Source organism: Monodon monoceros, unplaced genomic scaffold (genome assembly GCF_005190385.1).
Source record: "Monodon monoceros isolate NGI ecotype Baffin Bay Population unplaced genomic scaffold, NGI_Narwhal_1 Super_Scaffold_20, whole genome shotgun sequence".
NCBI classification, from domain to species: domain Eukaryota; kingdom Metazoa; phylum Chordata; class Mammalia; order Artiodactyla; family Monodontidae; genus Monodon; species Monodon monoceros.
The window spans coordinates 83,517,415-83,589,503 of NW_021703777.1; positions in this window are offsets into that span (position 1 = coordinate 83,517,415).

The following is a 72,089-nucleotide window of genomic DNA, read 5'->3' on the forward strand; positions in this document are numbered from 1 at the left end:
AACAGAGCTTAAAATATGTGGTTATAAATATGAAAAAAATTAAAAATATATATACTATTTCTTACCAAACACAAAAATCAATATAAAAATATCTCCAACCAGAAACACATTGGCAGGATATACTGCTGAAACAGCTCAGCTGCAAATTTCATGCAGCAGAAAGTACAGGACATAACAGGAGAACAGACAAAAAGACACACACCAATATTAGTTACCAGTCTTAGGGACTTCCTTGGTGGCACAATGGTTAGGAATCCGCTTGCCAATGCAGGGGACATGGGTTCGATTCCTGGTCCGGGAAGATCCCACATGCCGCGGAGCAGCTAAGCCCATGCACCATACCTACTGAGCCTGCGCTCTAGAGCCCGTGAGCCACAACTACTGAAGCCTGCGTGCCCTAGAGCCCATGCGCCACAACTACTGAAGCCTGCATGCTCTGGGGCCCACGTGCTACAACTACTGAAGCCTGTGCACCTAAACCCGTGCTCTGCAACAAGAGAAGCTACTGCAATGAGAAGCCCGCACACCGCAACAAAGAGTAGCCCCAGCTTGCCACAACCAGAGAATAAAGTTACCACTATGGTCATTTAAAAAAATAAAAAAAAGCTACCAGTCTTATATAATTCAGGTAGACTTAAAAAGCATGAACATATAAAGAACCTAAATAACATAATCAATAAGGTAAATGTAATAAATATATACATATACCCATACATTCTCGAACTCATATATCTATCGTATACTATACACTGATATAACAAAGAAAGCACCTTCCTTTCAAGGGTATGAGGAATATTTACCAAACTTATCTAAGCAGATATATTGGGCCAGAAAGGCAAAGGCAATTATATTTTGAAAATAGAAATAATAACATTCAGTATTTTCTGAACACAACGCAATAAGCTGTTAAACAATTAAGAACTTTCTATTTGGAAGATGATAGATAGATGATAGACAGATAGATAGATAGATAGAGTTCTTATTTAATAACGTTTGGGTCTAAGATAAAATATAAAAGGAAATTGTGAAGTCCTAGATATATGGATAAGGGAATTCTAACCCAAGATAATTTTTAGGCAAGAGCTGTGGAAATGCTCAGAAGAAAATTGATGGCACTAAATACTTACATCAGTAAAAGAAAAAAATAAACATAAAGTTCAAAGAAAAAGCTTAAGGAACAATATAAGAAAAAGGGGTGAAAAATTGAATGAAGTAATAAAAATAAAAGAATTAGGAAATAAGGTAGAAAAAAATTTTTATTGAAAAGATGACTCTTGGAAAAACATTAGTATAAATCATTAAACTAATATGCACTTCAATGTACAGAACTTTTTAAAACTTGGTGTACGAAAACATTTATTTAACCAGACACAAAACTATAAACCATAAAGAGAAAAACAGATCAATTCAAATACATTGAAATTAAGTACCATCAAAAGGTTCTTGGATTGGAAGAATCAACACTGTGAAAATGACTATACTACCCAAAGCAATCTACAAATTCAATGCAATCCCTATCAAACTACCAATGGCATTTTTCACAGAACTAGAACAAAAAATTGCACAATTTGTATGGAAACACAAAAGACCCCGAATAGCCAAAGCAATCTTGAAAAGAAAAACGGAGCTGGGGGAATCAGGCTCCTGGACTTCAGACTACACTACAAAGCTACAGTAATGAAGACAGTATGGTACTGGCACAAAAACAGAAATATAGATCAATGGAACAGGAAAGAAAGCCCAGAGATAAACCCACACACATATGGTCACCTTATCTTTGATAAAGGAGGCAAGAATATACAATGGAGAAAAGACAGCCTCTTCAATAAGTGGTGCTGGGAAAATTGGACAGCTACATGTAAAAGAATGAAATTAGAACACTCCCTAACATCATACACAAAAATAAACTCAAAATGGATTAAAGACCTAATGTAAGGCCAGACACTATAAAACTCTTAGAGGAAAACATAGGCAGAACACTCTTTGACATAAATCACAGCAAGATCCTTTTTGACCCACCTCCCAGAGAAATGGAAATAAAAACAAAAATAAACAAATGGGACCTAATGAAACTTAAAAGCTTTTGCACAGCAAAGGAAACCATAAACAAGATGAAAAGACAACCCTCAGAATGGGAGAAAATACCTGCAAATGAAGCAACTGACAAAGGATTAATCTCCATATTATACAGGCAGCTCATGCAGCTCAATATCAAAAATACAAACAACTCAATCCAAAAATGGGCAGAAGATCTAAGTAGACATTTCACCAAAGAAGATATACAGATTGCCAACAAACACATGAAAGGATGCTCAACATCACTGATCATTAGAGAAATGCAAATCAAAACTTCAATGAGGTATCACCTCACACCAGTCAGAATGGCCATCATCAAAAAATCTACAAACAATAAATGCTGGAGAGGGTGTGGAGAAAAGGGAACCCTCTTACACTGTTGGTGGGAATGTAAACTGATACAGCCACTATGGAGAACAGTATGGAGGTTCCTTAAAAAACTAAAAATAGAACTACCATATGACCCAGCAATCCCACTACTGGGCATATACCCTGAGAAAACCATAATTCAAAAAAGAGTCATGCACCACAATGTTCATTGCAGCTCTATTTACAATAGCCAGGACATGGAAGCAACCTAAATGTCCACTGACAGATGAATGGATAAAGAAGATGTGGCACGTATATACATATATACAATGGAATAGTACTCAGCCATAAAAAGAAATGAAATTGAGTTATCTGTAGTGAGGTGGATGGACCTAGAATCTGTCATACAGATTGAAGTAAGTCAGAAAGAGAAAAACAAATACCGTATGCTAACACATATATATGGAATCAAAAAAAAAATGGTTCTGACGAACCTAGGGGCAGGACAGGAATAAAGATGCACACAAAGAGAATGGACTTGAGGACACGGGGAAGGGGAAGCTGGGATGAGGTGACAGAGTGGCATGGACACATATACACTACCAAATGTAAAACAGATAGCTAGTTGGAAGCAGCCACATAGTACAGGGAGATCAGCTCTGTGCTTTGTGATCACCTAGAGGGGTGAGATAGGGAGGGTGGGAGGAAGACGCAAGAGGGAGGAGATATGGGGATATATGTTTATGTACAACTGATTCACTTTGTTACACAGCAGAAACTAACACCCCATTGTAAAGCAATTATACTCCAATAAAGATGTTAAAAAAAAAAAAAGGTTAGCAAAAGGCATATAAACAAAAGCACAAAGACAAGTTCCAATGGAATTATATGTGACACATAAACAATAAGGAATAAACTGTCAAAATATATAAAGAATTTCCACAAATCAATAAGAAAGATTTTTTAAAGGACAAAGGAAATGAATAGTGATTTCAAACAAATGGAAACAACAATGAATCACAAATATACAAAACAATGTGCAACCTCGCTAATGGCCACGGAAATCCAAAGTGAAAACATCTTATACAAGATTATAATTTATGTATACATAAAAAATTGTGTTATATAAATATAACAGATTTATAATAAGAATGGTTGAATATATAGATATAAGTGATGATATGGAGCATCGCTAACAGTGATAGTTGTTAAAACTACTTTCTAAAACATTCATTACCTAATGAAGCATCAAATGGAAGTTATAAATTAGCAATTTCTACCTTTGCTAACATTGCTAACTAAAGAGTACTGCCTTTTTCTGTGTTGCTTCAGTGACATTCTGAAGTCATAAGGTCCAGGCAATGGTCTCACCTTCTAATTCAATGAAACCACTGTTTGTACTCTGATAAGAAACATAAACCCTATGGGAACTAAGAACTCTAAAATATCAGAATTCAAACGTATTTAGATAGGAAACAAACATTTTCAAGGGTGGTACTCTCCAAGCTGGAATAACAGATGCTGATTACATAGGGGTTGATGGTTTGCTGCTGTATAATGAGAGCAGGGCACACTACATCTGGAACTCAGATGTTTTTCTGGAGCATTCCTTCTTACTTCCATATTCAATATAAAGGTTAATGGAAAATGACAGCAACCAAAAAAAAAAGCCAGGAAGACAGGTCTATTAAGACCTCAGACTTTCAAGAAAAAATTGTGGGTTACCCCACCTAGAAAAGAACACCAACAACCTGAGATTCTGACTGATGGCAAAGTAAATATGAAAGCGGGTGGTGGAAAAAGCAAGTCATAAACATCACAATAACACTGTAATAAATTACAAAAAGTGACAGTGGTAGGTTTGCGTGTTTTCATTTTGCTCTCTAGTGTATATATTCATTTTTATGTATTAACTAGGTTTTTCCTTTTTTCCTTCTTTCTCTTGTTATATAAGTAGTTTAATATTAATTTTATAATTTAATCGTTAGGTAATGGGATATCCAGTGAAAATGTGAATGAATTTGAATAGACACAAATGTAACTAACAACCGGTACAATGACATTGGGGCATGTGTATCTTTACTTGAGGGAGAGAGTGAGTACTTCACAGATATGAAGAACAGTTCCTCTTAGGTGGCCACATACAGTTGTTTGACAGTTGTTTGATGGTACAAATGTGCTCATATGGGTACGAATGTGTGTAGAGGGGCACCCAGGCCAGAACAGAGGGAAGGACTTCCCGTCCTTCCTCCAGTGTGTGTTTGTTTGGCACAGCATCCAGAGTATCCCTGTGTGTGTGTGGCCAGTCCCCTTTGTCCCTTTTGCAAGTTTCCCAAGACCACAGTGGCAACCCTCAGACTTCAGCTCCAGCCCTTTCATTCCACCACTAAGCATTTAGCTGCTCTTGTATTCCAGCTGCAGCTCATGCCCTCTGACATCTAATCCAAGTCTGAGCCCTCTACTGAGTTTCTTTTCCCCCAGAAGGTTACATGCTTCTACAGTAGCCATTCACCTTCCCAGACGTCTGATTATCAGTTGGGGAGCTTGGCTCTCTTTCAATTTCCTAAATTCCTTCCCTGTTTACTCTCCCTCAGTGTAGGAATAATAGCTCCTTTGTCAGTTCCTACTTTGCACCCCACAGAATCCTCCTGTTTAACATTATTCATCTTTCACTAAGTCTTCCAGTTCAAATTACTGGTGTGATTTCTATAGCCTGATTATTGCTACCTGAGGTCCCTAATAAAATTTTGAACCATTTAAATGAAATGACATGTTACATACAGGACATTTCCTCCTCATGGGCTAATTATAGGCCATGGTTAAGGGCAGATTTTCCTTGGGTTTTAATGAACTGGGAAGACTTGAATTTACACTAGAAGCTAACGAACAAACAGGCCCCAAATGTACTGCCCTTAGTACATAGATTTTGGTGCAGGTGGTCATATGAGGGTAGAAATCTGGAAGCTGTAACTGGTAAATATAAGTTATTTTGCTTTGTCAATTTTTATGTCACATTGTTCCATCAATCATGATAATATTTTGAAAGCTTTTATTTTCCTAAAAGAAGATTTTATCTTAATATATCAATAAAAACCTGAGTAGAAACTATTGAAAAAGAGAGAAAGAACTTAAAGAAGGAAGAAAACAGAGAAAAAGAGAAAAGAAATTCACAAGTGTGTGGATGTGAGTGTGTGGCAGAGAGAGAGAATGAGAAAGACCCTACAATGATGAAGATGGGGTGGCAGGTGCTGGAGAACAGAGTCTACACATTCCTATAAAGCTTCAAGTTGCTCAGTGTGCAAAACGCTTATAACTTGTCTAGTTGTACAGGATTTACAAAGATGCTTGATAAAAAAATATCCTTAAGTTCTCAGTTTCAATTTACAAATGGGTATTAAATTTCAAGCCCTCAGTTGCGTGTTACAACAAAACTGCCTTCTCTTGAATTACCCCTGTTCCTAAATAGAAGAAAGGAAGTTGATGTTATAGGTACTTCAATTCTGCTTGAAAGATTTTATAAACATCTACATTAAAGGGTAAATGGGCTAAGGTTTTACAACATATATAGAAATACCAAAAAAATGTTCTAACCTCTGCTGAACTATAAGCAGGTAAACTCTCAAAAATCATAAAAATGAAAAGAAACCAGATTAAGCACTGTCTATTGTGACTAAGGTCCTCAAAACTATATAATGCTGCCTCTCAAGGTTTTATTGTGTGTTGAAGATGTTCTCTGTGCCATATTTATAAACATAAATTTAATATACACTTGTCATACAAAACAGAAATAAAGAAATAATTCTATTTTTTATCAAGCAAATGTTTGCTTAATAAAATTCAAGAAATGTTGTCATGACTAGTTTTCACCTTGGGCCAGCAAGCCCGATTTCACTTCTGAAAAAGCAGTATCCAATTACAATAATGAAATTTTAGAGATAAGCTTTACATTCAACCTGCTGTAATTTAGGACAACTGAATATTAATAATAAAATGAATCCTAAACGGTATGAAAACTACCCTCAGAAGGTCATACTCTTGTGAGATACTCTTACTTGTCCAAAAAACCTTGGATTTGGACATCCAGAAAGTGGATCCTGTTTCTTCTGTCAGAAATATTGCCCCAGAGTACTATTCTAACAGAGTAATTTGATTTGATCTGAGTAAAGTATTTGTTTTTATTCATTTATTAATAAAGTATGATAAAAGCTGCATTCCTGAGTCAGGTTCAATTCATTAATGTGAAGACAAGTATCACCATCCTTTGGCAGAGTCAAAGGCTCAACCAAACAGGTAAGGAGGTTTTAAACCACATTTTCTAATCATCTAATTGTAACTGGGCAGGACCCTATGGGGCCTTCCCAGAACAGGACTCCCTGCCCCATGTCCTCTGCCTTGCCTTTCATCTGTAGAAAAACTTTAGTCAAACAATAAATTTAATCAGAAAAGTGAGAAAATGCAGAAGAAAGGAAAACAGTCAAGCAAGACAAAATAATAATCGTTTAGCCATTAAACACAGTCAAGAACCTTTAGTTCCTCCTCAAGGACTATAGATAATATTCTGAGCCATGTTCTTTGAGCTGTTTTGCAGATACTGAAATCCCCACCAGGTAGAAGTTAATTGTATGCTTCCCATAAGCACCTAGACCCCAGATCTGTTGGAACCAGAAGGTTGATGTTGTTGACTCCCAACTGCCTCACGACCAACCAATCAGGAGAATATCCATGAGCGGACCACATACTCCACAACCCACCTCCTTCACCCTGTCTTTAAAAACCTTTCTCTGAAAACCTTCGAGGAGTTTGGTTCTTTTAAACACTAGCTGCCCTGGACTCCTTGCTTGGTGCTCTGCAATAAACACTGAACTTTCCTTCACCACAACCTGATGTCAGTAGATTGGCTTTACTGAGTGTGGGCAAACAGACCCAACTTTAGTTCGGTAACGTAATTTTCATAATGGTATAATGGCTCTTAAAGGGCACATAAAAAGAGAGTCAGTGATTCCCTCCAGGGATTTCTCCCAATTACCCTATTGTTGTTTCCTTTTGAAGTGATCAGTTAAGTCTCCAGAGGGACACGTTTATTAATAGGTCAATAGGTATGGTGGTTGAATATTTGGCAATACTGAACAAGGATTCCAAAGACACAGGAAAGAATGGTGTAGGAAAAGGCAGATATATGTTTGTTGACCCCAATAAAAGAAGTATCCTAGGGGGCCACAGGCAATGATTGGTGTATAGGTATCATTTATAATGTTTGAGATTAACCTCAGGAGGCCAGAGTCTTTGCACAGAACTGAACAAAGGCTGTAAGTCTGATTGAAAAGTGGTGAAGAAAAAAATTTCATTCAAAAATGAAAGTACCTCTACGGTTTTTTTTTCAGTACCTGATCCTGGGGAAGAAGAGATGTGGAGTTTGGAGATTTTAAGAGAAGCATCCTTTATGTGAAGAGTTAAGTTCTAGCTATTACCTGGCAAGAAGTTAAGGTTGAAGATATGGGGGTAGTTTATATACTGATATGGACCATCAAAAGGAAAATCTCTCTGGCATGTGCTGAGAGGAAGGCCATTAAATGTTGTTCCTGGGGGTCATGCTGGGGTGACATATCAGTGAGATTCAGAGTAGGAGCAATGGTTTGAGAAAGTTCAATGAGGGAGTTTTGTTTCCTGTTTGGTGGGGAGGTAAAGAGAGAGTGAGGGAAAAAGTCATCTTGGGATACTGTATAATAAGGAGTGGTCTGGGTTAGAGGTTGATGAAAAAGAAGAAATATGACAAAGAGTAGACAAAGAGGGAAGATGGCAGTAAAGGAGTAGGGGAGCCTGGGGGAATCTTGTTCCAGCTTCTGGGGTGCAAGCTGATAACTCCATGGTACCATCTGCTTGTTTTATGGGTCTTAGAAAAACAGTCTATTTCACATTGTTTTCTGGTTCCAGGGAATCTCAAAAGGACCTTTGTTTAAAGTTTCCGGTTATGGTGGACTTCCTTCCATTCAGAGTTAGACTCATATGTTTTTGAATGTGAAACATGAACCCAAAGTTGCAACCCTTGTAGTTTTGCAGAATTACTGAAGGTTAGGAAACAGCATTAGGTCCCTTCCACTTGGACTCAAGATTGGTCTTTCTGTGGTGTCAGAAAACTAGGTCTCCAAACTGAAGATCATGTAAGGGTTATGTGGGATGTATGGAGAAAAGGCATAATTGGCATATTAAGAGTGAGGGTATTTAATAAAACCTTGGCATTATTCAAGGATATCCAATTGGATAAGATTAGATCTCTGAAGGTCCAAGAGGGCCTTTTTGTAATATTTTATAAGGGATTATCTGCATAGTCTGGAGTGGAGGGGATCAGGGAATCAAAGGGTAATCAGAGCTAAAGGCAAGACTTTGGGCCAACAAAGGTTAAATGCCTCAGACATTTTGGGTAGTTTTGACTTTAAGAGTGCTATTGGCCCATTCTATATTTCAAAAAAAAAAAAATGATTGTGGTAACGACACTAGTTTTTGTGAAAATGGAAATACTTGTTGAATATCCTGAATAACCTCACCAGTGAAGTGAATGCCTGTATTGTAAGAGAAGAAAAAAAAAAAGGAATGCCCTAAGTAGTGAATCTTAGTTATAGTGGTGGCAATAGCCTGTTTTCAAGGAAAAGCTTCTAGCCACCCTGAAAACATGTGGACTATGGTTACAATATATTTGAACCCATGAGATCTGGGGAGCTGAATGAAACTCATTTGATATTGGAGAAAGAGATATGGCTTTGGTGCTTGTCTGACTTGAGGCATTATATACTATGAATATACCCGGCACATAGTTAGAATGTACCAAGAGTATATCAAAAGTATCAGTTAAAAAATATTCAGTAAGGATAGAATAGGTCCTAAACATATGTATATTAATAAAACTCTATAGGCAAACGATATGAATCCACAATCAAAAATCACTGGCCTAGAATATACTAGATTCAAATTAAAGAAACAAAGTTGCAATCCAGTTAACATTAAAAAAAAACTGAAATTAGGATAACATTATACTGTTGTCTAATTTCTCACAAAGCATCATCAGGACTCATAAACAGAAAGATGTCACTGGCAGCAAGAGCAATGACAGTTCACTAAAAACTTCAAACCATTTCTGAGATATATATATAAAAATAGCATTTACTCACACAACTTTAATCTAGGGAAGGCTATTTTTTTTCTGATTTGATAGTTCTTCCAATTCAAATCATTAACAGTAATATATCAAAGAAATTTGATTATTTTACCATGTCTCTTCATACAATGAAAACAAATCATTTGTGATTTTCCAGAAGCCCTCTCCTCATTTATGATTTGATTTGGGGATGGCAAAATAACAAAAGTTTTCAGGCAGCTTGAACATTTAATTTAATAGAATCACGGGTTACTGAGAAAAAACATACTTGACTACCTATTTAATTAAAGTGGAAGTAAAATATTTTAAAAGCAAACTTATAGGAGGTACCATGTTTGTAAATAATTTTAACTCTTTCAATCCTCTCATCTCTAGCAGATGAGAGAACAGAGGGCCCTGTTCTCTCATCTGATATTCTTCTGATAAGATATAGAATCTTTGCCTATAGGCAGATTACTCAGAAGATAAAGAAAAATATTTTGCTATCTTTCATTAAGAGCAGGCCAAAAATATCCAAGAAATTTTTGTTATTTTAACAGAGAAAACACTAAATTCAGTTTTACATCAGTATAATGTTTGGTACTAAAGCTAAAGCCATCAAAGCATGGTCAGTATTGGCAAAGACAAATAAAATCCCTTTTCCTCAAACTTTCTACAACTTTCTATAGGCATTCAGGTTTTATCTTACACTTTCTTCTTTGTCATTCTAGAACAACAGGTTATTTTATTTTAGGACAATAGTACTTTCTTTTTCCTTAATGCACCCTTCATACTTTGCACACTAAGTTGTTCCACTCTGTATTATTGTTCCTACGACACTCTTACTCACATGTATTGATTATAAATTTTAACCACAGTAACTTTTACTTCATAGAGAAAACTAAAAGTTGCATGACTGTGAACTGTTTGTCATACACCAGCATTTTGTAGCAGACCAGCATAGCTTATAGATATGCATCTCAGAACTTTTTACAGCCATATACATCTTTTATAGTGAAACTTCTCAAGGTGGCAAAAATGAGCACATTCATTAATAGACCCAGATGTATATGAAGTCTCTCTCTGTAAGATTTAAAAATAAGAGGCAAAAGTATACAAATTTAAAATTATGCTTGGTATTTAATATTTCAGTATTTTCTCTTACTTACAAATCATCTAGATAGCTAATGAATACTCATTAATTTACTTAAATTAGCTTAAGTTTGAGATTCTAAATTACCCAAAGATCTTGGAAACTATCTTCAAGCTGACATACTAAAAAATACGATGGTTGAAAGAAATTTGCAGAATGCTTTAATTTGGTTAAGCATAAATTTACATTTTTCAAATCTAGCTTATTCAAGAAGTAAAGCTACATAAGTTTAGAAATAACATATCTAAGTGGAATAAAATGTATGTTTATTTTTTATGGACGGTGATAAGTCAGAAGACAACTGTTTATATTATACCAACAATATTTAAAAAGTCTTGTTTGCCAAAGAGTTCCCCAAATTATATGAAGCTGAATTCTTAAAACACTGGAGTTAAGTTTCTAAAGGAATACATTTTTCACACTGAAAGTATTAGAAATTTAATTCTCTGAATTCGGGGGAATTTTAGTAATATTCAATTAGTATAAACATTTATTTATCTCTAAGCCAGTCAGAATAGAGCTCCCTTAAGAGATTGTATAATCTAATTTGGTAACACCATACGGAGGTATGAAAATACTACACAACTCATAGATACATAAATATGCATGCAGACACAGAGAAGTGTAGCTCAAAGAGGGCCAAGAGGTCCATCAACTTACAGTGTTTGCAATTTTTATCATGTAAATACTCCCACCATGGCCAGTTTCAAGCTACCAACACAATGTTACTAGGTATAGTGTTAGGAACTGATGTATGAAGAGTCTCTCAAGAGTTGGTATAACCCAGCTCCAGCACACCAATTCTGCCTTTTTTAAAAAAGTGAAAATATTGGGTGAATTTGATAATTTTTTCCTTAATGGCTTTTTCCAAGACTCTTGAGGAAAACATTCTTATTATGGCTAACTGTAGTTTATGTATTAATATTTGAGAAGACTGGTCATCATACAAAACTGATGAAGTTGAAAGCAAGTATGTATGTTGGCTATGACGATGCTCAATTTTTAATCATTCAACTGTTGAATTTTATAGACAGAAAAGGAAAACAAGCAAAATATAATTACAGACACCTTAAGAGAACTTATCAGGAATTAGAATATAAAAGGTAATTTATAAGAATAAAGTTATAAATTAATTGAAGGAAGATAACTAAAAGAGAAGAATTATTTAAGTTAGAAAGGAGGAAACGATGAGAGTGTATTCCATATCTAACATAATCTTAAACTGCTTACACATTAAATGTTATTTTAATGATTATTGCCATGTACAATTTACATAACATTTTCACATACATTTTCTCTCTCATGCAATCGTATAATTTTTGTTTTTTCTAGAATAGTATAAAAAGATGTGGAGCCATCTAATTTATTCTACACAGCAAACATGACTCTCACGATACTAAAATCTAATTAAAAAAAACAGAGAAACCAGAACCATAGGCCAATCTCTCTTATGAATATAAATATAGAAGTATGAAAGTATTAGCATAGAATTCAGCAATATATTAAAAGTAAAAGACAAAATATTACTTATTGTTTAATTTGTAAATTTAGGGATAGTTAAAAATAAATGAATCTATTAACATTAGTAGAATATAACAGAAAAACAACAGAATGCAGTGGAAAGTGTATTGGCTCTGAAACCAGGTTAACTGGATTTGTATCCTTGCTTTGCCATATTGTTCAAAATTCACTTTTTCCTCACCAAGTGTTTCATAGCCTTACCTTAGGAGCACATACTCACTTGCTCCTCTGACACTGAGCTTGGACAGGTGGCTTAGTTTGCCCATGGAATGCAGATGCCAGTTATAAGCTGAGGCTTTTAGAGGTATGGCAGGTTGGTACCATCAATCTAAGGGGACCAGCCCTCCATCAAGAGAACAGCATGCTTGCTCGAGCCAGTGCCCCTTTTGACTGGGTCCCCAAGTGAGAAACACGTGGAGCAGATCTGAACCACATCCAAAGCTTGGAGTAGAGCTGGCTAAGTTTAGTGTAGCAAAACTCACATGAACTGCAACCAACCTACACAGTCCTGAGCACGAAGTCATTGTGAATGTAAACCACTCATACATCTGAGTTGTTTGTTATACTGCATTATATACAACTAATACACTACTTCTGTGACCTTGGGAAAGTTATTTAACATTTGCACTTTAGTTTCTCCTTCTGTAAAACATAAAATATAGTACCTATATCACAGATTGTAATGAAGAGCAAGTGATTTAGTTCATGTAAAGTACTCTGAACAAAACTAGATAGCAAACATTCAATAAATGCTAACATTGCTATTAGAAACTGCCATACAATTTCATTTGATGCTAAAAAAAAGCATAACATTTTAATAGCATTTTAAACACGTTGAAATGCTTATATTTTGTATAAACAAAAGTATATTTTGTTTATACGAGTTATATTTTGTATGAAATTATACATTACACAGATAGATTACAAAGTATACAGACTATTCATACATTAACTCCATTTAGTGTTCAATTTCCAGCAAAAATTAGTCTCTCTGGGTGATATTATATTCTTCCTTTTAAATGAAAGTAAGAATTACATAACCTATATTTTTCTTCTTTTTATCTTGGTTGTTATGAATATCAAAACCAAATATATTATTCACTTATGATAATCAAAACAGTCTGATACATCTGTTTTTCTCCTACTAGTGTTTTCTTAATTTTCAAGTACCCTGTTTTATTAAATTTATAACGTTTTGAGATGTGGCTTATATGTAATTCTTACTGGACATTTTCAAGCTTGACTCCATATAAATGGCAAAGACGATCCATTTTGGTTGAAAAGGGTATTAGACATAACTGGATTCTATTCTTGGCTCCACAAATATATTATCTTGCGTCCTGAGACATACTGTTTAACTTTGCTGGGCTTCTTTCTCTGCCTGGGAATTGATAACAACAATAAGTTTTTCATAACACACCCAAGGTGTTGAAAGGATCAAATGTTATCATAAACCTGAAAACACTCTGAAAGATATGAATGTCAATTAAAATATAAGGAATTATTAATTAACTTAAATTAAGACCAAAGATTATTAAAATGTTCAAATTTCTATTTCCCTATAGATATCTGTTTCTGATATAGTTCCAGAACTGTGCTTCCCAAAGAGACAATAATTTATTTAATAATGCAGTCAGCAACCAAATTTTAATTCCATCTTTTCTCAAGGTGATATAAAATTTCCCTGAGTCCCCAATCAAAACAAAATGAACTGCAGTAATATTCTATAATCAATAGTTCATTTTTAGCAAGGTGAATAAATGTGAACATTCTAAATCCCAGAATACTTTATCAGGATTAAATGTATATATTTATATAGGTTTCAACTGAAGACAGATGTAAAGCCTGCAGGAAGGAAGGAAGAAAGGGAAAAGAAAAGAAAGAAAGAAGGAAAGGAGGAAGGAAGGAAGGAAGGAAGGAAGGAAGGAAGGAAAGAAAGAAAGAAAGAAAGAAAGAAAGAAAGAAAGAAAAGAAAAAAAGAAAGAAAGAAAGAGAAAGAGAGCGGGAGGAAGGAAGGAAGAGAGAGGAAGGAAGGAAAGAAGGAAGGGAGGGAGGGAGGGAAAAGAGGAAGAAGGAGAGAAATAAAGGAGCTGTTTTTAATTACAAGTATCACTGATCAGTAAACACAGATGATTACTTTAAAATGTAATTATATGTAAAATCGGGCTTCCCTGGTGGCACAGTGGTTGGGAGTCCACCTGCCAGTGTGGGGAACATGGGGCGGGCCCTGGTCCGGGAGGATCCACATGCCTCGGAGCGGCTAAGCCCATGTGCCATGATTGCTGAGCCTGCATGCCACAAATACTGAGCCTGTGCATCACAACTACTGAGGCTGTGCATCACAACTACTGAAGCCTGCACACCTAGAACCTGTGCGCCGCAGTGGAAGAGGCCACCGCAGCAAGAGGCCCGAGTGCCACGGCGAGGAGTGGCCCCCCTGCTTGCTGCAGCTGCAGTGGGCCCGCACGCAGCAACTAGGACCCAGCGCAGCCAAAAATAAATAAATACATTTTTTAAAAATGTAATTATATATAAAACGAAAAAATGTAGACTATTTCCAAAATCTATAACAGTGAAATATTAAGTTGATCAACCTAAATTTAACTTCAAAAAATATTCCTATTTTCATGGCTCTTTAAAATTCCTTTATAGTGGGATTTACAGACTCAAATGTCAACAGGGGCCAGGCAGGTAAAATGAGTAAAAGCAGTAGCGCTGGGAACCTGGCAAACTGGAGAGTAGATTCTTTTAAAAAATGAGAGGCAGCTCCTTAGCTTTACTAATTGTTACTGAGCACAAACATAAATCCAATATTTTAGATTAGCTTTTTTAAGAAAAGACAAAGTATGTGATTTTTAAGTTAACCTTCTTTACTATAAAATGTTGACAACAAATCTAATTATTTTTAAATCACTAAGCAGCCCAAACTAATCAGTTATACGGTCAAACAATTTTCAACTTCTGTCTTGTACCACAGCAGGAAAATATGTCTTGCCTTCTGTCTTTCCTTCTTCTCAATCATCTCCATTCCTTCATCAGTAAGACCTGGCTCCACTATATTCATTCTCTGTGAACAAAACACTCAAACCCAGCTGTGTCATCCAACAATCTAGCCCCGCATAGAAGGTATGCTCATCTCGACCATGTACCTTTGCTCATAGGGTAACCCAAAAAAATGGGTCAGCCATCAGTTTCACCTTTTGTTAATAACAGTTTTTGAATATTTAATGGAGAGACACAGGTTTATATATGTTAAGATGGAGGAATACAGAAGGGTGAGGAAGGCATTTTATCCTTTGATAGGATAGCCTATCAAATTCCTGAGCCTGAGATGTTACAAAGAATGAGAAACAGCTATTGACCATCTTCATTAACTTATATAATCCAATTTGTTAAGGACTCATCATGCACTGACAATGCATTAGGTTTTATGGATAGAGAAATAATTAAAAGCCATGAACTCTCTTTTCATAGAGCTTACTATCTATCTAGCAAAGAGAAAGATAACAGACCAGTAATTTTAAAAATTATCAATTCACAGATCTTCCTCAAACCATGGGGTTAGTCCCAATAATGGAAGCTAACTTTTAATCTTGGTTCTGCAGAATGCATAGGAGTTAGCAAGACAAAGAGAATAAGATGTCTAGGCAGAGCACATGGCATGAAGACATTGTTTTCCATTTTGCTCCAGTTACTCCAACATTTTCTCTCTCTCTCTCTCCCTCCCTCTCTCTCATTCACACATAAATTTTTGAAACTTCTGAGAGTCACTTGGAGAAATAACGCCCCTTTAAATCTAAAATAATTCCATTTCCATCTGTTCTTGAAGAAATAGTAAAACTACATGTATCACATTACCAGTTTGGAGTTAATTCTATTAGAAAACTTGCATTCATAATGGACTAGAACTTTCATTTCAGTTTCTTTCAGGTGGAAAGATAATACTACCTTCTAAATAGTTTCTGAACTTTTATAATTTTTTCACCTAACCTTAATCTGGCAAAATTTCTTAAGCTACCTGACTTTATCAGGTATTTTCAAAGTATATTATCTCTGCTTTTCTCATATTTTACCAGTATTCAGAACTTCAACACAATGTGATTATCTCTCTGGAGTCTTACTACATGGCAGCCCTGAATTAGTCTTATTACCTAATTACAATATAAAAGTCAAGTGCTCAAAAACAGATATGAAAATAAACACAAATGACTCATTAAATATTTAACTTGTCTGGTGGAAACATGGGCATATTCAACAGTATCTTACTTAGCCATGATGAATGTACTATCATGTTTTAGAAAAAGGACTTAGAACATTGGTGAGTAAATTATGAGATCAGTTAAGAGAGATTCTGTACGTTATGATATGTTTTAAGTTAAAGTGTTTAAGATATTCATGTCTATTTTTTTTCAGTTAAGACTGATTTCATTCCATTTTAATATGTTTCAAGTAAAAATATGTAAGGTATATACGTAATAAATTTTATGATTCTTTTATTTAGTTACTATTTGACTAACTAGTTATTAGTCCAGATAAAGTAGAATGAGAGGTCTTCTACTGTACACCACCTGAAAATATGTTTTGTTTTACTATTTTGATTAAAATGAAGATGGAGGAAATGCTTTTGCATATCAACTAATCTTGGGATCTAATTCACAATGCTATGGTTAATTTAAACTAAGTTGCAACATCTAATGTGACAATCTGGCATTATATTTCAGCCCACAACTACGCTTTTAGCTAAAAATCTTTCTGCTTTGAGTTTTAACTACTTGTAAAACTATCTCAGCATATTTCTCAAATTTATAGGGGAAGTAGGATGAAATACAGGATAAACACCCTCTATGGGAACTGTGCTGATAGAGCCTGAATTCAGGTTGGGCAGGTAGAATTTCTCTGACCTCTTTAAGACAGTGATAACTGAAGTGATACCTGTGTTAAGAACTATGCTCTGGGGTTTCCCTGGTGGTGCAGTGGTTGACAGTCCACCTGCCGATAAAAGAACTATGCTCTGGAAGTGGAGGATGGCTGGAGATAGGGTTGAATGTGTGCCCCGTGATTGAATTAGAAGACCAATAGTCTTAGTTTATTCAAAATTAAATTTACTCAGAATTAGAGTATTCATTATGATAAAAAGTTATGGATTTGAGTCACTCTAAAATGTGAAAGAAAAATCTTTTAATGTATTGGATTTGGGGAAGAAAAATGAAAAGCTTGGTGAAAAGGCGATATTAGCACAGGTGTATTTAAAAGCAGAAGTAATGAGTTTCTGTTATATAGTTGTAATGATATTTGTATTACCCAATAATGGATTTGGCCTTTATAATTAATAATAAAGTTCAGTGGAATTTAGCTCTACCTTGGAACTAATATAGCTTAATTTCTTCCAATGATATTATTTTTTTCATAAAGCTAATATTTGATGTTCCCTAGGATTGATTCTATTTTCTAATGCATTGGCCTCTTTCTAATGCGAAGGAACTTTCAGGTTTATGACACCTGCTGTAGATAAAAAGTCTGTTCACCAAAGAAAGTATTATTAGGCTTCATAAAAATGCTCTTCTGGCCGAGAAGATTTGACTCACATTAAATATGCATTGAAAATGATCTTTCCTGTCAGGCTTAGACCTGATAGAATATGTCATAAATGCCTAGAACAGAATTCTGTCCCTAAGCACTGTCCAGTTAGAGCTAATATAGCTAATTTTTTAAACTGTTATAAAATATGTTTGATACCAATCTGCATATTAGCTCCCTGCTCTGCATGATCAAAATGCTCTATTATGTTAGCATTATCCTTACCTTTGATGTGATTATGTATTTATTTTCTCATGTTATTCTACCATTGGTGCCATGATGCAGAAAGAGTACATATCATTTCCCAAATGTACAGATGCAAATTCTATCCTTTGAACAATAATACTGTGAGCAATGAATAGGAGCAGTTCAACCCTTTTACTATCATTCAACTACACCTACCCACATACCCACATCCAGGTTCAAAAATTCAAATAACAATACACTGAAATAAGTTCTGAAAGATTCATACAACCAAAGTCTGTTATAATATATGGGTGTAATTTCCTCCCCAGGGAGTTTCATTTCGACAAGTTAGAGAAAAGACATTTCAGAAGAAAGAACAAAAGGTGCAAAGACTAAGAGATAATTACAGTAGCAGACACGTCAAAAGATATTTAACCATGTTTATGTCAAATGGTAAATATTAAGAAAGTTAATCCTATTAACTAAATTTAGGAAAAGAGGACGCAAACTTATTTGTTGTGTTCCTTCCTGCCCATGTCAGAGAGCCATAAGAATTTGTCTAAAAATGAAGATGGAGTATATTACACAGAAGTTTTGGATAAAGGTGTCCACTATAACAAAAAATACAAACATTCTTAAATGTAAGAAGTATAATTATTACAAATAAACAAAACATTTAGTATCATTCATAAGAGGCATACAAATTTAAAGTGCTTTGAGATAACACTTTATAAGCTCAGAGGAGCCAAAATCTAAACTTCACTGCCTGCTTCTGCTACAGAGGCTATCGGAAAATAGGCCCTCTTCTACATTGCTCCTGGGAGTGCAAAAATGTAGTCGCTTCTAGGGAGGGCAATCTAATATCTGTTAAGATTATAAACAAATTTACTTTTGATCCAACAATTTCATTTCTGGGGCTCTATCCTATTGGTCTTCTTGCATACATACAAAATATTGTGTGCATAATGCTGCTCATTGGAGTAGTGGTTAAAATCAGAAAGGCTGAAAACAAACACATGTGCCTAGGTTAAATAAATGGGTATACCCACACAATGGCATACAATGGGATTGGGATGATCCTTCCATGGATATAAAAATATTTCTAGGAGATATTATCAATGTAAAATGGAAGAAAATAAAAAAGAATTACTGGGGATGGATAAAAACAGAGATAGAATAAGACTTTTCTATGTGTTTCTTTGTCTATTGTTTGGATTTTAAACTGGTTGAATGTATTATAAAAATGTCATTAATAATAGATAAGCTATATACCTATATATAGATATCAATATGGATTTAGATATCACCTACAAATGGCTTGTATATGCCATGAAAGTGACAATGAATAAGACAGACAAGGTTCTGGATCTCAGGCTTAAATTCTAGTCAGAAAATGTTGTCTATCATATAAAAATGGTCTTTTGAATCTTGATTTTTTTTTACTGCTAATTAGTATAATTCTAAATTCATGTAATTTCTTTGTCCCATGAGCTATTACTCTAATTTTGAATGAAACCATACAAAAGTGTACACAATATGGTAAGACAATCATATGCAGAGACTGAAGATGTTAAAGCAATATTTGGAGAGATTATTTTTTCCAAAAGAAAGGTTATAAAAGTTTCCAGTGTATGTTCTTATATGAGGTTAAATAAAATTTTGTAGAAATTTGAAAAGGAAATATTAGTTATCAATTAAAAACTTTAAAAAGTATGTAATAAGAAAAACACAGGACACACCTATTGAAGCCTCAAACCCTGGAGACAATTTCCATCCTCAGGTTTGACTTTAATGAAGTCAGAGCTATTGATATAATTTCCCAAGCAGCATTTACTGGACACAATTACTGTACAGGACCCCACTCTCAGCTCCTGTTGAGAAGCAAATGCTATAAGGGGGAATGATCCAAACCAGAAAACACTGTACTGATGCACTCTTCAGAGAAACCTTCAGAGTTATCTACTTAGATGGAAAGATAAGATTCTTACTTGCCCTTTAAGGAAAAGGCAGAAAACATATGAATTGATATATTTGTATATTTTAATCAGGAAATACATCTTAAAATGAATATACTAAAACATCATGTATACAGAAAATCAGATTAGCAATAAAATGGACAACAGAATAGAAATGCCACTCAAATAATAAAATAAGATTTTCCCAGTATTTTGAATAGTTCTTCTAGAACAGCTCACTCTCCTGACCTGATTATATCACCTTCTAATATATATATATTATATCTGCCTGTTATAAAATTTATATAAATTGACTCACACTATGTGTATTCTGCATTTTTCTTTTCTTCATAATTATATTTAAATATGCTTTAATGCATACAACTCGATGTGTTAGCTATAGCTGATCTATTTTCAAAACGGTGAAGTACTTATTCCATTATATAAATAAACCTCAGAGCTTTTACTCCATTATCTAACAGATGAACATTAGTACTTTTTACGTATTTGTACTGCTATGAATGCTTATAAGAAATGTTTTATACACTTAGGAATAGAATAGTAGGTCCTAGGTTATGTATTATCTTCACTAATAATTGCTTTAATCTCTGTTTTTTTTCTTATATTAATGCATTCCTTCCAGCTTTCTTTGTTTAGTGTTTACCTTGTAAAGTTATTTTACATGCCCAGCTAACAGCTATTCAATAATGATGACAAACAGAAACAGATTACTCATCAACATATCCTCAAAGAAAATCAAAGGCAGAAAGAAAATGATCCCAGATATAACCAGAGAAATAGAGGAAGGAAAGAAGAGTTTGAGAAAGAGTAGATATGAATATTCACTATACAAAATAGTATTAGTGTTGACTTATGCACTTAAAGTATATGCAGAATTTTAAAAAGCATGAAAAAAATGATGCAAAATACAGAAAACATATTGGAGTTAAATATATCTAATTCTCTGTCATGACCAGAGGAATGCAAAGAGCAACAATTTGTAATATGACAATGATACATGTCTGAATCTCTAGAGTGGTACTCCACAAAATAATGTTCTGTGATGATGCTGATGGTATATATTTGCACTATTCAATGCTGTGGCTGGCCTCAGTAAGCACTTAAAATGTGGCCTGTGTGCCAATTTTTAATTTTTTTTTAATTTTGACAAATTAAATTTTAATCAGACCGGTGTAGCTAGTGGCTATCATAAGGCATAGCCCTGGGTATTAATTGAAATAATAGAGAAAGTTAACTAACTAGTTGATATAAAAGATACGGTCTAAAACAAATATTTGATTACTCCAAAAATATAATAAAGTAGAGAAACATTATTAAAAATGAATTTTTTCAGAGAAATGTATGTTGGATTCTGCCAGTGGGCTGTACCATCTTGGCATTGCTTTAAATTAAAATATCCTTTTTGGAGTTTCTTGAAAATAGGAGAAGCTTGAATTTTATTGCAAAGGCATGGCGTGCCCATGGTTATGAACTCTCAGTGAAAATACACAACTTCTCCTCCTCCTCTAGTGCCAACTTCGAGATAGGAAAGCCTCTTCCCAGTCGGATTTATTTTATTTATCACCCTTTACATTACAGCTGGAGACTGTGAATTTTCTATGAAATTCTTCACATTGGTTGCATCTAAAGATTTTGTCTCTTATTTATAAATCCTAAATTCAGGGTGTACATTCTTTGACTCAAGATCTGGCAGACACTTTCAGTGGTAAAATCATTTTGGCACTAGCTAACTAATAAAATGTCTAGTTTCACCCTTTCTTTAATTCTGAATTCCATGCCAGTTCAGGGACACATTTTTATTACTTTTTTAATTACTCAGAATATTAGCTTTTTTGATCTGGAGGGACTTCTGGTTTCCTTGCCACACCATGCTATTAAAACATACAGGGCAAGGTAAAATGTCTCTCTGACACTTTAGCCAAGGTAACAACTGTTTATTCTTGTAACACATACATTTTTGATTTTATTACTAAGGTGCCCCAACTAATTGTGCCATCTTAAACTTGTATGATTCTGCATTATTACTACTGGAAGAAAAATACTTATTTTGGAAATAACATAAAATTTAAATCTTACATCTCCCATTTCTAATAAGTATGTTGTTAGAATAAGGAAAATAATCTCAAATGATGTCAAATAATCTATTTCTCAAGACTTCTAAAATGTATAATGATGACAGTGTACGTTTCTCCCCCAAAAGGAAGAGGGAAATAGAAGGTAAAGTAAGAAATACCGCTGTGGTACCAAGGTGTAGCAGAAAAAAAGACCAGTTTACTTAGTAGGAATACTGAGTTTTTTTGATGTTTGGTTTTGTTGGTTTTGGTTGCTTTAGTTTTTCCACAAACCCATGCCATATAATCTAATTCCTCAAGGATTCCATTTTTAGATGAAAGAAATAAAACATGTATACTAAGTTAGCATATCAATCATGATACAAGATCAGAAGCCAAGTCAATCTTTCCGGTGAGGACAGGCTATTTCTCTTTAGTCTTTGCCTATCGCATTGAAATAAATGTACAGGGGCTGTTGAAAAAAAATCCTGTACCTAACACAGGACTGCACACCAGAGAGACATTTTTCAACTATCCAGGTTTGTGGTCATAGAAACATTTAGTTACCCTCCCTAGTCTCAGTTTCCTCACAATGTAAAGATATGGACCTCATGTCTGCTTAATACTTAGCCTGGCAACTTGCATATTAGAAGTATTCTCTATTATGGAAAGAATATAGAATATGCAGTCTAACAGTATTGAATTTATATCCTGGCTACTTGATCTTGCCCAGATGGCTTTGGTTTTCTCAGTGATAAATGGGGAAAGCATAACTCCCTAACGGGTCTGTGGTGAGAGTTACGTGAAATAAAATTTGTAAAGCTTCTAACACTGTTTTTCATATAGATGTTACTCCTTCTCCCTCCCCCACCTATTTTCCTTCCCTAACCCCCAAACTCTGTCTTCAATCACAAGATACCAAGGTCCAGTGAAGGAATCCCTTCAAATCAATCAAATTGTTGATTTACCAACAATTAGGAACTAGTTGCAGTGACTGGCATTTGCATTGTGGACTCCTCACTCTTGCCAAGACAAAAGTTGTCCAACATGATTTGACAGTAATTATGCATCATCCTGAATGTGTTTCTGTTGTTCGCTTATTGCTGCACTTTGAATGGACTCCTTCTGAGTCTCCATTTATTCCAGCTCAACAGACTTTACTAGTTTGTACAGAGTTTTTGGAATCAAATTGGTTGCACTTTCCTTTCTGATTATAGAACAAAGAAGAGGAAAGCTGGCAAAAGATGGAAGGGATATTTTATTTCATATTTTTCCAAGGTAGCTTATCTTATTTTTACCTTCCAACTTTTAAGATATGGAATATCAGAAATTATACAATAAGTAAGATTTCTCTTTGGGCTATTATTTTAAATAGTATTAAAATTAAAAAGTGATATTGTTTCTTTTAAATGTCTGAGTCTTAACATTTTTGCGGCAGTTTTAGATGTCACTCATTTACATTTTAAAGCCAGTTTATTTTTAATTCCTTAGAGGAGTGTCTCTCCAGGCATATCTAAGTTTACTAAAAGCCAATAAGAAAATCAATTTTAATACACAGGAATTTGATTTATAGGCAACTATGCTGAAACATTTCTATTCAGCCAGATGAGATATGCCTCTATGTTTGAATATGTAAAAACTTGTCCAAATTGAAAAAAGAAATACGTATTTTTATATCCTGTCATCTATTTTTAAAATATCCTGAGAGAGAAAGTGAATGAAGTTCTTATTCGAAGTTTAAAGATAAGGCATTGGATAAATGCTTATACACACTAGGCAAAGTGAAGAACCGAGTTAGTTTATTAGATATTCTAAATTGGAAAAGCACTGTTTGGTCTAAGCTGTATGATTAATGAAAATTAGTTTTGGTTTCTATTGTCTGGATATCTAGTACATTCCCCAATCACACTGTGGAGGTATGCAATAATGAAGTATCCCTGAGATATAAAGGGCCTGTTAAATTCACATTTTTTCCTGAAAAGGAGGCCTGAGGCCTCCTCATAAAAGGTTTTGCCTTCTTCAATATGATTTTGACACGCTAACAAAACCTCTTGTCCCAGGGATGGATGCATGAGCCAAAAGCCAAACAGGGACAGGACAGGCATAAGAGAGGTCATCTCTGTGTAACTTGGCTTAAGGTATCACTCAAGAGCTACCCTTTATATTAGAAAGGGTATATAAAATTGATGTGCAAGCACCATCTCACTCTTTGATTCTATAAATTTGACTCAAAGAGTAGAATGGTGGTTGCACCTATAGTCAGTGATAATACATTACACACTTAAAAATTTGTTGAGAGGGCAGATCTCACTAAGTGTTCTTTATACAATAATTTTTTTAAAATCATGTGCAGAAAGAAAACATGGCAAAGATTAGTTGGCAGTAATAGACCCCTAATTCTATGGTACAGAAGGTCTGATCAATATTACCAGAACTATATACATCCATATATGTCTCCTACAGGACATGAGATTTGCTGAAAACCCTATGTTTTATGAAAGCTTGAGACATCTTTTGATGTTGAATTTCTGTTTTTCAGGATTGTTGCAGTTCAATTTCTAGATTTCTGTGAAACTTGTTAGGTGTCTATGTTGAGATCTCTAAAATTAGATCCAACTGTCTATTGCAATTGAAAATTTAAAGATCTTTCACTTAAGAGTTTCAGTGCTTCAGGCCTTAAGTGTTCAGTAATCTTCATAAAGAACTGGAAGAATAGCTGGTTGTCATCTGGAAGACAAATGGTGCCACATGTGCTGTCCATACTTAACCTTTTGGTTCACGGGGCTACTACTATCTACCTAGAGTTCTTGGTCTTCCAATGGAAATAAAATATAAAATCCATACTTGAAAAGTCCATTTTGGCCAGGTGTTTATTATGTGTATAATCAACTGGGACCAAACAGTATAAAAATTGCTCTCAAGGTACATAATTTTATAAGGACCTACCAATGAGGAACAGTTCCAAAGATAAGTGATTTTACTATAAGCTGAGAGTGGCTGTATTGCTAGCAAGAAAAATCCCCATGCTTTCTAGCTATCTTGTATATCCTTATAATAAACTAAAGCATCAAAACCTTTGAATTCATTAAACGTTTCTGCCTAGAATACTTCTCACGTAGATCATAACATGATAGACTTCTCTTCCCCACTGAACCCACTTAGGTTCAGCCTAAAATATTATATTCTTCTCTAATCAATCAATACAAGGCTGCCTGACTCCAGTCACTTCAGATTCCATTTTACCATTACATTTACTTCCCAGAACTCAGCACTATTCTGACTGATTTTGTTCAATTGTTGTAATACAGGTTAATTGCCTTTCTTCCTCACTAGTTTGTAAGGTTTTGTGAGCAGAAATCTTCTCTTTCTTGCTCATCACTGAAATCACAGCACTGAAAACAGCATATTACACACAGAAAGACTTCAATACATATTTTCAATGACTGAATAAACCCAGATATAGCGAAGTGCTTCCGACCAACACTATTCCTGGAAGATATAAAGTAGAAATTTGCAGGTGAATGATAAACCCATAATTCAAGTCACGACTCAATTTAATAAATTAAAGATGTTGAACAGCCCTATGGTTAAAACAAAACTCTAATCAGCTTTTTTTTTTTTTTTTTTAACCAGCAGGTCTCACACTTACTTTTTAACAGTACTCTATTTGGTGAAATACTTATTCCTGCAGAATTAGTATTTCTTTTCCTTTTTTGTTTATTGTTAATGTGAGGAAACCTTGGTATTCCCCTTCCTAGAAGAGATTAATTAATACAGAGGGAAGACAGGTAAGCTGTTTTATTCACCTAAAATGTCATGTGGTAAAGTTTGTAATTGACTATAATCCTCCTCATGCTTTGCCTGAAACAATATATTCTGGGCTGCATACTTGGTCTCAGGAATGGAATTTAGTAGGATTATTAGTGCAGCAAAATCCAGTCAACTTGAAATTCATCAACCTCAAATCTCTATTAATTATCACATTGGCAAATTCACTATGCACAGTCATGATAACTCTACAAGGTATCACTTACGAACTCTCACATTTCTAGCAGTTCTACTGGTATAGTCAAAAGAATGCAGGATTCAGAGGAGGAACTGACAAAGGTGTGTTTGCTATGGTGTATGAGGTGGCATGCTCATGGAAGAACCAAAAGAAAACACTAAAAAATTAATTTGTGTATATTATAGTAGTATAACTGTGGCAAAGAAGCACTTTCTATGCATTACTGTATTTTTTATGTCAGTGATTCATAAGATTTCTAATGTCATAACATGGGCATTTTTATCATCCCCAGTTTATAAATAAAGAAGCTGGTAAGTTAAAAAACCACTAGGTCCCATTTTGTTATAATATGCTATGGGCAAGACATAGCATGGTTTTTCATATTCTAAAGTCTGGATCCCTAGACACTTGTGTTCCATGGCTGGCCATCATTTTATGAGTAGTTTTTCACTAGTCAAAACAAGTCTGGCTTCTAATGAAAGGGACCAAAAACTGTCTCCATACACATGATTTTAACATATGGACAGGAAAGGAATCTGCCTGTAAAAAGTAAAGAAGCAATTAATTCCGAGCACACAAAGATTATGAATAAGGGCAAATCTTGAAAATATATTAAGGGAGAAAAAAAGAGACAAGAAAAGACAACCTCACAGTATCAAAGCATTGGGTTCACTACTGAAGGGTGGCAGAATATGCCACCCCAAAATATCGCACTTTGGCACAGGAGTTATTTTGAGCTAAAGGCACTTTTAAAAAATAGCAGGTGCAAGAAGAACATTTTGACCTCCCCTTTTCTTCCTGAAAGCAGAAGATAAAACTCCCAAGCGTAAGATGTCCTCCACATTCCAGGAGGAAAAAAAACATTCTTAATAGCAGAGATGAAGACTTGAGGCCAAGAAAATCCTGTACAAACAGAGTTAAAATAGCTCTTATCCTTTAGCTTCCTCATATATTTTAGTTACTTTTCCACAACTGTCTCCTTTGTTCTACCTCATATAGAAACATTTAGGTTTTGTTACCCCTTCGGGTATTCATTTCCTTATAAAGGCTCCATATCTTGTAAAACATATATTAAATAAATGTGTGTGTTTTTCTCCTGTTAATGTCTTATGTCAATTTAATTCTCAGACCCATTCAAAGACCCTAAGAGGGTAAAAGAAAATTTTTGTCTCCTCTACACTACCTATTTCTAATTCAATTAATGAAGTCAAAACTTGATACTTTTCCAAAATTCTCATTGAGATGAAAATAACATGTCTGATTAGTAACTTTAAAAAATTATATCAACCTGACCAAAAAAAATCAGTTGAAGAAATAATTTCTGCTTAAAGCCTCAACTGCCAAACATAGAACTAATAAATTAATGGATGTAGAATGCTAATAGAATCAGAATTAAGAAAAGAATGGTGGTTCTATACTTTTAGTTTAGGTCTCCAATTTTTCAGTATGTGCCCAGCATTTCACTCAAAGGATTAACGAATGCTCTCTAAAAGTCCTAAAATTGGTCTCGGTTGACTTTAATTCATAAACACACCCATGCCTCCAGAGAGATCTTTTGGGGATAAAATTTCATTTTTGACATTTACTGCTGCCTCTCTGTTTTCAAAAGCAAAAAGTTCTGAAGACAATAAAATAAAAACAAAGATTAGCTTCGTATGATTAAAAAGAAATTAACTTAGATCAGAATATTAATATGATTAAGAGAAAATAGAATAATCCTTTCTAAATAACATTTTTTTTTGGTTTTGTCCTTTGCCTGCAAACTGATTTGAGAAACACTGTATTCTTCCTTAGTTTCAAGAATCAGGCACTGAGAACGGCAGAACTGTCGTTTTAACTGTCTTCTGTAGAATGCAGTAATGGGAATGCTCGTTCTGCATATTAAGTGATTAATGAACCTTGGATTAGTTTTGACTGATTTGCTGTTGATTTGGGCTGGGATAGTTTGTCAGAGCTAAAGTTGCCCACCATGTTTTATATAGGAATTAAATCACCTCAAGAGTTTGCAGAAGGCTTATATAACATTCCATACAGTATTGAAAATCAAAAATACCCAAATAATTTATATGCTGATAGTCACAATCATTTAGCCAAAAAAAAAAAATTGTACATATTGACTACATTAAACTAATAGCAATCCATTTTGGCTCAGTGAAGACACAGCAATAAAAGATATTCATGACACACATCACGAACCACTTAGAAAGGTGTCTCAGTACAGAAAAAATATTATGAATTCTTTACAGAAGAATATCACCACCTGCAAACACGGCTGCTGGGGACAACAAAAAGGGCTCTCATTCACATGCTCAGGTGTTTCTGAAACACACAGGATTATGAATGGACCTGTGATTAAAGTGCTGCCTCGAGGTCAAAGGGGTATATATTGTCTATGTCTTCCATCTAATACATAATTTTTGGATTAAAAATTAATGCATATTTAGTGTTTGGTAATTGCAATCATTTTTGCTTTTGTTGTGGTCATCCAAAAAAAATTAATGCATAATTACTTCAGGCAAATTGAAGAATACATAATAAAGGAAAAAAGTGAAATTGTTCCATGCTCCTACTTTTTAGAGAAAACCCCTATCAACACATTAATAGATTTGATTTCAAGTCATTTTCTATGTCACATATATTCAAGTTGAACTCAGAACATGCACACGCACACACACACATATATATATACGTAATTGTGTTTTCCTTTTTTCCTATGAACATTATTTTTACAAAATATTCTTTAAAACCTGATTTTCAGTTTCCTGCAATGTTATTTTTTAGTTATAACAATATACATTCCACATTACCCCATTAACTAAGCTTTTAATTTTTACCAAGTCATTATTATAGATAATAATATGTACATTTTTGTAATTAAAGTGACAGTACTGATTTTTATAATGGAAGACACAAGCTTTGATGTCAGACTGATTCTGTACTTATTCTAGCTTTACTGTTGCTACGTGTCCTTGAACAAGTTCTTCACATCTCTACACCTTAGTTTCTTCACATGAAGCATGTAGGCAATGATCATGCATTGGATATGAAAGGCTAGACTATGATATGGCAGAGTAAACTTTGAAATTTTAAAACTTTGAGTGTTCCTTCATTTCACACAAAAGTCGATTCACCTATCTTCATGGAACAGCTCTCTTGCGTGGCTCTCAGAGTGATGCTTCCAGGTATCCACCCTCCTTTCTCTTGTGACTATGCTTTCTTGGAGTCCTTTGATTTCAGTCTCCTTGGCTGGAGGAAAGATAGCATAAAAGACTGCAGACGGTGTTTTATGGCCAAATTAAGAAGTAACATACATCACTCCTCACTACCTTCCATTGGCTAAAACTCAATCACATTGTTCCACCTAATTGCATAGAAGGCTTAGAAATGCATATTTCCTGGATGCCCAGAGGGAAATTGGAAGTTCCTTTTGCATAGACCTTTATAGGGTCATCGGGAGGGATCAATGAGATAATATATGTCATGCTGCCAACTAAATGGCATTACCAAAGTAAGGAGCATAGCTTAGCTTTTAGTGTCTAGAGAAGGAAGTACATTGGTTGTGAATGTGTAGCCTAACGTAGGGAAGCCCAGGAGTCGGGTCCTTGGTAGTTGATGAACCTCAATGTCGATAGATAAACATGAATGGTACTAGGGCTCATGACAAAACATTTGTATTGGAAGTTGGTGACAGACTTGGAAGGCTTTAGTTTTAACTTACTACTGAATCTTTATATTTTCTCAGTGGTGAAGGCACCAGACTATCCTATTTTTCAGGTTGTTTCCTCCACTTTGTAAGTGGAATTTTAATACTTAGAAGCTAATCTATTAAATGGAATATTTTCAGATTTTAAAGTTAAATAGTGCTATGATGAACATATTTTTTTCACTATAATTTTTTTTCTTAATTAGGATTGGTTTCTTGGAATAGATTATGAAATGAGAAATTCCTGAGTACGCTTACACAGCTATTGATTCACTCATTTTTTTCCACCATATTATGTTTCTTTCTTAAATATTCAGGTGTTGAGAAAATGAGATGTTGAACATAGTAAAACTTTCTGTCAGTGGAATAAACAAATACTTATTTAAATATTTTATAATTATTGGGTATTGATTAAGTGTGGATTACTATGCCAGCCAGTGTGTACTCAAAAACTTATAAGGCACCCTCTCTACATTTGAGGAAGTATAATAAGATAGCTAGAAAGATAATTCAAAATTAAATAAATTTGATTTTTAATATTAACTCCTTTAGCCATCAGCTGTGGTATCTTGGGTAAGTCATTTGTCTTTCTGATATTCTGCTTCTCATATTTAAATTGGGAATAATTTAAACCTGGGATTAAATGAAATAATATACATAATATGTTTAGCAATAGTAGTAGTTAAATACTATTTATAGAGTTTTCATTATATGCCAGAGACTCACTGAATGTGAGTTTTATTTTTATATCAAGACACGACATGTCAACACAAATCAGGCACAAAATTTTAAAAATGGCATCAGGTAGCATATGGCTAGGTGCCACAAAAGTATGAGAAAGTACTATCAGAGTGCTGAGAATGGGCTCCTGACAAGAGCTGATGTACTTGAGGGAGGCTGTGCGCTAGCTGTAGGGCTGGAAGAGCATTACAAGAATAAAAAAATAATATAGGCAAAAGTTCAGAGATATGTTGAGACACCAATACATAGAAAACTTAGAATGGGAACAATATAGAGGAATTTAGGTAGGAACAAGGGAGAAGATCTGAATGTTGGATATCACATCAGAGTAAGAGGGGTGGGTATTTAGAAATGTTTGGTGGTGTCCCCTAGTAGATGTCTTTAGTTACAGAGCCATGGTCAGTGTGCTTGCTTCCACCAAGGGAAAAGATTCTGATGTATCAAATACTCAAACAAGTTTTGTTTTGTTTTGTTTTTTTCTGGTCAACTTTAATTGAAAATAGTCATCAAGCAATTATACAGAATGGGGTAAATGACAATATAGCCCACATCTCAGTCACTACATATTAGAGTCCCATTTAGAGTTCATCTAGTTCCAAGGGGAGATAATATGTAACTTAAAGACTTTGGCCAGTCTACATAAAACAAGGGAAAACTAATTTAACACTGGCCAAATTATTTAATATTTTGTACCCTCAATATCTTCATGAGTTTAATAGGAAAAGTAGAGTTACTACACTATTAATCTATTGCTTAGCATTTAATTTGTTTAAAAGTGTTTACTTTCAATTCATTTACTCATATACTGCTAATAATACCAAATTTGCAGAGTCACTATCAAGATGGAATATGAAAGTGTCCAATATGTTATCTGGTGCATACTAGGTTCTTAATAAAACTTAGATGCCTATAAGACAGATTTAGGTCTTGATGGACTAGTTCCATTTTACCTCTGTCTCCAGGTGGGTCAAGCAGCTCACACCGATCAGACTGCAATGCTCAGAAGACAGGGACATGGGAGGGGAGCCATGCAACAAATTTAACCACATCTTATGTCCCTCATCTTATTCCCTGACCTCCTATCTCAGATTTCTCTGTGAACCAAGGAAGATAACAGTGCTGGGGAAAAAAATGACAACTATAAAATGTTAGTCCATGCCAGCACTTCTTAAAATTATAACAATGCCTATGCCTTTGTAACCTCTGATATTCAAGGCTGTTCACATACTTTATACACATAACAGTTCTGTACAGATGGACTAGTGAATAATATTCTCTCCTTGTTCTAGGGCTAGAGTCATTAATGATCTAATCTTACTAAATCATCTGGATACTTGACAAAACAAGGTGAAATAGCACTATCTGAATCTTGACAGCCATACAGGGAAAGGACAGAAGGAAAACTGTCATTTACCTTATTAAATCACTTTCAATATTGTATATCTCTACCTAATAGCTTTGCTCTCCAACCAAACGTAGTTCTTTCTAAGCGGCACAATGAGCAATACTTTCTGAATGTTCCTTCCGAGCAATTTCCCTGTGTCCTCATCTTTGTCAGATTTTTTATTCTTCTTTAAAACTAGGCTAGGGTTATCTGACTCCATTTGACAGGCTGTAGTCAGGTGAAGAATTTCAAATGAATTTTCAGTGAAGTGCCTTGCTGGGAAAGCTGGTGACATAAACCTGCAGGGTATGGATGAAAGCAGTCTTGTACCACTGAGCCAGCAGATGCCACCTAATCATTTACCATGACTTTTGGTATGACCTTTGTGTAAAGAAGTTTACATTTGTGTCATCATCATCTTTTAGTCCATGGTGTGCTAAAAACACATGGGATTGACAATTTAGCTAAGGACCCTGGAGAAAACAGAGTAAAAAAGGGGGGATTCTGAGAATTGAATGTATTACATGCAAACTTTGGTGCCAAAACAAACCTTGAAGTAGGAACTTTTAAAAATATTTGTTTTCCATTTTGAGTAAGGCATGATGATAGTTCTAGTATATGGTAGTGACTCACTGACTGGGGAATTATAACAAGAAGAGTGTTTAAGAGGGAAGGCAGCTATTAAATTAAAGCCACTAATTAGTAGGTATAATATGAAATACAGTATTTAACCTAAAATCAGTGACAGCTTCTATATCTGTATTTATTACCTATTACCATAATAATGCTATATAACAAACAACCACCAAACCTCAGTGGTACACAACAGTATTTGTGTTTGCTCCATATCAGTTAGCCAACTGGGAAAATCCAGTTATCTCGGCTGGGCTTGGCGGATCTAGGCTGGCTGACTTCATGCATCTACAGACAGCCAGGGAGTTGGTAGGTGCTAACTAGTTTAGGATTGCCTCAGCTGGCTTGGCGTTTCTTGATGCACATGGTCTCTTCTCCTCTAGCAGGCTAGCTAGGGTTTGTTCACAAGGCAGCAGAAGGGTTCCAAGAGAGAGAAAGTGGAGGAGCACAAGTCCTCTTATGGTCTAGGAACTGGAACACTATCACCTCCACTGAATTTTATATTTTAAAGGATATCACAAGATCAGTTCAGATTCCAGGGGTGGAAAAATATAGGCTACCTCTTGCTGAGAGAAGTGTTAAGTCCACATTTGCAAAAGGTATGAACATAGAGGAAGGGGTGGGAGATTGTAGCAACTATTGCCAAAAGAAAAAGGAAAAAAGGTATACCCTTTTTTTTTTTCCTTTTACTTTTTTAAAACAGTTGCTTTATTGAAATACACTTCATTTACAATGTTGTGTTAATTTGTACAACAAAGTGATTCGGTTTTATATATATATATATATATATATATATATATACACATTCTTTTTTGTATTCTTTTCCATTATGGTTTATCACAGCATACTGAATATAGTTCCCTGTGCTATACAGTAGGACTTCCTTGTTTACCCATTCTACACACGATAGTTTTGTGGGGTTTTTTTAAATTTTTTAATTTCATTTTATTTTTTTTATACAGCAGGTTCTTATTAGTCATCAATTTTATACACAGCAGTGTATACATGTCAATCCCAATCACCAAATTCATCACACCACCATCACCACCGCCCCCGTGGCTTTCCCCCCTTGCTGTCCATACATTTGTTCTCTACATCTGTGTCTCAACTTCTGCCCTGCAAACCGGTTCATCAGTACCATTTTTCTAGGTGCCACATATATGCGTTAATATACGATTTTTGTTTTTCTCTTTCTGACTTACTTCACTCTGTATGACAGTCTCTAGATCCATCCACGTCTCAACAAATGACCCAATTTCACTCCTTTTTATGGCTAAGTAATACTCCATTGTATATATGTACCACATCTTCTTTATCCATTTGTCTGTCGATGGGCATTTAGATTGATTCCATGACCTGGCTATTGTAAATAGTGCTGAAATGAACATTGGGGTGCATGTGTCTTTTTGAATTATGGTTTTCTCTGGGTATAAGCCCAGTAAAGGGATTGCTGGATCATATGGTAATTCTATTTTTAGTTTTTTAAGGAACCTCCATACTGTTCTCCATAGTGGCTGTATCAAATTACATTCCCACCAACAGTACAAGAGGGTTCCCTTTTCTCCACACCCTCTCCAGAATTTGTTTGTAGATTTTCTGATGATGCCCATTCTAACAGGTGTGAGGTGATACCTCATTGTAGTTTTGATTTTTCATTTCTCTAATAATTAATGATGTTGAGCAGCTTTTCATGTGCTTCTTGGCCATCTGTATGTCTTCTATGGAGAAATGTCTATTTCGGTCTTCTGCCCATTTTTGGATTGGGTTGTTTGTTTATTTAATATTGAGATGCATGAGCTGTTTCTATATTTTGGAGATTAATCCTTTGTCCATTGATTCGTTTGCAAATATTTTCTCCCATTCTGAGGGTTGTCTTTTCGTCTTGATTATGGTTTCCTTTGCTGTGCAAAAGCTTTGAAGTTTCATTAGGTCCCATTTGTTTATTTTTGTTTTTATTTCCATTACTCTAGAAGGTGGATCAAAAAATATCTTGCTGTGATTTATGTCAAAGAGTGTTCTTCCTATGTTTTTCTCTAAGCATTTTATAGTGTCCGGTCTTAAATTTAGGTCTCGAATCCATTTTGAGTTTATTTTTGTGTATGGTGTTAGGGAGTGTTCTAATTTCATTCTTTTACATGTAGCTGTCCAGTTTTCCCAGCACCACTTACCGAAGAGACTGTCTTTTCTCCATTGTATATCCTTGCCTCCTTTGTCATAGATTAGTTTACCAAAGTATGTGGGTTTATCTCTGGGCTTTCTATCTTGTTCCATTGATCTATGTTTTTGTTTTTGTACCAGTACCATATTGTCTTGGTTACTGCAGCTTTGTAGTATACTCGGAAGTCAGGGAGCCTGATTCCTCCAGCTCCGATTTTTTTCCCTCAAGACAGTTTTGGCTATTCGGGGTCCTTTGTGTCTCCATACAAATTTTAAGATTTTTGTTCTAGTTCCGTAAAAAATGCCATTGGTAATTTGATAGGGATTGCATTGAATCTGTAGATTGCTTTGGGTAGTATAGTAATTTTCACAATATTGATTCCTCCAATCCAAGAACATGGTATATCTCTCCATCTCTTGGTATCATCATTAATTTCTTTCATCCATGTCTTTTAGTTTTCTGCATACAGGTCTTTTGTCTCCTTGCGTAGGTTTATTCCTAGGTAGTTTATTCTTTTTGTTGCAATGGTAAATGGGAGTGTTTCTTTAATTTCTCTTTCAGATTTTTCATCATTAGTGTATAGGAATGCAAGAGATTCTGTGCATTGATTTTGTATCCTGCAACTTTACCAAATTCATTGATTAGCTCTAGTAATTTTCTGGTGGCAAATTTAGTATTCTGTATGTATACTATCATGTCATCTGCAAATAGTGACAGTTTTACTTTTTCTTTTTCAATTTGTATTCCTTTTATTTCTTTTTCTTCTCTGATTGCCATGGCTAGGACTTCCAAAACTATGTTGAATAACAGTGGTGAGAGTGGACATCCTTGCCTTTTTCCTGGTCTTAGAGGAAATGCTTTCAGTTTTTCACCATTGAGAATGATGTTTGCTGTGGGTTTGTCATATATGGCCTTTATTATGTTAAGGTAGGTTCCCTCTATGCCCACTTTCTGGAGAGTTTTTATCACAAATGGGTGTTGAATTTTGTCAAAAGCTTTTTCTGCATCTATTGAGATGATCATATGGTTTTTATTCTTCAATTTGTTAATATGGTGTACCACACTGATTGATTTGCATATAATGAAGAATCCTTGCATCCCTGGGATAAACTGCACTTGATCATGGTGTATGATCCTTTTAATGTGTTGTTGGATTCTGTTTGATAGTATTTTGTTGAGGATTTTTCCATCTATATTCATCAGTGATATTGGTCTGTAATTTTCTTTTTTTTTGTCGTATCTTTGTCTGGTTTTGGTATCAGGGTGATGGTGGCCTCATAGAATGAGTTTGGGAGTGTTCCTTCCTCTGCAAATTTTTGGAAGAATATGAGAAGTATGGGTGTTAGCTCTTCTCTACATGTTTGATAGAATTCACCTGTGAAGCCATCTGGTCCTGGACTTTTGTTTGTTGGAAGATTTGTTGTTGTTGTTGTTGTTGGAAGATTTTTAATGACAGTTTCAATTTCATTACTTGTGATTGGTATGTTCATATTTTCTATTTCTTCCTGGTTCAGTCTTGGAAGGTTACACCTTTCTAAGAATTTGTCCATTTCTTCCAGGTTGTCCATTTTATTGGCACACAGTCACTTGTAGTAGTCTCTTAGGATGCTTTGTATTTCTGCGGTATCTGTTGTAACTTCTCCTTTTTCATTTCTAATTGTATTGATTTCAGTTTTCTCCCTCTTTTTCTTGATGAGTCTGGCTAATGGTTTAGCAATTTTGTTTATCTTCTCAAAGAAGCAGCTTTTACTTTTATTGATCTTTGCTATTGTTTTGTTTCTATTTATTTCTGCTCTGATCTTTATGATTTCTTTCCTTCTGCTAACATTGGGTTTTGCTTGTTCTTCTTTCTCTAGTTCCTTTAGGTGGAAGGTTAGATTATTTGAGATTTTTCTTGTTTCTTGAGATAGGCCTGTATACCTATAAACTTCCCTCTGAGAACTGCTTTTGCTGCATCTCATAGGCTTTGGATCATCGTGTTTTCATTGTCATTTGTCTCTAGGTATTTTTTGATTTCCTCTTTGATTTCTTCAGTGATCTCTTGGTTATTTAGTAACGTATTGTTTAGCCCCCATGTGTTTGTGTTTTTTCCCCTGTAATTCATTTCTAATCTCATAGTGTTGTGGTCAGAAAAGATGCTTGATATGATTTCAGTTTTCTTAAATTTACTGAGGCTTGATTTGTGACCCAAGATGTGATCTATCCTGGAGAAGGTTCCGTGGGCACTTGAGAAGAAAGTGTAATCTGCTGTTTTGGGATGGAATGTCCTATAAATATCAATTAAATCTATCTGGTCTATTGTGTCATTTAAAGCTTCTGTTTCCTTATTTATTTTCATTTTGGATGATCTGTCCATTGGTGTAAGTGAGGTGTTAAAGTCCCCCACTATTATTGTGTGACTGTCGAGTTCCTCTTTTATAGCTGTTAGCAGTTGCCTTTTGTATTGAGGTGCTCCTGTGTTGGGTGCATAAATATTTACAGTTGTTATATCTTCTTCTTGGATTGATCCTCTGATCATTATGTAGTGTCCTTCCTTGTCTCTTGTAACCTTCTTTATTTTAAAGTTTATTTTATCTGATATGAGTATTGCCACTCCAGCTTTCTTTTCATTTCCCTTTGCATGGAATATCTTTTACCATCCCCTCACTTTCAGTCTGTATGTGTCCCTAGGTCTGAAGTGGGTCTCTTGTAGACAGCATATATATGTATCTTGTTTTTGTATCCATTCAGCAAGCCTGTGTCTTTTAGCTGGAGCATTTAATCCATTCACGTTTAGGGTAATTATCAATATGTATGTTCTTATGACCATTTTCTTAATTGTTTTGGCTTTGTTTTTGTAGGTCCTTTTCTTCTCTTGTGTTTCCCACTTAGAGAAGTTCCTTTAGCATTTGTTGTAGAGCTGGTTTGGTGGTGCTGAATTCTCTTAGCTTTTGCTTGTCTGTAAAGCTTTTGATTTCCCCATCAAATCTGAATGAGATCCTTGCTGGGTAGAGTAATCTTGGTTGTAGATTCTTCCCTTTCATCACTTTCAGTATATCATGCCACTCCCTCTGGCTTATAGAGCTTCTGCTGAGAAATCAGCTGTTAACCTTATGGGAGTTCGCTTGTATGTTATTTTTTTTTTCCCTTGCTGCTTTCAATAATTTTTCTTTGTCTTTAATTTTTGCCAATTTGATTACTATGTGTCTTGGCGTGTTTCTCCTTGGGCTTATCCTGTATGGGATTCACTGTGCTTCCCAGACTTGGGTGGCTATTTCCCTTCCCGTGTTAAGGAAGTTTTCGACTCTAATCTCTCAAATATTTTCTCGGATCCTTTCTCTTTCTCTTCTCCTTCTGGGACCCCTATAATGCGAATGTTGTTGCATTTAATGTTGTCCCAGAGGTCTCTTACGCTGTCTTCATTTCTTTTCATTCTTTTTTCTTTATTCTGTTCCACAGCAGTGAATTCCACCATTCTATCTTCCAGGTCACTTATCCGTTCTTCTGCCTCAGTTATTCTGCTACTGATTCCTTCTAGTGTAGTTTTCATTTCAGTTATTGTAATGTTCATCTCTGTTTGTTTGTTCTTTCATTCTTCTAGGTCTTTGTTAAACATTTCTTGCATCTTCTCAATCTTTGCCTCCATTCTTTTTCTGAGGTCCTGGATCATCTTCACTATAATTATTCTGAATTCTTTTTCTGGAAGGTGGCTTATCTCCACTTTAGTTGTTTTTCTGAGGTTTTCTCTTATTCCTTCATCTGGTACATAGCCCTCTGCCTTTTCATCTTGTCTATCTTTCTGTGAATGTGGTTTTTGTTCCACAGGCTGCAGGATTGTAGTTCTTCTTGCTTCTGCTGTCTGCCCTCTGGTGGATGAGGCTATATAAGAGGATTGTGTAAGTTTCCTGATGGGAGGGACTGGTGGTGGGTAGAGCTGACTGTTGCTCTGGTGGGCAGAGCTCAGTAAAACTTTAATCTGATTGACTGCTGATGGGTGGGACTGGGTTCCCTCCTTGTTGGTTTTTTGGCCTGAGGCAACCTAACACTGGAGCCTACCTGGGCTCTTTGGTGGGGTTAATGACAGACTCTGGGAGGGCTCAAGCCAAGGAGTACTTCCCAGAACTTCTGCTGCCAGTGTCTTTGTCCCCACGGTGAGCCACTGCCACCCCCTACCTCTGCAGGAGACCCTCCAGCACTAGCAGGTAGGTCTGGTTCAGTCTCCCCTAGGGTCATTGCTCCTTCCCCTGAGTCCTGATGTGCACACTACTTTGTGTGTGCCCTCCAAGAGTGGAGTCTCTGTTTCCCCCAGTCCTGTCAAAGTCCTGCAAACAAATCCCACTAGGCTTCAAAGTCTGATTCTCTAGGAATTCCTCCTCCCGTTGCCGGACCCCCAGGTTGGGAAGCCTGAGTGGGGCTCAGAACCTTCACTCCAGTGGGTGGACTTCTGTGGTATAAGTGTTCTCCAGTCTGTGAGTCACCCACCCAGCAGTTATGGGATTTGATTTTACTGTGATTGCGCCCCTCCTACTGTCTCATTGTGGCTTCTCCTTTGCCTTGGATGCGGGGTACCTTTTTAGGTGAGTTCCAGTGTCTTCCTGCCGATGATTGTCCAGCAGCTAGTTGTGATTCTGGTGTCCTCACAAGAGGGAGTGAGAGCACGTCCTTCTACTCCGCCATCTTGGTTTCTCCAAAATATACCCTCTTTATTGAAGGATTTTTATTAAGAAGAGACCTATATCTGGTATATTTCTTTCATTATTCTCAATAAAAAATCTTCTGACCTATAACAATACTCAAGGCATCATATACGGTGCTGTGTTTTATATACTATGGACAGTTACAACTAAGGAATTTAAAATCTAATATGGAATCATGATTTGTGTATATAAATACCTATAACACAAAGAAGAGAATAATCACCAGTTGAAAGACAAAACTGCCCATTGAGGCAAACAGTTTTAGTGGAGGAAGTTACATTTACGTGGAGTGTTGGATATGTTGAAAATGAAGTCAAAAGATTCCAGATACATGCAAAGTAAAATATGTTTTAGTGTAAGGAGATAAAAAATGGAAAATGGAACTATTAAGCCTCTTCATAGAAAAAGGAACTAAAATATGCCCTATCTTTCACCTCCCACGTTCAGAAAACAACTCTGGATAAGTAACACTTGTAAAGAAAAAAATGTAGCTGTAGTTGTAAATATTGCTAAGGATATCAGTTGCAAGCCCAAGGTAGCTTTTTTTCTTTCTTTTCTATTAAATATGGGTCTTAGAAAGCTAGGCAGAAGCCTAGCGCAGAAAAAGAATTAATTATGTTGACGTGACTTGAAAGCCCTCAGAAAATCTTCCAAACTTTCTCTCAAATGACTGTGGTGATCAAATATATATCAGTCATTTCAGAGAAGTTCCAATGGCACACAGGTGATTTAGGAAACTTTAGGACTCTTGTTCAAGTAATGTTTTTGGAGGGTTTAAAGTAGGTATTTCCCATTCACAGAGTACAGAGGAGCTCCTTAGTTGAACTAATTCTCACATACACTGCAAAGTGGCACGTAGGGAGAGTATTATTACTCACTGGTGTTAGCTGGGTTCTACATTCCTCCCAAGTGACTATTCAACTGCCCTGTTCAAATTCTGGTTATATTTGGGATTGCCTTTTTTATAAGTAATCTGTATATGAATGGGTATGTTTCTGGGGACTCTATCATATTCTAGTGATCTTTTTATCTATACTAGCAAAAATTCCAAACCAACTTGATTTTTACTTATACTAGCAAAAATTCCAAACCAACTTGTAGATTTATAGTAAGTCTTTTTTTTTTTTTTTTTGCGGTACACGGGCCTCTCACCGTTGTGGCCTCTCCCCCTGCGGAGCACAGGCTCCTGACGCGCAGGCTCAGCGGCCATGGCTCATGCACCCAGCCACTCCGTGGCATGTGGGATCTTCCCAGACCGGGGCACGAACCCGTGTCCCCTGCATCGGCAGGTGGACTCTCAACCACTGCGCCACCAGGGAAGCCCTATAGTAAGTCTTGATAGTAGATAGTATGAATCTTTCCCATTTTTATTTTTTAAAATTGTTTTTGTATATTCCAGTTCCTTTGCCTTTTTCATACAAATTTTAGAATCATCTTGCTGCTATCTAAAGAAAGTCTGGGATTTTTATTGGGATTGCATTAAATTTATAGATTAAAGAGGGGAGACTGACTTCCTAATAATATTGAGTTTTCGAATCCAAGGACATGGTATTTTGCTCCATTTATTTAGGCTCATTGATTTCAAAAGTGTTTTGTAATTTTCAATATACAGATGGAAATCCTAAACATATATGAGTGTATTATTGCTAAGTATTTCATTTTTAGTTCTACTGAAAAATTTTTAGTTTCAATTTTTCATTTTTAGTATATAGAAATAAGGTTTATTTTCATTTTATTTTTCCAGATTCATTGAAGTATGATTGACAAATAGAAATTGTAAATATTTAAGATGTGCAACATGTTTTGATACATGTATAATTGTGAAATTATTACCACAGTCAAGCTAATTAACATTTCCATCACCTTATCTCTTTACTTCTCTATGTGTGTGTAGTGTGAAAATTTGAGATCTAAGCTCTTAGCAAACTTCAAGTACACATTATTATTAACTATAGTGACCATGTTGTACATTAATTCACCTTATACCTGGAAGTTTGTACCTTTTAACATCCCATTTCCTCTACTCCCGCAAAACCTGGTAATCACCATTCTGCTCTCTGTTGATATGGTTTGACTTCTTTAGATTTCATATACAAGAAAGATTATGGAATATTTATCTTTCTCTGTCTGGCTTATTTCACTTAATCTAATTTCCTCCCAGTTCATCCATGTTGTTGAAAACTATCTGACTACATATGTGTGGGTTTATTTCTGGGCTCTCTGTTCTGTTACATTGGCCTATGTGCTTGTCTTTATGCCCATACTGTTTTGATTACTAAAACTTTGTAATATAATTAGAAATCAGGAAATATGCCTCCAGCCTTGTTCTTCCTGCTCAAGATTGTTTTAGCTATTCAGGGTCTTTTGTGGTTCCATAAGGATTTTATGATTGTTTTCTTTTTCTATTTCTGTGGAAAATGCCATTGGAATTTTATAGGGAATGCTTATTTTGTACATTTATCTTTGTATCCTGCAAACTCAGTAAATGCACTCGCTAGTTCTAGAATATTTTTTGGTAGACTCTTTTGGTATTTCTAAAAAAAAAAGCATCTGTGAACACAGACAATTTTATGTCATTTTTCCCCAATTTGTATTTTATTTATTTCTTATTCTTGCTATATTGCACTGGCTATGTGTGGTGTGAGGTCTGAATTTAAGATTCAATATTAAGTGCTACCTTGACATCTGATGTACTAGCCCTGAGGGCTACCATAAAAAAGTATTTACCAACTAGGTGGCTTAAAACAACAGAAATTTACTATCTCACAGTTCTGGAGGCTAGAAATCTAAAATCTAGATGTTGGCACAGCCATGCTACCTCCAAAATTTTTAGGGAAGAAGCTTTCCTTGCCTATTCTAGTTTCTGGTGTTTGTTGGAAATCCTTGGTATCCTTTGGCTTATAGATGCATTACTCCAATCTCTGTCTCCATTGTCAAATAACTGTCTTCTCCTTATATATCTCTGTGTGTATTTTCTCCTCTTATTAGGACTTCAGCCATATTGGATTAAGGGCTCACACTATTCTAGTACAAACTTATTTTAACTAATTACATCTAAAATGGCCCTATTTCCAAGTAAATTCATATTCTGAGATACTGTGATTAGGATGTCAATATATTTTTTGTGGGAGAATACAATTCAATCCATAATACCTGATAAAATTGGGAGATCCTCAAATAACCTGACCACAAATTCCCCTCTGCCTCTTTTCCTGTGGATAAGGTCCCCTAGCCAAACCACACTCCTTATCATGGGGATCAGGCACTGCACCTACTTATCCTTGAGTAATGGGTTCTATTTCCCTGCCAGCTTGTGATATTATTCAAACAAAACAATCACATTCTTCCACAAAAATCAGTGGTCACTACATCCTCTTGTTAATACAAAATATGCCTCTTACAACCTCTGTTTAATTATTTATTTCCCAAGTGCAACCCCTGGGGCCCTGCATAACATGCAGTGTCCTCCTGCCCCTGGGCTGTAATTTTTATCACTAATAAACTACAGTCCCTTTCATCTGTCCAGAGTCTGGTGTCCTGTATTTCGCTATCCCCCAAATTTTAGGATAGGAATCTCTCCCTCACCAGTAGTGTGAAGAAAAGGCTAATGAAACACTGGGATTTTCAATATGATGATGAACAGGAATAGTGAAACAAGACTTCCTTGATGTGTTACTGATCTTCAAAAAAAATTCAGTTTTTCATTATTAAAACTAATGTTAGTTGTAAGCTTCTAATAGATATTCTTTATCAGATTATGAAGTTCCACTCTGTTACTAATTCGCTGATAATTGTTTTTATAAATGGATGTTTTTTCTAATGCTTTTTCTATATCTATTGACATGAACAAGTGAGTTTCCTTCTTTAATCTGTTATTATAATGCATTGATTGATTTTCAAATATTAAACCAGCCTTTCATTTCTGGCATAAATGCTAGGCTCATAAAATGATTTGGGAAGTGTTTCCCCCTCTTCTATTTTCTGGAAGAATTTGTGTAAAATGTGTATACTTTTTTAAAAAAAATATTTGGCAGTGGAAAACTCTGGACTTGAAGTTTTCTCTGTTGGAAGATTACAACTGCAAGTTCAATTTTTTTCAACATACACAGGAATTTTCTCTTTTTTTTCCACCTTGATTTTAGTAGTTTGTGAACTTCAAAGAAGTGGTCTATTTTTTTCCAAGTAATGGGCATAAATTTGTTTATAGTATTCCCTCATTATTCTTTAATGCCTGTGTGGTCTGTAGTGATGTTTCTCATTTCTGATATTGTTAATTAGGGTTTGTTCTCTTTCATTCTGGCCAAATTTGATAATAGTTTATTAATTCTAATGATTTTCTTTTTCAAAGAACCAGAATTTAGTTTCATTATTTTCTTAATTGTTTTTCTACTCTCTGTATCATTGTCTTCTGCTCTTTATTATTTCCTTCACTCTGCTGCTTCCAGTATAATTTCTCCTTTAGTTTCATAGGAAGGGCTCTGAGGTTACTAATTTGAACTCTTTCTTCCTTTAAATTATAAGTATTTATTGCTATAAATTTCCTTGTCAACTTTGGCTACATCTTACAAATTTGTTATCCTTTAATTTCATTGGGTTCAAAATATTTTTAAATTTTTCTTGAGACCTCCTCTTTTATTCATAGGTTATTTATATTTTTAAACTTACAAATATTTGATGATTTTTCTGGATATCTTTTTGTTATTGATTTCCAGTTTGGTTCTGTTATGGTGCAGGAATAATTTTTGTTTGATTTGTGTTCTTTTAAATGTATTACTGTTTGTTTTATGATGCAGTATATTGCTATCTTTGTTAATTTTCTACATGCCCTTGAGAAGAATGTATATTCCACTGTTTTGGTGTAAAAGAGTCTACATCAACTAGGTCTAGCGGGTTCATAGTATTGTTCAGGTCATCTGTATACTCACTGATTTACTACCTACTTCTTTATCAATTACTGAAAGAGGAGTGTTAAAGTCTCCAGCTAAACTTTTGGATTTCCTTATTTCTTCCATGAGTTTTGTCAGCTTTCCTTCATATATTTGAAGAAATATTCTTAGATACATACACATTTAGGTTGCTATGTCTTGGAGAAAAACAACAGCAACAACTTTTTCTCATTGTGTAATGTCTTTTTTAGCCCCTAGTAATAATCCTTATTCTGAAGTCTACTTTGCCTTATTTTTTGTATATGCTCCAGCTGTAGTTTGTTTAGTGTTTATGTGGTATATCTTTCACCATCCCTTAACTTTCATCTCTCTGTCTTTAAATGTAAAGCAGGTTTCTTGCAGATAGCATATAGCAATGTCTTACATTTTCAACCAACTTTACAATTTCAGTCTTTTAATGGGATTTTAAAGCATTTACATATAATTATTGATATTTTTAAATTAAAATCTACCAAGTTGCTATATGTTTTATATGTTTTTCATCTGTTCGGGTTATGTTTTACTGCCTCCTCTTGAGTTAATTGAGCATTTTTTATACCTTTCTACCTCATTTCTTCTATTGTCTTATTATTATTATTATTTTTTGCGATACACGGGCCTCTCACTGCTGTGGCCTCTCCCGTTGCAGAGCACAGGCTCCGGATGCTCAGGCCCAGCGGCCATGGCTCACGGGCCCAGCCGCTCCGCGGCATGCGGGATCCTCCCGGACTGGGGCACGAACCCATGTCCCCTGCATCGGCAGGTGGACTCCCAACCACTGCGCCACCAGGGAAGCCCCTGTCTTATTATTTATACCTATTTTTGTTTTTTACTTTTATAGTTGTTCCCAAGAGTTTTCAGTGTTCATATTTACATGCAGATAATATTACGCTATTCCATGTATAATGTAAGAAACTTGTGAAATGCCAATTCTTCTTTTCCATCCTTTGTGCTGCTACTGTCATTCATCTTATTTTTCTACAGGCTACAAACACAAAATATATCACTACCATTTTTGCTTTAGATAATCAGTTTCCTTTTAGAGCAATTAAAAATAGAATAAAAATTATGGTGGGCAGAATTCTAAAATGACCTCTAAGAATCTAGTCCCCTGATATATATGCACAGTACAATCCACACCTCTTGAGTTGGGGAAGACCTACGTACATGAAGAGGTCATTCCCAAGATTGTGTTATACTATATAACAGAAAATATTTTTCAGATGTAAATAAGTTTCCTAATCATTTGACTTTGTGTTAATCAAAAGGGAATTATTCTGGGTGGATGTAACCTAATGACTAGGTTATTGAAAGAGGGTGAAGTTTCTGCAAGGGCCTCCTACTGGCCCGCAAGCAGCAACAGACATGTTGTGAACTACACACGGAGGGACCACATGATCAGCATCTGACATTGGCCTCTAACAGCTGAGAGCAGACCCTGGTTGACAACGAGCAAGAAAACAGGGACTTAAATGTTTCAACTTCAGGACACTGAATTCTGGCAATAATGGGTGAGTCTGGAAGAGGATCCTGAGCCTCAAATGAGATCTCATTGCCAGCCTCAGAAGATCCCAAGCAGAGAACTCAATCTTGTCATTCCCAGACTTGCGACCTACAGAACTGTGCGATAATAAATGGGTGACATTTTAAGCCACAAAATCTGTGGTAATTTGTTATACATCAATAAAAAACTAAGACAAAAATAATTTTATTTTACCTTCATTTATTCCATTATCTTTGCCTTCATTTCTTTATGTAGATACAAGGTTGTGAATGGTATTATATTCTTTTTGCCTAAAGAATGCTCTTTAATATTTTTCTTTTCTAAGGGAGAGAGGAAAGGCTGGTGTGTCAAAGGTTTCTGTTTTAATTTTTATTTTTATGTTGTATAAATGTGTGTGTGTGTGTGTGTGTTCTATTTTGGACCCATACGTACATTTAGGTTTTCCCTTTGAGCTAAAATTCAGAGAGGGATTCTATCTTACTAATTACTAATGGCTCAATTCTTCATAGCCTGACAGGGGATTACAAGTGAAGTGTGTGTACATGTGCAAGGGAGGACAGGATCTGTTATTCTGATTAATTCTTAGACATAGGTGGGCACCAGGTCATTGGATTTCAAGGTGTGTTCTTGATGCTCTCAACCCTCCCCATCTCATTTAGGTCTGAGCCCAGCATGTATTCATGACTCTGTCCCAGGAGTAAAGAGGTGGTTTTATTCATTTATTTTTTTTACTATTCCCCTCTCCTAGTGCCTTGAAGGTGACAGTGTTTGCAGCACTTCTTCCCACAGATTAAGGGGAGGAGGGTCCCAGGGGAGATTTAAATCCTTCCTGCACTGGCTGGTGCCCCCTTTCCCAAGAGAGATTTTCTCAAGATTCTCTTTCTATAGTGTCTACTTGGTCGACCTCCCAACATTTGCCAATCACCTTGGAGGAACTCTTCTCACCAGCATCCTGCTGCATTTTGCCCAGGTAAGCCAAGTTCATGTCTTGTCTCTCCCTGCTGGCTCCTTACTCTCCTTAGATTTCGGGCCAGTTGGTTATCCTGCAACCTCAGCTCTCTGAGAGGTCATGAAAAGTTGTAAACTTGCTCTTTATTCAGTTATTTTATTGTAATTTTGAGAGTAACACTCTTTCCATTCCCTAAGTTACTTCTTGCTTTTTAGTTTTTATTCTTTTTATGTAATTAAAATGGCCCATGACATCAGAATGTTAAGAATCAATTTAAAGAGAAAGGTGAAGAATAAGGTAGCAAGCATTCTCAGTTTTATTCTAAGTGAAATTATTTAGGTTTTATTCTATCAGGAGGCCTTGATATGAGAAAATATTCAGTCATACATTGATACCTTGACTATTCTGTGATATTGCACAGAGTACTGTCTGGGTATAATCAGTAGGTTTATTATTAAGTGCCATTGTGAACATTGAGGTTGACACACCTCAACAGAAAGAAACTTATATTGGTCACATTTTACCTTGATGAACACAGAGCTGTACTTCAAGTGGGGAGTGGCGGGGGCAATTTCCTCAACCTGTCTATCTTGTAATACAGGCTTCATGTGATCCATTGCTTCTGACATCTGATCCTTTATTTCCCATCCAATATTCACCTCATGTGGCACCTCTTCACAAAAACAGTCAAACAGCACAGCTGGAGTTAATAAACTGAAGGAGGATGCCCATTACCAGTTACAGACATTTCTGGTGTTTGGGGCTTTCAGTATTTCATTATCTCTGCATCAGCACCAGTAGTCTCACAGCTGAAAAGCCATCAAAATAATGCAGCTTGAAATGATAAATGAAAGGAATGTAACAACTGCAGCACTGAACATTTGATTCTCTGGACTTTTTTTTGCAAGGATATGTTTGTTTATTTGTACCTTTTCTTTGTTGGCAATCATATTCCACCACACAGTCCATCTTGATGTGGTAATAGCAGTGTGTCTCATCATTCTTTCTCATTAAAACAGATGTGAGATATTCTCCATGAGTAGGGCTATCCACAATTTCAATCTTCCAAACAAATATCTCGAGACAGAGTGAAAAAAAGATGCTATAATAATGTTAACAGTGTGTGTGTGTGTGTGTGTGTGTGTGTGTGTGTGTGTGTGTGTGTTTTGATTGCTTTTGGACCAACTTAGTATTTAAAAGTTGTAGCAAATTTGTGTTGTTTTATATTCTTTTGATTTAACACCAAAATTCTTAAGCACTCCACCACGCCAGATTCTGTACCTGAATGGATACCTCTATTAAATAATTGTGTCTATCACCTCCATTAATGGCCTCAACCCCCACTTTAGGCAGTTTAATTACATTGTCTATTGTTATAATTACTCATCTGCCTAAACTGTCCAAACACTTGCTTCTCTTTAGCTTCACTGTATTTCTTTGGCAAAAATCATACTGCAGTAAAATCCACTTGTCTACCTCTGAACGGACTGTTCTCATGCCACTAAACATGGCTGTATGTCCATCATGACTGGTTTCACTAAATTCACAACCATAAGTTCAATTGGATCCTCATTCTTCCTAATAATCTATTTTCCTAACCCCCTCATCTCTCCTACATAACCACGTCATATCTTTTTCTCTTTCCTCAAAATTCCAAACCTACTTCTCTGCAAAGATTAACACAACTTCCAAAGTTAGCTTCCACATCCACTACCTACCAGTTTTTCCATAACTAAACAGTGTTGTAGGGGAGGAAAACAATTTCCTTTACCCTCTTACAGTCCCTGGCTGGGTCTAAAATGAAACTGATAAAGACAGATTAACATGAGAAAACTTAGCATGTTTGATGCTGAACTCCCTATCTTCTCATCAAACCTATCCCCTCTGCAGTTTTCACCAGCTCAAGACGTTTTTGCCTTCTTGTTTCTAGTGACTCAGACCGAAAACCTTGAAGTCATCCTTGATTCCTTTTTTTCTCATAATCTTCATCAATTCATCAGGAAATGCAATTAGCTTTAGTCTCAGAATATATTCAGAATCCCAGACTTCTCACCACTGCTGCTGCAATGAGCTTGGTTTGAATTACTCTTATATTTATAACTATAACCAAAAAGGTCTTCCTGCTGTTACCTTATAAGATTTGGGAGAGGTCTTTTAGCTTGAGTAATTTCATCCAGAGCAAGAATGTCTAAGACTATGCAATTACCTCTAAGATCAAATCTCTTATATTTTGGTGCCTTGTGAGATTTGAATTATTTCCAAATAAGGGACAGATAATGGGTATCTGTCCTAAGCCCCTAAAGAACATCATAATAAAAAAGGTTTGTTTTCACCCACAATTAACGTTGATTTACTAAGTAACTACTATGAGTTAAGAATGATCCTAGGTGATGGGTCTCTAGCCATAAACATTACACAGTCTTTGATCTCAAAAAGTCCTGAGTCTATCTTATACCCAATAATTTGTACCTCCCAAGGTATGCTAAAGGATGTACTATACAACATGGGGAATATAAGACAATATTTTGTAATAACTGTAAATAGAAAGTAACCTTTAAAATCGAATAAAAAATCCCTCAAAACAGAATTAATTGATTTAATTAATTAATTAAATTCTGAGTCTAGTGCATGTTACAATTACTAACCAGATAAATAAATGCAATGGACAGCAGAAAGGGCTTTTATGGTGTAAGTACAAAGTACAATAGGAACCCACAGCATCCCAGCTTAATTCAGTATTGGAGGCAGAAGTCATTTCATAATCTCTTGGCTCAGTCTTTCTTTTTTTTCTCCAATTTTCTAAATGAGAAACATTATAATAAATGATTTTTAGCCCTTAGCCTGAAGAGCCTGTAATTTTATTTTTTTAAAGTGTATCAAATGAAATTCTACTATCACTACTTTCAATGACTATGAGTAAAGACAATGTACCCATTTCTCTAACCACATAATTAGAAGGATACTGCTAAAAACCTTAAGAGGGAAGTTCTGCCTATGAATAGGAACGTAGAGGAAACTGTATCTAAGTAAAATAATTTAGTATTGCCTGATTAAAGTGTTCTGGAACAGGAGAGGCATTCAGTTCAATCCACTGAAAGAAATGATGATAAATAAATTATATGTCAGGTACTGTGCTAGGATCCTTGGGAGAGGCAAAGATGGTTAGACCTAGTCCTGAACTAAAGATTTCATAATATACTGGCAAATGTGAATGCACACAAGGTTAGGTATAATACAAAGTAAATATTTTGAACACAAAATGCTACTGAACTCAGGTTCGGCTGCTTGTCACTCAAAAATCCAGTACTGAGAGACAAGTGTTGGATAAAAGGAAAGATAACTTTATTGAGGACGCCAGTGATCCTGAGGAGAAGGTGGACTCATGTCCCAAAGAACTAATTCCCCACTGCTGATCAGGGGGAAAGAGCTTTTAAAACAGAGTTTCAGGTATGCATAGGCATGGCAGGAGGTGGGGAAGGGAGCTACGTGCAGAACAGCACAGATAACTCCAACAGTCATCTTGAAATTGGTCATGTGGTGGTCTGATCAGTGTCATCGTGATTGTTTTAAGTACAGTTAATCTTTAACTGCAGGGTTGGTTTGTTCCCATTTCCTTGAGGCCAGCTCTTGGAATTGTGTACAACGGAGAAGCTTATGTCATGGCTACAGTGTGGTCATCATGTAGTTAACTTCTTCTGCCTGGTAGGGGTTTCAGTATCTGCAAAACAGCTCAAAGGATATGGCTCAGAATATTATCTATAGCCCTTGAGGAGGAACTAGAGGTCCTTGACTTTGCTTAATGGCTAAACTTATTATTTTGTCTTGCTTGACCGTTTTCTTTGTTTCTGCATTTTCTCACTTCTCTGATTAAATTTATCTTTGGCTAAAGTTTTTTTACAGAAAAGAGGCAAGTGGGGGACATGGCTGGGGTGGGGGTTGGTGTCTGTCCCAGTCCCAGGAAGGCTCCACAGGGTTCTGGCTCAGTTACAAATATACAAAGAACCCTAGGGGACAAAGGAAAAGAATGCTACTGAGGAGGCCTTGGGAAGGGTTTTCTCTGAACTTTCTTTCCCAGTCTCCCTTGCAGCTAGACTCCCTCAGACACTTGAGTGAGGATTTAATCAGACAGAACAATGTGAAGAAGTAGCACACAGAGAATCTATGCCTTGGAGTGGCAGCAGTGGCAGTGAAGAAGTGAGGGATGTGACCCTCAGTATGTGTGCCTGACAGATATTGTGGTGGGTCCTCCCTGGACTTCCCCACAGTGTGGTTAGCTTGTCCTTGAAGAGCAGCCTCCAAGCCTGACTCTCTGTCCCTTCTGGAGAGTCTGTGAGCTTCCCAATACACTTTATTCAATGGTTCTTCTGCTTAAATGAAGTAGAGAGCATTCTATATCCTGCAGCTGATAGTTCAGTCACAAGAATAAAGTGGCAGTATATTCTAATAATTAGAGGCATGGGCTTTAGAATTTCAACTTGTGCTTGAACCCTTTGTTTTCCATTCCTTTAGTATATATTTATGGTTCACTAACCTTTACCTCTCTAAGACTCAGTCACCAATTTTATACTTGGAAAAACAGTAATAGCAAATTCATAAAATTGATATACATATTAAATGATTTAATGCACAAAAGGACCATGTATATCCCAGTAACTGTACAATAAAAAAATATTACTATATGAGCTATAATTCGAACTAAACTAATGTGTTTCTGACTCCAAAACACATAGTTTTTGACTATTACACACTATTCCTCCTGATATTTTAACCTTCCTAATCTGTCCTTTGGAATTTGGAACATATTTTCAAGAAGTTCTCCTTGCTAAGAATGGTTCATTTATTTCATACTCCTGCAACTAGGGATCATTGCCTTGAAAAATAAAAGCATGTAATAAATATTGTAATATTTCAGACTTTATTTTTTCTTCACTGCTGGGATTATCATCCTTATAAAGTCCCTTACTGATAGGAAAAAAAAGTGTGCTGATAGAAAAAAAAAAGTGTGCTAATTTAAATTAATTAAACTCAAATTGACAAAAAAGGAGAAAAATATACAACTACTATGTTTAAGATTGACCTTTTACCAACTGAGTGCAACAATATCCTGCAGAGAAACAAACACACCATTTAAAGCAATTATACTCCAATAAACATGTTAAAAAAAAAGAAAAAAATCCTGCAGAGGAGGTGAAATGTACCTGGCCCAGGCAGAGACTTTGAAATGAGCTTCTTGTTATAGATACCGATTATCACTGAAAAAATAGTCTAACAGAGACATTAAAAGACTCATGGTGCTTCAAAGAGATGCTTCTCACTTTGACACTCATTAAGGTTTGATTCTTGAATTTTTAAAGCAAAACTACAGTAGACATTTTGCAGTGATTTTTTTTACATACAAAAAAAAATCAAGAATATCTTTATTTTGCTTTAAGTGCATTTTTATATTGATGGTGTAGAACATCTTATAAAAAATAGAACATCAATTTTACTGGGAAAAATTTAGCTTCCCTGACATTATTTCTATTCATCTTGAACATTTCTTGTTTTAAAACTATTTAAAATACATCTGATCAGGACACAATTTATGTATGTCTGAGTACTCCTTTCTACTGACTTTTGTCTTTCCCTGCTCTGATCCCTTCCCCATATTTCCATCTCATTAGAATTGCATTTACTCAGACAGAGACAGGGCAGAACAAGTGAAGGACAGAAAAACATATTTAGGTGGAGAAGACTGATTTATCTACACAATAAAGAGCTAGGAGTAAAAGAGATGGGAAATCTGAACTGAGGAAGAGTTGTTGAAAAGCTTCCTGAATTAGTTACTGGGAAAATTTAAAAGACTTGATAAAGGAGGTGCCCTGGAACAATTTTATGCCATGAGAGAAATAAAGAGGAAAGGAAAGGAGACTTGAAGAGTGTTACTATACACAGCTGAACCTTGAATAAACGGGTTTGAACTATGCAGGTACACTTAGATGCAGATATTTTTCAATAGTAAATATTATAGCCCTACAGGGTCCATGTTGGCGGAATCCACAGATGCAGAGGAATTGAGGGCAGACTATAAATTATGTGTGGACTTTGGATCATGCGCAGGGTCAGCACTCCTAACCACCATGTTGTTAAAGGATCAACTATATAATGAATTGGAACTCAAATTTTTCAAGCAGCGTGTAGGCATAGGTATTCTTTTATAAAAGATTTGATTATTGAATTATACTTATTTATTAATCCCTGAAACTCTCCATACAAAACTATTCCAATTCACACTGGGAGTTAAAAAAGAGTCTGCTTTTTTTTTAAAGTTCATTAAGTACATGAGTTGGAAAATAGCTAACTGAGGGTGATAATCTTTACATTGCTCCTGGAACCTACCTGAGCAAATCATTACCACTAATTCTAAGCACAGTAAAAGAAGCTCAATGAAGCAATTCCAAGTGATCCCTTGGAATAAATATATTTACTAAATATATGAATATAAATGTTTATATAAATAAAAGTGTTTTCTTGTTATAATACTTTAGGATTTTGAGCAAGATTCTCTTGTTTCCTTAAAGAATTATTTAAAACAATACTGTCACCATTATACCCAAAATAATGATGACTTGGTCCTGAAGAGGAGGTGTTTGCTGGTTGACCCTTGAGCTGGACCCAGACAATTGGAGACTCCTCATGCCCCTCCCTTGTCCTTGGAATTTACAAGCTGTCCACTGTTCCCACAGCTGGAGTTGTTTCAAGGATGCAGCCTTGAAAAAGTAATGTGTTGTTGAGACCATCTGGACAGTATAGGTGACTGAGCCCCATTAAGGCCTATATAAACTTTTAAAATTCTAGCCAGAAGGCATGGAGGTCTACTCATCTTGCACCACCCACGACAAGCCTCGTATGTAAGTTCCATTGCTTACTGAATCTGGTACCACCAATCTGGAGCGGCTGCTTCTCTCTTCTGTCTCTCTTTGCCCTCCATAGAGGAATTCCAGAGGTTGTGAACCAACACTCAGTTAACCTAGGATATTTTTAAGAGACTAAAGGAAAACACTCAGAGCTGCTACTCTCTGTTGAATCCAAGAGCTATTTAATAAGCGAGAGATCAGAAACACGTGAACAGATGATGGCCCTTATTTTAACAAATCTTATAAAATAGTTCTGCCATTTTAGATATTTATCAGGATATATGACTATGCTTTTCTCACTCCAACCATCACCCTTTTCCTGCTCTATGTTGAGAATGATAACTTTATAAGGAAGAATGTTACATTTTCTGGCTTATATTCATGTGGAAAGCAGGATCATTGACCCAGAATCCTCAAAATATTCTGTGGCTTTGTTTGACAGCCAGGTCCTGAGATACAAAAATGATAACCCAAAGAAAAAGAATACATGAATTACAATATATTTTATGTCTCACTTATTTATCTGATTTTCTTTATCATTATATATAACATATATATTTATATACAAATATATCAATTGTAACATTAATTGGTATTAATTTGGTTAAATTGCAATTTATTTACTCAATTGATATTTATATTATTCATATTGATATTAGGGTTACTTAATTTTTCAAATATTATTCCATATGCAAATTGAGTTCATTTGCCTTGGCTTAAACCCTCATCTGATGATCATTCTTAAAGATCTGCACTATTTACAATAGCCAGGACATGGAAGCAACCTAAACGTTGCTAAACCTAAATGGAGGAATGGATAAAGATGTGGTACAAATATACAATGGAATATTACTCAGCCATAAAAAAGAACAAAATAATGCCATTTGCAGTGACATGGTTGGACCTAGAGATCGTCATACTGAGTGAAGTAAGTCACAGAAAGACAAATATGATATTTCTTATATGTGGAATCTAAAGAAATACTACAAATGAACCTATTTACAAAACAGAAGTGAGTCACAGATATAGAAAATAAACTTGTGGTCACCAGGTGGTGGAGGGGGGGGAAGGGAAGGGAAAGGGAGGGATAAATTGGGAGATTGGTATTGACATATACACACAACTATATATATATATAGAATAGAGAACTAATAAGAACCCACTGAATAGCACAGGGAACCCTATTCAAAACTCTGTAATGACCCACAGGGGAATAGAATCTAAAACAGAGTGGATATATGTATATGTATAACTGACTCACTTTGCTGTACAGCAGAAACTAACACAACATTGTAAATCAACTATACTCCAATAAAAAAAAGATTTCTGCTATCTTGCAAGAATGTATAGAACTGTTTCATCATTTAATTCTGACATAGCTCTTAAGATACAAGGCATAGCAGCCTGAGTACTAATATTTAAAGGAAAGCAACACTTTGTATTTATTATTTTATCTCTACAAAAATACTTTGAAGAATGAAAAAATGTTATTGCTATTTTTATAAATGAAAGCACAAGCTTAGGAGGGTTAAGTAATTGGTGCAATGACACATACCCACTGAATTGGCAAACTAGGATTAAATGGCAAATAAACCTGACTCAAAGCCATGTAATGCAAATACATGCAGGCAAAAACTATTAAGCCATGTTACCTTATGTATCTTACTTTCCGCTCTAGACTCCAAGTAGCTTGAGTGCAGAAAACATTCATTTGCATATTTTCTTTCCCATAGAAATGAGTCCTTTTTAAAACACTTTTTAAAGCACAATAACTACCTACTGGCTTGAGTGATGATACTCCTCAAAGGCCAGTTTCAAATAACCTCTTAATTAAAATGTGTGTGTGTTTTATCTATTTACTCTATAATCCATTTTGCCTTATTTAATATCCACACTGTCTACTCATTTCATATATTTATTTATATGGTCCCTGATAATTTTTTCAAACTGCTTTATGTTTTGTGATTTGTCTTCTTACTTCAAGTTTAATGTCCTTGAGAAATAGGAGCCTGGTCATAGGGAATGAGCTTATGACTCAAAGTACTTTAGTAGCTTCCCATATATTTTAGGTACTACATGCAACTATGCAAAAGAAACGTGTGTACTTTTAGAGTGAAATGGAAACATAACAATGAAAAAGCCAAATCTTGTTTTTATACATGTAAACATGCTAGAATTTGGGATAATTTTAGTTGCAAATCACCAAGACAACCACTCAAACTAGCCTAAATTTGAATGTAGTTTTGACCCATGTTACTAAAATGTTCCCATACAGTGACGGTGTCAAGCATGATTTGATATGAGTGTTCAGATGATATTGTCAGTACTCTGCTTTTCTCCATATTTTAGCTATGATGTGATGTGATGGAACACGATGATGTAATGATGTAATGTTCTATTCTTTAACTTAAGGCACTTTCTTCTCCAATGGTGGCCAATCTGACAACTTCCTGTGTACACTGTATTATTTTAATTATTTCAACAACCCCCAAGGAGGGAGTACTTTTTATTCCTATTCCAGTTAAAGTATCAGGACTTATACTAATTGAGTTGGATTGAACTATTTGGAGGCTATGCATATGTGGGACCAGGGGGTACATGGGAAATCTTTGTACCTGTCTCTTAATTTTGCTGTGAACCTAAAACTGCTCTAAAAAATAAAGTCTTAAAATTACATACATACATATATGTATACACACACACACTTGTATTTATACCTAATTATTCTTTTGAGTTTTATACTTCAAGATTTTCTTTTTTCTACTGTGCATACACTTTACATGAATACACTCTAACTTTAAAAATAAGGAGAATTTTATAACTTGCACTATATCTTTACAGAATATAATGTGTAAGTATACTAACAAATGTTTAGATCAAGGAAAAAGTCTTCCCTGTGTTCCTTTTTATTGAATCTCACTCTCACCCTAAAAACCACATATTGCAAAGTATATCATTCTAGCACCAACTAAAATCAAAATATTGATTTGTTGAAGGAAAAAATCACTGCAATTCATTCCAAGACCAAACTGCAACTGAGCCATTCACAAGGAACCAAGAAACCCTGGTGAAGGCTCAGGAAACATGGAGATTCTCTCCAAAGTTCTCGTTAGTAATGATGCTGAAAATGTCATAAGAGAGAAAGTTACAGCAACAGAAAGATGCTCATAAGCAAAACCAAGGCCACCAATTTATTCCAATAAAAGGTCTTTTCCCCCACTGCTTAGCCTTTCCTATTGAAGAGATTCTTTATAAATTTGAAAAGAGAAGTACTCAAAGGATGTGAATATTTTAATGAATGCTGCTTAAGTCACCTGAAGCAATATGCCACAACTTACTCGTGTGACCAATTGCTCAGATTGTAAACTCTTTGAAGGCAGGGCTCATCGCCTACGCATCTTTATAACCTCATACAGAGCTTTCAGTGTTTTGTCCTGGTAGGCATACATTTATTATTTGCTAAATTGAAAAGAAAAGGGGGAGTGGAGGAGGTGATAGTACCCCAAAGGAAACATTGTACTGGAATGGACCAATGTCTACTACAGATATTGGTGTCCAGGAAGAAAGAAATGGTTGTTTAAGGTTATGCAAATTTAGTAGTAATGCTAAATAACTCCTCTTTCACTAAAACTATAGATTTCTTTCATTTTTCCTGCTCTAATGATTCTCCCCAGAAAAATAAGAAGTTCTTATTTTTTATGATTATGACAAAAGACAGTATAAAGTTAAAATAGTAAAAATAAACACACAGTCATTCAGCTTTTCTAAGCTGAATCAGAACCTAATATATGCATAATATCTTAGTGGCATTTTGCAGTCAAATACAAATGTCGTGTGTGTGTGTGTGCGTGTGTGTATATGTGTGTGTATATATATATATATATATACACACACACGCACACACACACACATATATATGAGAACACAGATTATTTATGGTCGTCAGTAACTTGAAAAGAATCATCTTTATAAAACAGACATTTTTCTTTACAGCAGGGCTAGAAAAGTCAATCTTGAATTCCCAAATAGTATACTCTACTCAAGATGTCATTGTAAAACATTAAGACAAGGGCTTCCCTGGTAGCGCAGTGGTTCAGAGTCCGCCTGCCGATGCAGGGGACATGGGTTCGTGCCCCGGTCCGGGAAGGTTCCACATGCTGCAGAGCGGCTGGGCCTGTCAGCCATGGCCACTGAGCCTGTGCGTCCAGAGCCTGTGCTCCGCAACGGGCGAGGCCACAACAGTGAGAGGCCCACGTACCACAAAAAAAAAAACAAAAAAAACATTAAGACAAAATAGAGTGAGTTCAAATTTCTCTCTTCTAAACATTTCTGGGTTACAATCCAAAAAACAGATTTTAATTACAATAAAATCAAAAGGTCTCAATAGTATGTTTCCAAAACATTTTTTATTAAATATAATTTCAAATAAAATATGAAAAACCAATATTTATTGAGCAGCTACCTGTATCTTATATCACTTACATACCTGATCTACTTTAATCTTCACAACAATCTCAGGTAGAAAGAGTTAGTATCTTATTTAATAAGAACCAAAGAGAATAAGTAGCTTGTATTACAATGAGACCCTTGTGCTGTGGAAACTGGCTAGAGGGCTCCGTTGCAGAGCCCAGACCTGTGGACAAGAAGCACGAAGACCCCAAGCATGTCACTGGAGTAATGGTGAGGGAGGCTACTGCTAGGTCTATTTCTTGGCTTCTGGACCTATGTCATCTGTTTGGGGGACACAACCACTTAAAGGTCTCTGTTCAGTGTGTATACTGCATCCTATTCACAGAATATTTCTTCTGATCTACTACAGTGGCTTTAACAGGCCATTCTAAAATCGTATCAGACTGGCAAGTCTTAGATGGTGCATTATGCAATACGACCAGTGGATCCTAATAGATGGACCCACTTTCATACCTCCTTCACACCTGGCAAGATGCTATACACATCAATGTCAGTGACCAGCAGCATAAACTTTCTCCAGTTATCCCAAGAGAAAAACCATACAGCACTGGATTAAGCTTCTGTAAAACAGTCAGACAATATCTCCAAACCAGACATACTACAGCCTGTGGACTCCTGGGAGAAGGAAAGAAAAAACTTTCTGTGGCCAGAAGCTGAGATGAAATGGTGTTAGGTACCAAAGTTTGCTGGAAGATGATTGCTTGATGATGTCATTTGATAGAAGATGAACAAGAGTATGGATTTACAATGTACTAAATGTCAGTTGCTAAGATCTTTAAAAAGGCTGATTGCCTTAAAATGATAATGGAGTTCCCATTTTCTAAAGGAAAACTTAACTATTTGAACTCATGAATCAGTTGCTGTCCCAACTTTCTTTTCAACTCTTCTCACAGAACTGATTCATTTTTGCCTGGAAGAGAGGGATTCTTTTGTTGCTCTTAGTAGAGCAAACTCTTATACTGACCAGACTGCAAAATAGCAAAACTACTCTAAAACTATGTGTGGTGAAGTTTATTTGGAGCATTAAAGCAACCTGGTCAGCTCATTTAAAGCCCAGGTGATGGCTTCAGTACAATTATATATATACACATATACACACATACATACATACACACACAAACACACAGGACATGACTTTTCTTTTTTCATCTAAATGATTTCTTATACATCAAAAAACAAAAACAAATTAAAAACAAATTTGCACAAAGAATAATTATTATGAAATATATTCCACTAGAATTTTGCAGTCAAAGCTGAAATCTCAGTAAATGTGTTTACTGCATGCATTGCAATATTCTTATCATTATCTGTTAATTTTCTATGATGATTTGGTATTAAAGGGACTAAATTTCTCTCCTTTAAAAGCTATATATGTAATTTTATTAGAGAAAAAAGGGATAAATTTGGAATAAGAGTTTTGTTTTTTTTTATTCCCTCCCTGACCTATGAACTGCCAAGTCATATAAAGAACAGTCAGACACCAATTAAACTTGAGAGTAGTAGTGTGCAATCCTCTTAATGGTGCTTATGCACAGAATACAGGCTATAGTCTAGCATTCCATGAGAATTCACACACATAGGATTTGTAAACTTTTCCTTCAGTGTATTTAATTTATTTATTTATTTTTGGCTGTGTTGGGTCTTCGTTTCTGTGTGAGGGCTTTCTCTAGTTGCGGCAAGTGGGGGCCGCTCTTCATTGCGGTGCACAGACCTCTCACTATCGCGGCCTCTCTTGTTGCAGAGCACAGGCTCCAGATGCGCAGGCTCAGTAGTTGTGGCTCACGGGCCTAGTTGCTCTGCGGCATGTGGGATCTTCCCAGACCAGGGCTCGAACCCGTGTCCCCTGCATTGGCAGGCATATTCTCAACCACTGCGCCACCAGGGAAGCCCTCCTTCAGTGTATTTAAAATGTCACTTGCCTAATTTTCTGAACTTTTCAATTTGCAAAAAGAAATCATTTATAGCATATTCTAGAGTTTATTTAAATGGCTTAAAGGTAGTCATCATTATAATTTTCAAAAGTAAATAGAAACACTGCTGTTTTTATGACCACTTAATTTTCATGTTTGTAATTTAAAATGATTAGCAATTACATCTAAACAAAATAATTATATCTATTAAAACTTTGAAGTATATGTGTGTGTTATGTTTGTGCATATACATACAGCTTAAATTCTCTCTCTTCTTAGGAACATTCCTTGATCGGATACTTTCTATTTCTATTATCTTTAAATGTGTTTTTAGAAGAAAATTATGTGGCAATGATATTATGCACAAATACAAAAATGGTTGTTAAAGCTATACAGTTGCAGACGTATAACACGTTAAAATTTCAGAGCATTTTACATTATAGCAGAATAACAGATATGATACACATGACAATGATAATGATGATGACAATGATCTTACACTTGAGAAAGCATTCTCAGAAAGTTTAATTAAGTGACTTGGAGAAGTTTACAAGCAATATTTTATAAAGTGAAATTAAGAGCTAGTTTTTTAACTTCAAAATCACAATATATTTTCTTGGCAAAATAAAAGGACTAAATATATAAATAATCCATTTTTATTGTCCATGCCATGGAGCCATGTTTTAGTGATTTTGTTTGTTTGAGGGGGCACAGATTTGTGGTAAATCTATTGAAGCTCATTAATTCTGGATTTAGAAGAGATTGTTACAGAGGACTGGAAATCTTGTCACGCTAGGTTATGACTACAGAAATGGAATGAGCTTGGCTCAAAGAAGCCTAGGGTAGACATGACAGCTGTGGACATTTGATAGAATGTCAAAGAGTTATTATAAGTTTTGCTTCCTTGAGGAAAAGTAACAAATGGGTAGAAATTACCTAGAAAGAAACTGTGTCTCAAAATGAGGGACTGTCTCATAATTAGAAGAATCTTGACAGTGGAGTTGTCTTACCCAAAAGGCTATCTATAATGCAGCAGGAGATTTTTCAAGCTAAAACTGCATGGCCCTCTGGCAAAGACTTTCAAAAGGGGGGCACTGCTCTGTAGAAGAGGAAGATTGGATCTGGGGGCTCCTGTGGGGTTACCCAAGCAAATTTTTAGAATCACAGAATGAGAAAATGTTAGAGATGAAAGAAACCTTGGATAATACACTCATGTTCCTCTCATTTAAAGATGAGAAACTAGAACACAGAAGTTAGTCTGTCTACTTAATATCATGAAGCAGAATTTAATTAGAAAAATCATTAATACTCATTGAACTGAAAAAAAATGATTCAGATTTCTCAAGTCAATTTAACCAACAATCTAATGATTGTCAAGTTACTTCAGGAAAACAAGCCTTTTTATTGCGATGCTGTTTGCCAATGCTACGTGGTTTTTACTGAAACTGATGCAGCTAAGAAATAATTGTCTCAATTCATACCATCCCCTTGGCAAAGATTTATTTTACATTTGCTATGGTTCATTTAGTCGAATCTGTAACATTCACCAAACGTAAAAGTAAAGAGGAGAGCTGCCAGTATGACTTAGAATCTAATAAACACAAGAAACATAACTGCAGCCATGCAGAGGCCAACTCATCAGTTCTTGAAAATTTCTTGGTAGAAAAGACCCAATGAATGAATTAATTCACTCATCAAATATTTATCGAGTCCCTACTATGTGCCACACCAGGCATTTTTCTTTGCATATGTTTGTACATTTATATTAATTTAGTACAATAAAGGTCATTTCTTGATCTCTAAGCAGCAATTATTACACAGTAAGGATAAGAAGTGACTCATTCTCTATTCTAAAACTCACGCTATTGAATTTCATAGGAAAACCACAACAGAACAGTATATTTTTGATAGAGCTAATCTATACTCTAAATATCGGCATGCCACTCAGATCAGCAGCCATCACCAGTGTCTCAGCATATTCTGGGTTTTGGGGAGTCAATAAATCTATTTCTAGTTTTTGAGAATTCAATAAATCTATTTAAATCTATCGATATTTACATAAAAGGGTAAAATACATTATTTCAAATAAGGGAAAACTACTGAATCAACATTTTCTACGCCTGTATTCTGTATCATATTCTGTATAGGAAAACCTCATATACAATATTCTATTTAATTCTCAACACAGCCATAACAGGGTTGGTAGACCTATTTTACAGATAAGAACACTGATCCTCAGGAAGGATATATGATTGGTATATGCTGGAATCTCAACATGTCTTCCAACTACAAATCCATTTTTTTCTACTAAATAAAGCAATTGCTGGAAAAAATAAGAAAACAACAAAGATAGAAGAAAATTTAGTTGAACCCATTACACCTTAAATAATCTCATTAAAACCTCACAAACACACAAAAAATTAAAGGAGAAATAGTATGCTCATTATACATATATGAAAACTGAAGCTTAAGCAAGCGTTAATTATTCAAATCCACACAGCTAAAAACCAGTCAAGCCTGACTTCAAATCTACATCATCCTGACTTCCAAGCCAGTGATCATAAACGACTACTCTGAACCTCATGCTTTACTCCAGGATTCTGGCTTTTCCACTTCTGATTCTGGTGAAGATTGAAGGTTCCCTAGATCTATATCTGTTGAAAACTTCCTTCCACAGCTCTGAAACCCCACATTTTTACCCAGCATTGACCTTCCAAAAAAACACTACATACTCCAAACTCCCTTGGAATTAGGTGTTACTTTGTAAATATGCTTATTCCAGGAAGATGTAAGTAGAATGCGTGTGGCCTTTTTTGGACAACCTCAAAAGAGTTTGTGTGGGTCCTTTACCTATTTTTCCTTTGTATCTTCCTCCACGTTGGTACCTGGAATGCAGATGTGATGGCTGACATTCCACCAACCATCTTAAAACACTGGAACAAGTCAGAAAGAGAAAGGCAAACACCACATGATATCACTTATATGTGGAATATGAAATATGGCACAAATGAACCTATCTACAAAACAGAAGCAGACTCACACACGTAGAGAAGACTTGTTGTTGCCAAAGAGGGTGTGGGGAGGAAGAGGGATGGTCTGGGAGTTTGAGCTTAGTAGATGCAAACTATTACATTTAGAATAGATAAACAACAAGGTCCTACTGTATAGCACAGGGAACTATATCCAATCTCCTGGGAAAAACCATAATGGAAAAGAATATAAAAAAAGAATGCATGTATGTGCATAACTGATTCACTTTGCTGTACAGTAGAAATTAGCATAACATTGTAAATCAACTATGCTTCTATTAAAAAATAAATAAGTAAAAGAATTTACTGCCAAAAAAAGAGAAGAAAACACAGGAACAAGAGCCACACATTAGGAACAATGGAATAGAAAGAAGAAAATGGCCTAAGACCTGGAAACATTTGTCATACTCTCAAAGCAACCCTGGACTGCCTTCCCCTGCCATCTTTTAGAAAAGAGAACAAAGATGTGCATTCACTTTTATTTTTTTTCTTTTGACTATATGCAACTGAACTTAATTTAAATCATACAATACTATTACAAACTGGTAATACGTGAAAATCAATGTTTGCATCCATTTCAATTCACTGAACATTCACTGAAGAACCACTGGTAAGCACTGCTGCTGTCAACACTATAGGAAGTAGAGAAAAGCATTAGCTCATTATAGAAAAGAATAAATCTTTGAAGGTGAAAATAACTAGTAATTAATTAAAATACAGCAGTACTGAAGAATGGCAATGATAATAAAAACCTCACCAGTAAAACGGGCAGAAATCATAGACAGCAGCTATTTTAAACGCTTTATTTTAAACAAATTTGTGTGAGTATTAACAAATAGAAATTAAAACATGTTTAATAAATTATAAAGGTGCTTTCAGGAAAGCCAACAACTGTGGCTAGCTCTGATCAGGTAGAGAGTTGGAGAGTAAGGATTAATTCCTATAGGTAGCACATGAAGACAAGTATTCAGAAGGAACAATCTTATTAATCTGGGATCAGCTCACACTGACTTCCCCTTAGTGAAATTTAGGAGTAATAAGTGTCCAGAAGATTCCTTGATTTCATTTTCTTAGTTCTTAGAATTATGAACATTAATGGGTGCTTCTGTGGAAAAACAATAAAGTCAAACTGATGTCATCATCTAAAGTTTAGATGCTTCTATCATGCTGTTGACTACTTGATGCTGAGATGTGTGCTCTATTATTTATATATATGTAATTTATATAATAAATATAATCGACAAATATATCTATAGATAGCTCTGTGTGTGTGTATATATATATATATATACACACACACACACATACATACATAAAATCTCTGTTAGAAGTGGAAGGTAATTAGCAAGTAGTTTGAAAGTAGTTTAAGAAATTACTTCTTTTTAATACCTCACAAATGTAACAAGGTATAGCACAGAGGATACATTTATGCCTTCACGTTCATTCATTCAACTTATGCTTACGAAGTTTTGACAAGCTCCCTTGTGCAGAGATTGTTATTGCTACCAAGTATCCATGTTTTCCTTAACTTCTCAATTATGCACTTAGGTTGAAATTTATGGGACTGAGTACTCAAAAATAGGGTTTAGATGAAAGTAATGAAAGCCACTTTTATAAAAAATCCAAAAATATCTCACATGAACCTCGAGTTTCCTCTTTCCTTGCTGTGGTGACCATAGAGGACACACGGCTCCAAGATAGAGAGCCAACTGTTTTACAACCAGATATGAGCAAGAAGTAAGCCTTTTATTATGTTAATCAATTAAGATTTCAGGTTTCCTTTATTACAGTACCAAATGACAGTTTGCTCTGAGTACTGTAATCAGTCCTTGAAGATCAGCGCTGCTTTAAAAACTAAAACATGTAGCACTGAATGAGTGCTCAGGCTACAGTGGGGCAACAGATACTGGCAGATAGAAAACCGTTGTCTGTGGGGAGCTGTGGACAGGTATCTGGAAAACCCACTGACTGTTCTAAATGAGGAGACAAGCCATGGGCTTTCTGGGATAGGAGATCTAGAGGAAGGGTATCAAATAACAGAATGTTGTACTGTGTTTTGACTGCATTTGGCAAGATCCTGAAGAAAACACATAAGATCAGAAAATGCTGTCTTGAGTACAAGCCGAAATAGAAGGAAATAAAGAGATAATTGAAGACAGAGATTTAGGGCCTTGAAGAAAAGAGAACTCCCATACCTGGCTAGAAGGCATATAATTTAGTACGACCACCTTGGGGAACCAGCAACATTTTATAAAACCGAATATCCATACATTTATGACTCGGCATTTCCACTCTCAAGTACGCACAAAGGAAATATGTATATATGTTCACCAAAATACATTAATGTTCATAGCAGCCCCCTTCAGAGTAGTCAAAAACTAGAAAACGCCCAAAAGTCCATCAACATTAAATTGGATAAATACATTGTGGAATATTCACAAAATGGAATATTATTCAGCATAATACATAAAAAATATAGCTGAACTCCACAAACATAATGTTGAATCAAAGAAGCCAGACACAAGAGGATATATACAGTTGGATTCCATTTAAGTAAATTTTAAAATTGAGCAATACTAATCTATAGTATTATAAGTCAGCACAGTGATTACCCTTGGGGGTAGGAGTGGGATAATGCCCACAAATTTTCACAAGCAGATTATGCTAATGGAAAGGATTATAGATCACCCAGACATTCTTGATATTAGATTAGACACAATACCTATATAAAGAAACAAAGTTATGTGTATATATAGCAAAACAAAGGTCTATGACAAAAACTGCTAGTTCAAATATTTGAGTGCTCCTTGATGGCTTCTAGTCTCCTATTCACTGAGATGGAGACATGTACCTAAATTTGGCCAATGGGATGCGGGGAAAAGCGAGGTAAGCTAGGTCCAGATGTGCCCCATAAAACCCCATACAATCTGCTATCTCTCTGCTTCCCTGTTGTGGTTACACGTAGGCCATGTGCTTGCTCTCAGTGGCCTAACTACAAGACTGAAGCAGTCCACATTTGAGACACTACTTAGAGGAGAGCAGCAATATATGATATATATAAAATGAGAGCTCATAACAAGCACTGGAATTTAATGTAAATGAAAACTTAACTTGGTAATATTAAGCCACTGGGACTGTGGACTCTGCTGTGGAAGTTAACGTTAGTTACCATCTTAATATTCATCTTGAGATGAAACAAAGATGGTTCAGACAGACCCTGCACTCAAAGATATTATTTTCTACTGGAAAACACAAAATATACACTACGGTAGTTTAAGAATGGCTAACAGTGCTTTAGTACTCTTATCCTTGAGAGACAAATCATCACTGCTATGCCCTGACCAAATTCCTATTTCATAAAATCATGGGACATAAAAGGATTGATTTTTTTTAACATCTTTATTGGAGTATAACTGCTTTACAATAGTGTGTTAGTTCCTGCTTTATAACAAAGTAAGTCAGTTATACATATACATATGTCCCTATATCGCCTCCCTCTTGCATCTCCCTCCCTCCCACCCTCCCTATCCCACCCCTCTAGGTGGTCACAAAGCACCAAGCTGACCTCCCTGTGCTATGCGGCTGCTTCCCACTAGCTATCTATTTTACGTTTCGTAGTGTATATATGTCCATGCCACTCTCTCACTTTGTCACAGCTTACCCTTCCCCCTCCCCGTATCCTCAGGTCCATTCTCTAGTAGGTCTGTGTCTTTATTCCCGTCTTGCCCCTAGGTTCTTCATGACTATTTTTTTTTTTTAGATTCCATATATATGTGTTAGCATACGGTATTTGTTTTTCTCTTTCTGACTTACTTCACTCTGTACGACAGACTCTAGGTCCAACCACCTCACTACAAATAATTTTGTTTCTTTTTATGGCTGAGTAATATTCCATTGTATATATGTGCCACATCTTCTTTATTCATTCATCTGTCATTGGACATTTAGGTTGTTTGCATGTCCTGGCTATTGTAAATAGTGCTGCAACAAACATTGGGGTACACGTGTCCTTCTGAATTATTGTTTTCTCAGGGTATATGCCCAGTAGTGGGACTGCTGGATCATATGGTAGTTCTATTTGTAGTTTTTTAAGGAACCTCCATACTGTTTTCCATAGTGGCTATATCAATTTACATTCCCACCAAGAGTGCAAGAGGGTTCCCTTTTCTTCACACCCTCTCCAGCATTTATTGTTTGTAGATTTTTTGATGATGAGGATTGATTTTGTTAACACTTCATATTTTTTAGAGCAAGTAAAGGTATACTGCACAATTGGGGGGGTGAGGTTACAGAGATTTCCCATACACGCCTTGTCCCTGCACATACGCAGTGCTACCCATTATCAACATCTCCCACTAGAGTGGCTCATTTGTTACAACTGAGGAATCTACATTGGCCCAACATAAAACTGTCTTCCAAAGTGGTTGTACCCTTTGCATTTCTACCAGCAGTGAATGAGAGTTCCTGTTGCTCCACAACCTCACCAGCATTTGGTGTTGTCAGTGTTCTGGATTTTGGCCATTCTAATAGATGTGTAGTGATTTCTCCACTGTTTTAATTTGTATTTCCCTGCATATTATTAAGCATGCATACTCAAATATATTATGGCTATCATTATTTTGAACAAACATCTGTTAGATAAGAATAAGAGAATAAGTTTTTATTTTACTTTCACTTATCCCTTCTTTGTATCTCTTCCTTAACTTATGTAAATTTGAGTTTCTGACCTACCTTATTTTCCTTCTCTCCAAAGAGCTTCATTTAACATTTCTTTCAAGGCAGGTCTACTGGAAACAATTTTTCTGAATTTTTGTTTGTCTGAGGAAGTCTACTTCTTCACTTTTGAAGGGTAATTTAGCAGGAATTCTAGGTTGGTGACTTTTCTCCTCAACACTTTAAATATTTCACTGTACTGTCTTCTTGTTTGCATGGTTTCTGAGAAGTAGAATTCTTATCTTTGTTCCCCTATAAATAAGGATTTTTTCTCTGGCTTCTTTTAGGAATTTTTTCTGTATCTTTGATTTTTTTTTATAGTTTGAAAATATGTTTCTGTACAGCTGTTTACTTTTTAGGACAGAGTGGCAACTTCCAAACTCCTTACATGGGCAACCAGAATCCTTGACTAATGTTTCAGGATGCTAAACTCATCCTAAACCTGGGCTAGCTTTCTTGACTTGCCTCAAAAATAAAATATGGAATGAGTGCCTTCTGATGCCCAGTCTCTAGAAAGCTGATGTTTCTACTTGGGCTTTTCGGAAGTTTCATCTTTGGCGTCCTGAACAGCTGTATAAGAACTCCAACTTCCCTGAGTCCATCATGCTATAAGGAAGCTCAAGCTAGCTTCCTCATGGAGAGACTATGTGGAGAAAGATAGAGAAAGATGCTTGGCTAGTCCCTGGATTTTCCAGCTCCTTGGCATTTGAGCCATCTCAGCTGAGTCATCAGGCATCACAGAAAAGAGATAAGCTATCATTGCCATGTTTAAACCAAATTCCTGTTTCACAGAATTATGAGACAGAAAATGAAATTGTAAGACACTTAGCTTTGGAATAGTCTTTTAGATAGCAATAGATAAGTGGAAAAGATGCATTACAGTATAAATACAAATTTAATATAAATATGCATATGTGTGTTACACATGCTCATATGAGGTAAAAAGCAAAATGGACTTTAGAAAGAAAGGGTCATAGGAGTATAACTGCAGTGCTAAAGAAAATACAAAAAAGAAGAAATTGCTACTGGGAGAAGAAATATTCCTAGCATGTAATTTCATGGAAACAACTGCTGAATCCATCTGGTTCACCACTGTAAATGCTGTACCTGTTACATGATAGATGCCTATGAATGATGGCTAAATCAATAGACAGAATAAACAAATACTGTTGTATTTTGGAAGAATCTTGAAAGGCTGGGTTTGCTTACTTAAAGAGTGATGGAAGCAGACAGCAGTTGAAAATTCTACGCTAGTGCAACAGCAAAATCATCATAAACCAGAGGGAAGTATGTATGGAGCCCACAAAGGAGAATAAAGGGCAATGTGATACATGTCATGGTGCAAGGGCAGTGAGAGAGGGTCCAGAAAGAGTCAGCTATGGTTGGCAAGCAGACCCAAAAGAGTTCATCCTTCATTTAACAGGCATTGAAAAAGAATACAGTTTCTTTTTTTATACAATGTAGTAGTAGTATAAAAACTTTTTGTTAGGAAGATGAATGTAGCAGAGGAAGATGGGACAGACTGGCAAGTAATTTGCAAATATCAGAAGTCAAAAAATAAGCTGTAAGCAGCAATGTGAGAAGTCCGGTTATAAACAAGGGTGCTTAGCAACCAGTATCCATTCCTGAGGTATGTTCACAAGCCCCTTTATTTAATAATGCAGAAATAGAAAAGATTTGATAACATCTCATGTCCTTTGCAAATATACAACTCCAGAGCTATCTGATAATTCGTAAGGACATACATAACATGACTCATTATGCTAATACTTAAAGTAGCACTGAAATGTGTGGGCATTCCCTCAGTGTACCGCATGCTAGTAAAACTGGCAATATAGCATCTGAGTAGCGCTTTCTCCTTCCAGGGAAAATGTGGGCATCTCTGCAGCAACAACAATAAATTGAGAGCTTTATTTATGAGTGTGAGTATGCTATAGGTTTCAACAGGAGGAAGATGACTACCTATACTGTCATCTCTGCTGTTCTGTATGCTATATTAAGCCACATATGTAATGAGGAGTGGAACAATAATTAAATCACTGGAATGTCACTTTTCTCTCTGTAGCATTGCTTCTGTGGGCATACTAGCAAGAAAAGCCTGTTCTGAGGCTCCAGGCAGCTTATTTTTTTTTTCCTTCCAAGATCATGATTTGCAGCATCTGGGACTATGATTTAAGGCATTTCATATTTTTGTTAATAAATGAAATATATTATCAAGTAACTAAAATGTGTAAACTAGAGCGTATACAACCTGAAGCAGCATAGCTCTCTAATTTTTAAAATGGCATCGGAGAGGGGCATCCTAATTTTCATCAACAGAGATACAGAAAAAGAGGTTGGCGATATCAGGTTAAATATGGAATCCTTATTTCATTTTAAATATATTGACATGAGTGTGTGTTTTTTTAAAACTAGATTCTGGTAGGTTTTCACAAAATCTCTAATAACAATTTTAGAATATCCTTTAAAAATGGAAAAAATACGTGTAGAAGGAAAACACATTCCAGTGTTTATATGAAAATGAATATAACAATTAGACTGACATTTTAACATGGTAGAATCCTCCAGAAAAATATACAGAATTAGGGATCCTCAATTTTAAAACTGCAACAGAGACAGAGAGAGGGAGAGAGAGAGAGAGCAAACAACCATATTTTGAGGGGAAAACTAATACCTGCCAAGGAAGAACATGTAAATAATAGATCAATAGTGCTGAGTAGTTAGAAAGGATCAAACTTTGTTTCTTTTTTCTAAATCAATTACTTGTTACTGTTTTCTTTTCAAAGTCTTGCTTTGGAATCTGTCATTTAGAGAGCCTGTACTTGACAGTCTGTAACACACAAATGCCAGGAGTACATAAACTCCTATGTGCATAATCTATTTTTATAACCAGAGCTGTTTTCTACACAGATACATGATACCCACATGGCCCCAGTCACAAATACCTGCACATATATAATACATGAAAAAATAAATTAAATTTGCTTCTCCTCTCACTTTCTCCTTTTTTTGCTTTTATACTTTTTTTTAACAACTCCAGGAGCTTGACCTCTTACTTCGTTTATCTCTTTCCAGTTCTCTTTTGTTTCTCTGTTTTGGCATGTTTTTCCTTTTTAGTAGAAGAAAAGAATACTGCACAGCTGTCCTAGAGGCACTTTTTATTGTTGTTTTAAAAAATCTTTCCTGCGTTGACGGCAGCACTTACTAATCTTTTCCTCCTCCTGGTCTCAATGGTTCTCTTTCTCTTCCCTGCTCACCAATGGAAACCTGTAGGTGGTAAAACTATTTCTTTCTTCCAGGTGTCTGTGCTCCACTGGGAATTAGCAAAAGTGCTGGGTTTTATGCTGATCTCCCCTGTGCAAAGGCGGGGGGAATATATCAGTGGAATCAAGTTTGCTCTGAAGAGCCAATACATGTTGAAGCAGCTTTCAAATTCTAGGTCAGCAGTGAACAGCAGAGAGAGCCTTCTTTATAAAGAAGTCTCATCTTCTGCCTAATTATTCTGAGTTTCAAGAAGGAGCTGCTGTCAAACCACTTGGTTAAAGTAGTTAGGTTTAATGAATTTCATGTCTGTGGTTGTGTCTGGGTTTCTAAAGTTTTCCCAGCCTGTACCAACTGTCTAGGCAGTTGTCTTTTCTGAATAATGCCCACGTGGTAAAAGCTGGGCACAGACGCAATTCCTACCTCACATGTGAGAGTTTCTCCACTTTTCTAATTCTGATTGTAAAGTCACCATCCCCATGGTCGGAGTCATGGTAGACTTATTTTCCTTGCTGAGGTTTGAGACAGTAACCTATGTTTTATGCATGCCTAGAACAAGAGAAAATTTGTGGATGGTACGTGTGAGGAGTGGCTGTAGAATAGAGGGAGAGGATCACAGAATTTGTGTGAGCAGAAATTGATTTTGCTCCATTCTAGCACTTATGGGAACATTTGTTAAACTATTAATGGTTTTCAAATTCAGTTTCCTTATCTATAAAATGAGAAAACTAACTATTCTTACATCCTGAGATTTTTGTGCAGATTAAATATTACAATACATGTAAAAGACTTATACTACTGGAACATAATAAATATTCAGTATGTATTACTTGCTATTATCACCTTTCCATAATTATGATTATCATGTATAGAATCCCTTAGAATATTAGAACATTAAAAACACTATGATTATCTTGTCACAGACGATATTTATTCATAAAACTGAGAACGTTCAAAGATAAATGACTAGAACAAGATCACACAGTTAGTTGGTGGAAAAGTTACACCAAAATCTCAGGGCCCCTGTTTTCTTCTCTGGTGATCTGTGTGAAGAATTTAAATAAAATAATGCTATTTCATGCACAGGGTTAAGCTTAAGTCAATCAAGCAGTAAATATTCATTATTTGATTGACTGATTGACCCATTCACCCT